Raw genomic sequence first — 72,089 nt, 5'->3', positions numbered from 1 at the left:
AATCTTTACCCGGCTTAGGGAGTAATTTAATGATTGCCGAATTAAAATAAAGAGGCACAGATTGAGTACTGATTATGTTGTTATAGAACGCCACCAAATTTTCCCCAAACCTAGGTAATAAAATCTTAAATAATTCTGCTGTTAGGCCATCTGGACCAGGGGCCTTTAGGGGTTTAGAATATCGAATTGCTTTTGTGACTTCTTCAATGGAGATAGGGTCTTCTAGTATATGTAAAAATTCCTCAGGGAACTGTGGAAGGGAGGGGAACGTCCAAGAATGAGAAGAATCTTTGGTAGGTAAGGGAGGAGTATCGTGATGAGGGTTAGAGTATATTTTTTCGTAAAAAGATTTCATAACATCAGTGATCTGGTCACTCAAATTTGTTAAGGAGCCATCTTCACGATGGAAGGGGTGAACTAGCATGTGCGGCTGCGAGCCTCTTAGAAGATTGGAAAGAAGGCGCCCTGTCTTGTTACCAAATTTATGGAATTTATAGTTAGTATTGAAAAGTGAACGTTCACTTTTAAGTTTGAAATATTCATCAAAGTGAACTTTCGCTGTAGTATAAGCTAGTTTATTAGATGGTGAAGGGGCAGTTTTATATGCTTGATAAGACTCAGTCAATTTGGATTGTAAGTCCAAATAAGAAGCGGCTAAACGTTTATTCTCAGCTGCGACATAAGAGATAATGACACCTCGGAGGAATGCCTTACCCGTTTGCCAAAATAAAGAAGGATTTGAGGACTCACAATCCAAATTAGTATGTTTAAAGTCCATCCATGCGGCCTCTATTTTCTGGCGAAAAGTTATGGATTGAGACAGATAATTAGGAAATTTCCAGAGTCTAAAAGGACCTTTGTCTATTGTGGTCTGCAGTGTAATCCAGACTAGTGCATGGTCCGATAAACCTATAGGTTCAATGGAAGCATCATGTATTGTAGGAAATAGGGAGGAAGCTAGTAAAATATAATCAATGCGTGAAAGAGTTTGATGTGCCGCCGACAGGCACGTATAGTCCTTGTCGGTCGGATGCATTGCACGCCAAACATCTACCAAGCAGAGTTGTTTAGAAAGGGCTGGGATTCCCAATTTTGGGAGGCAGGGGGGGAGACTTTTGTGTGGTGGATTTGTCTAGTATAGGAGAGGAGATAAGATTAAAATCCCCTAATAAAATGAGGGGGCTTGAGCTATAAAGTAATAATCTGGCCAGTATGTTGGAAAAGAAGGATTTCTTATAGATATTCGGAGCATAGATCGTACATAAGACATATGGGGACTTATTGAGTAAAATTTCTACAATCAAATAACGACCTTCAGGATCAATCACTGAAGCAGAGATAGAGATAGGTAAGGACTTTTTGACTAGAATAACTACTCCACGTGATTTGGAATTGTATGGAGCATATCTGCAACTTCAGTGATTCAGAGTGAGTTAAATGCGTCTCCTGAAGGCAGACAATGTCTAGTTTCAACTTGGAGATATAAGTAAGTATCTTAAGTCTTTTAGCTGGGGAGTTGATCCCTCCCACATTCCAAGTACCTATCCGTACTGACATTTACGTGATGGGGGTGTTAAACAAGGACCAGGAGGAACATCCCGACTCAACCTGTCAATCAAAAAGAAAGAGGGAAGGGGGGAGGGAGAAAAAACAGGAGGAAGGAGACAAACAGACAGACAGGGGAAAAATGACGAATAACATATGCAAAACAGAACAAATAAATCCAACATCCTTAAAAGAAGGATAGGTAATATATAAGTAAACCAATAAAGTATAATGCGCTTGCATTGCCTTATTAAGCATAATATACCATAGATAACTTAATTATGCAGGCCTCAAACATAGTTAAGAGATAACATCAATAGTTGTTAAGTCCAAGCTTTAACATACGAACATGGATAAAGATACCACTGTATTCCTACTAATGATCAGAGAGCCAGAGCTATGAGGAGAAGTAGTGGAGAAATCTATTCTGAACTCCGTGTAGATTAGTGAGCGGTAGAAGGCGGGTCAGTAATGTCTGCTTGAGATTAAGCATTACCAGCTTCCGCCAAGAAGGCTTCAGCATCAGCGGGGGTATTGAAATCTTTGTACGACGTTCCATCGAATAGTCGAAGTCTGGCCGGATACATCAAAGCAAATTTTCGGTGGTCAGCAACCAAACGGGAGCATATGGGAGAGAAGGCTTTACGTGCTCGAGACAGTTCAACTGAAAAGTCTTGGAAGAGGTATAGTTTTGCTGATTCCTATAAGATAGGATTTTTGTTGCGGGAGGCCGACCATAATGACTGTTTATGTAGGTAGTTGAGACAGCGAAAAAGGACTATCCGTGGGCGGTTAGTAGTAGAGGACGACTGGTGACCCACTCTGTGAACTCTTTCTATGACAAGGTCACGGCATTCAGTTTCAACCCCCAAAATGGTCGGTAGGGTAGACCGCACAAAGTGGGCTAACGCTGGCCCCTTAACTGATTCTGGAAGACCCACAAGGTGTATGTTATTTCTTCTCGATCGATTCTCCAGGTCGTCTACCTTATTCCAGAGATGATAGTTGTCCTTCTCTAGTTTGGGAACTACACGGGTAAGTTGTGAAACATCTTGAAACAAGGTGCCGACCCTGTGTTCCGTTTCTTCAACACGATGAGTGAGACGGTTTAATTGTGAGGTGATATCTGATACTGCTTGCGATAATAATGGCCCCATGGTCGCCTTGATTGCCTCCACGACATCATTGTAGGTAACATATGAGTCTGGAGGAGCCACTGATTTTTTGGCAGCTGGAGACATAGCCATGGTGTCTGCGTCAGAAGTTATATTTGCGTCAGCTCTACGTTCTCCTGGCGTTGTTGAAGAGGCTGCGTGGATGCAAAGGATGTGAGGTATTTTTCCATATAAGCAGTAGCTTGGACCTAAGAGGCTAGTGATGGAGTCGTAGTGAAGCCGATTAGTCGATTAAGTTGAGGCCTGCGAAGAAGGCTTTTAGCGCATTATATAAGCGCAGTTACATATCAATACTTGTGGATGATTTTTCCTGTGAATGCATCCCTGGCAGAGCAGATAGGAATCGCAATTTGTGTTGTAGCGAAGGACTGTGGTCTGACCAGCAGCACCGCAGGTTCCTCCACAATATACTGAAGATCACAGGGACTGCAATTGTGATAATCGAAATGATAGAAATAGAAATCACAGGAAATGTGGGGGAGGAATGGATGATGATAAAATCCCCAGGTAGCAACAGACCGGGTGCTCAGGGGTACTGCAGATATAATAATAAGGGTTATAGAAATGTATGAAACTGAGGTGTAAGTCCAGCCAGTGATATATGTTCATACAATGTTAATGCAAGGATTTTTTTTTTTGTGATAACCACCAGCACTGTCAAGGAGAGTAAACCAGCACCAGGAGGGAGAGTGATAAAGGGTATGTGATAGAGTTAGAATTAGGCAGGCTTGATGTTATATAGCTGGAGAGAATTTGCTGGCTGGATGTAAAATGGCCGCCGCAGCAGCAAAGGCCAGAGTGATGTATTCACTGCACTGTACTAAAATAGGTGGTGTGAGGCTGATGGATGTACAGACAGCGGCAGCGGCGCCCGCGGTCTCGTGTCCCCGCGATCTCCAGCGTGGAGCTCGGCCGCCGGGCAGCCGTGGAAATCGAATCCCCGGCTTGAGTGGAGGCGAAGGCCGCAACCTGCAGAGAGCTCTGGAAGCGTCTCCCGGCTCTGCAGCGCTTCGCCGAGCTGACCGGCAGTGGTATGAGGAAGAGGGGTCAGTGCAGGGAGCACTTTTGCAGGGCTGTAGTAGGCGTAAGGTGAGGTTTGGAAAGGTGTGTGGAGGGAGCAGTACAGGAATGCTGCTGTCCTCTATCCCGGTCAGGCCACGCCCCTCTTGTACAGTCATTTTATTAATTTAAACAATGCAGCTTCAGCAGTCAGACGGAAGGTACCTTAAAAAAAAGAGACTATCCCGTCAACATCAGGACCTTGCTGGTAAGTCCGAAAAAGGGAGGGAAAAAAAAATACTGTAATGACTGTGTGTTATTGTGGTATTCAAATACAATAGTAAAGTCACACACCATTTATTTTCCTATTTTGGTGACATTTTACAACATGTTTTTAAAACATGATTTTTTTTGTCCATTAATGGGTGTTTTTTTTAAATGTAACAATAAACATACTGTAGCAGGGACGGGCTCCTAGTGTAACCCCAGACCCCCAACCTATCGCCTGGCCACTTGCTGTCGACAGGAGCAATGACCTACTGAACAAACACATTTTAAATGTTAGCAGACAAGTTGTAGTGGCTTACAACAAGTAACCCAGCTTGGCTTAAAACAGACTTAGCTAAAACCTGGACTGGATTCCATCAGTCCTATTGCTGTTGCTCTAATCCTGTAAAATCCTGCCGTTCCACATTAACCTCATGTGTAATTATGCTGTTCCTGCCACAGGCCTCATAGTGAGATTTTGATTGTGTGCACTGTAAACATGGATTTCTACACCTAACAAACCTAAAAATATATACTTATTTGTCCACAGCTGTAGAGTGCTACTTGTAGGATGTTTGAGTGAGTGTGTTGTAAAGGAGTTGTGGTCCATAGATAATGTATAGGGAGGTGCGTTTGTGGTCTGTAGAAGGTGGTTAAGTGGGCTGAGTAGAAGTAGTGTAGGTCAGAGGCCGAACTACCGCCAGTGCAACCAGTGCGTTGCACTGGGGCCCGCCACTGTCCAGGGGCCCAAAGCATGTAATGAGTCAAACTGACTCATGCCATGCCGCTGTGTGCTGCGGGCAACTGCTGCCCACAGCACACAGCCGCCCGGACAGCAGAGAAGAACAGCGCAGCGGCACGGGGGGAGAAGGAGGAGGAGGGAGGTGGAGGAGGGAGCAGCAGCAGCGCTTTGTTACTGGTTGAGGCGCTGCTGCTGCTGTCCCTCTGCTTCACTATAGGCTGTCTTCCGAGAACAGCCTATAGTGAAGCAGAGGGGCAGCAGCAGCAGCGCCTCCACCAATAACACAGCGCTGCTGCGGCTCCATCCTCCACCTCCCTCCTCCTTCTCTCCTGCCCGGGAATCGTGACCAGAAGCTGCACCGAGGAGCCTGAGCCAGCGGAGAGGGTAAGTATAATTCTTTCTTTCTTTCTTTCTTTCTTTCTTTCTTTCTTTCTTTCTTTCTTTCTTTCTTTCTTTCTTTCTTTCTTTCTTTCTTTCTTTCTTCAAAAAGGGGGACTGTCTGCTGCAATGTGTAAAAAGGGGTGATCTGCCTGCCGCAATGTGTAAAAAGGGGGAATCTGCCTGCCGCAATGTGTAAAAAGGGGGAATCTGCCTGCCGCAATGTGTAAAAAGGGGGAATCTGCCTGCCGCAATGTGTAAAATGTGGGAATCTGCTTGCTGTAATGTGTAAAAGGGGGAATCTGCCTGCCGCAATGTGTAAAATGGGGGAATCTGCTTGCCGTAATGTGTAAAAAGGGGGAATCTGCCTGCTGCAATGTGTAAAAAGGGGGATGCTGTCTGCCGTAATGTGTAAAAAGGGGACGCTGTCTGCCGTAATGTGTAAAAAGGGGGAATCTGCCTGCTGCAATGTGTAAAAAGGGGGATGCTGTCTGCCGTAATGTGTAAAAAGGGGACGCTGTCTGCCCTAATGTGTAACAAGGGCACGCTGTCTGCCGTAATGTGTAACAAGGGCACGCTGTCTGCCGTAATGTGTAAAAAGGGGACGCTGTCTGCCGTTATGTGTAAAAAGGGCACGCTGTCTGCCGTTATGTGTAAAAAGTGTACGCTGTCTGCCTCTATGTTTAACAAGGGCACGCTGTCTGCCGTTATGTGTTAAAAGTGTACGCTGTCTGCCACTATGTTTAACAAGGGCATGCTGTCTGCCGTTATTTGTAAAAAGTGTACGCTGTCTGACGCTATGTGTAACAAGGGCACACGCTGTCTGCCGTTATGTGTAAAAAGGGGACGCTGTCTGCCGTTATGTGTAAAAAGTGCACGCTGTCTGCCGTTATGTGTAAAAAGGGGACGCTGTCTGCCGTTATGTGTAAAAAGTGCACGCTGTCTGCCGCTATGTGTAAAAAGGGCACGCTGTCTGCCGTTATGTGTAAAAAGGGGACGCTGTCTGCTGTAATGTGTAAAAAGAGGAATCTGTCCGCCGTAAGGTGTAAAAGGGTCTCTACCTGGTGTAGTGGTGCTACTGTGCGGCGTAATTTGAATAATGGAGACTACTGTGCACCGTTTTATGAATTGGTATTATTTTGTGGCCACACTCCTTCCCCACAAAGCCACGCCACTATGTATTTTTGCGCATGCCTGCGGCGCGCACTGCCCCTGTTTTGCATGCAGGGGTGGGGCTCCGATGCCATTTCTTGCACACAGGGCTAAAATGTCTAGTTACGGCACTGTTGCTAGGTATCCATTTCTCTGCCCCTGAGCAGGTCCCCCTCACCAGATCCTCTCCAGGGGTGAGGGGGTGGAATTGGATGGGATGGGGGGCCCAAAGCATTTTGTCGCACCTGGGCCCACCGCTCGCTAGTTCCGCCACTGGTGTAGGTGGTTCCCCAAATAAAAGGCTGCAAGAGATGGTAACATGGGTAGAGGAATGAGCACTATTAAGATTCTAAATACTGCAGAATCAAAGGAGAAATTGTGAAATAGTTTAGATTTAGGTAAAAGTGGAATGAGTGGAGCTAAGTAAATGGCTAGCACTGAGGTTGATGGTGGAATGGGAATAAGGATGGGTTGAGTTTCTTTAGCCTTGGATTCCACATAATCTTTCATATGCAGATGTACTAAGCCATGGAGAGTGATAAAGTGAAGAGAGAAATAAAGTACCAACCAACCAGCTCCTAACTAATTTTTCGTTCAAAACCTATAATAATAATAATAATAATAGTAATAATAATAATAATAATAATAATAATTGTATTTAGTGCTCTTTCTCCAATAGGACTAAAGGCGCTTACACTAACTCCAAAAACGCAAAAAAAAGTGCGTTGACAATTTTTTTTGTGTTGACCATTGTCATGACAACCTTTTGACCCTATCGACCTTTTCCAGTGTCGACCTTTTATATGTCGATCATTTGTCAAAGTCAACCTTTTGCCCACGTCGACCATATGTGGTCGAACTAATGACTGTAGACCTAATGAATGTAGATCTTGTATACCACACATGATTTGGTTGGTAGTTTATCTCTCTCCACTTTATCACTCTCTAAGGCTTAGTACATCTTCCAACCCGACTAAGGGCAGGATGTAATGCTGCCCGAGTTCAGTGGATGTGCAGGATGCCGGTCGAACAGACTTTTTTTTTTTTTAAAGGGGCAATTTCTTACAAGGCATGGTCGGCTGGCATCCCGCATGGTCGCTGAACTTGGGTACCTTAGAGCAAAGGTACTGAAAGACGTATTTTAAAACATCCAGGACAGTATGCACTAAAGCAAACAGTCTACCTTCTATCTAACTGATTATTTAATTTCTTTTAAACCTGCTAAATTATATTGACCAAATCAGTGTCTCAATTCAAGATTGCAGTTTTAAAAAACCGACAAACTTGGTGATAATCTGTGACATTCTAGATTGTAAGATTGCGAGCAGGGCCTTCCTACCTCTACGACTGTTTGCTATTACCCGGTTTTCTATTATCACTGTTGTTTCCAATTGTAAAACGCACACAAGAAACTGGTAATAAATAAATATCATTATATTCAAACCCCATTCAGTTTATTGATAGACTTTTCATTTGTAATACAATCTGCAGCCTTTGAAAAAATAGTTGAATCCATAATATTGGACTGGTTCCATTGTATTAGATCAAATAAAATATTTTTTTCAAAACCTATAATAATAATAATAATAATAATAATAATAATAATAATAATAATAATGCTATACTGGGTGCCTGTGAAGATCCCTGGTCCCTAGTCCGTTATTATAATAGGGATGTTATGGCTGCAGTTGATATTATCGCCCCTGTGCGTTTAAGACCTCGTAAACCACAACGTCAAGCTCCATGGTTCGACAACAGTGTTAGTGAGCTCAAGAAAAGGGGGCGTAGACTGGAAAGACGATGGAGGAAGACTAACCTAGTGGATGACAAAATAAAACTAATAAAGCATAACGAAGAATATCAATCGACAATCACTCGTAAGAAAGCACAGTTCCTGTCAAATGAGATCACAGCAGCAAACAATAGGCCAGCTCAACTTTTCCGCACAGTGGAGATGCTTTGCAAGCCAGCATGCCTGCAGACTGATGAAACCCTCTCCCAGGCAAGATGCAACGAGTTTGCAAACTTCTTTGCAGATAAAATATCCACCATCCGGGCTGGAATCTCCACAGTGCCATCAAAGGAGTGCCAAACTACAAAGCCTGCCAATATAAGCTACCTGCCTTCATGGACCAGCTTTGATCCAGTGGATGTAAAGGACACTGCTGAAATTGCTCGGATTTTGCATCCCACCACCTGTGATCTGGACCCAGCCTCAACCAAGCTTCTAATAGGTTGTATCGATATAATTGGTCCTGTCTTTACAAAAATTGTTCAATGCTCTTTGCAGACAGGCATTTTTCCTGAACCCCTAAAGGAAGCAATTGTTAGAACGCTTCTTAAAAAACCTAATTTAGATCCCGACTGCATGACCAACTACAGACCGGTATCAAACCTTCGTTTCCTAGGAAAGGTTATTGAGAAAGTAGTTGCAAATCAACTGGAAACCCGCCTGACAACCCATGATATTTATGATCCATTTCAATCAGGATTCAGGAGAAGACATAGCACTGAAACAGCCCTGGTGTGTGTGTTAAATGATCTTCTGATGGCAAAAAACAGAGGTGACTGTTCAATATTAATCCTTCTGGATCTCTCGGCAGCATTTGATACCGTGGACCATGGGCTTCTGATTGAGCGACTGATACATTTCTGTGGTCTGGATGGCACAGTCCTAAGCTGGTTCAAATCATTTCTCACAGGCAGGTCACAGAGAGTATCATCTGGGTTATACTCATCACCACCAGTGCCACTGCCATGTGGTGTCCCACAAGGTTCTATACTATCCCCCATGCTTTTTGCAGTATACATGCTCCCATTGGGCGAAATAATCAGGCGCCATGGCCTGGTCTACCACTACTATGCAGATGATACACAACTGTACTTGTCCTTTGTTCCTGGCACTGATAACCCAATAGCAACCCTAAATGGCTGTCTAGCTGAACTACAGGAGTGGATGAGTGCCAGTTGGCTGCGACTGAACCTGGATAAATCAGAGGTCCTTATGATACGACCGCAACATCAAAGGACAAGACTGCAGCATAGCCAACCAACTGGACTTACACTCGGGGATTCAGAATTACAGACCAGTGATCGTGTGCGGAATCTTGGCATTGTCCTGGATGGTGGCTTGACACTTAAACATCAGATATCAGCCACAATCAAATCCTCATTCTTTCACCTGAGGAACATAGCCAGAATCAATCACTTAATTCCCTCAGATGATATGCCAAAAGTCATACATGCATTTGTATCATCTCGTTTAGACTACTGTAATGCCCTCTACCTTGGTCTACCAGCAAAAGAATTGCAGCGCTTACAGCTGGTGCAAAGCACAGCTGCCAGGCAATTAACCAACCAGCCCCGTTCTAGCCACATAACACCCATCCTCTACTCCCTTCACTGGCTGCCTGTACGATGGCGAATCATCTTCAAGATTGGCTTACTGAGTTTCAAAGCATTACATGACCAAGGCCCAAGGTACCTGAAACAGCTTCTGACCCCATACTGCCCCACTCGATTACTGCGATCTGTAGATGAAGGACTTTTAGCAGTACCTAGAATCTACCGTAATTCATCTGGGGGTCGAGCTTTTAGTCATGCGGCTCCGACTCTATGGAACTCACTTCCCCGCACAGTGTGAGAGGCCCCAACTATAGAATCCTTCAAAAGTAGACTCAAGACTTTTCTGTTTACTCAAGCATTTCCATAATGTCCCCTTTAGTATCTTCATGCTTCTGTATTTTATGAAAATGTACTTCATTATTTTCTGTACTATATTATGCTATGTATCTGTTAAGCGCCTTGAGTCCTATTGGAGAAAGAGCGCTATATAAATAAAATTATTATTATTATTATATTATTATTTTTTTACAGTCCATATATGTACCAGTCTTTCTGACTATAGTGTAGTTGTATCAAAGCTTGGACAAATATAAGTGTAGAGAGATAAAGTACCTATCAATCAGCATCTAATTGTCATTTTACAGGCTGTTTTTGAAAACTAATATTTAGGAGCTGATTGGTTGGAATGTATCTCTCTCCACTTTATCTCCAATCAGAAATAAACCTCACAATCCACAAAAAAAAAAAAAAAAAAAAACAGCGCTAATACAATATTATAAGCAGACAGGTGTGTGAATTGAAAAAGTAGTATGATATTTATTATATATTCCTCATTAAAATTAAATATAAACACATTAAGTGTAAAAAAAATATATCAATAAAAACACAAAAAGAAGAAAGAATTAAAATTCCAACCCATTGGCATATGAGTGGAGCCAAGGTGGCTATTGATGGTACAGGACACTAAGGACGATGGCAGTATTTATCCAGTGGTAGGTGGACTTTGTTAATGGTGGGACTAAATAATTCCACTTTCATAAGCAAGAAAGAAGTACTTCCCTTAGGTCCTTTGATAAAGCTGCCCCTTGTGACAGCGAAACGCGTAAGAAATAACCTTGGACCCCCTAAAGGACTTGAGAGCAGCATCCAGAACTATCGGACAGTGGATTTACAAATTTTCGGACTCGTGCTTGGTGTACCATTCTGTGAAATCAACTCACTCATCTGTGCGCTGGAGTCTATGCCATTTGGACCACCGCTAAGGGAAGTACTTCTTTCTTGCTTATGAAAGTGGAATTATTTGGCCCCACCATTAACAAAGTCCACCTACCACTGGATAAATACTGCCATCGTCCTTAGTGTCCTGTACCATCAATAGCCACCTTGGCTCCACTCATATGCCAATGGGTTGGAATTTTAATTCTTTCTTCTTTTTGTGTTTTTATTGATATTTTTTTTTACACTTAATGTGTTTATATTTAATTTTAATGAGGAATATATAATAAATATCATACTACTTTTTCAATTCACACACCTGTCTGCTTATAATATTGTATTAGCGTTGTTTGTTTTTTTGTGGATTATATTGTTTGGATTGACCATCCAATTTAGCACAGCTGCTTAGAGAAACTACTTTAATCAAGCGCGTGGTAACCCACTTTTTTATTAGTGAGGTTAATTTTCACATGTCTCATAAACCTCACAATAACTAGTTAATACAGCCTGATATTCTATTGATATTGATATTCTATTACACATAGGTGTAAGTATAAAATCACAAGGATAAAAACATAGGTGTAAGTTTGTGACTTATATCTTCTGTAAACCAGGTACAGATGCTACTGCATGCATTAAGTGATACTGTATGGGCTATTAATCTGTTTAGATTTTTTTTTTTAAATTCAAATTATTCCAAAATGCATCCCCTTGAGTGCAGCCATTTGTGCTTTTCGTACTACTTGTGGCCACTTGGTTTTTCCATTAGCTTGACTAAATCACACCCACACAATATACAGTATGTTGAAATTCCTTAAAGGAAATGAATGTATAGTTACATATTTGGTTCTATTAAATATTTTACATTCCTTTGAATACAGAGCAGAACCTTTCTTAAAAAGGAAAGGTTGTAAAATGCTTGATGATACACTGTTGAGTTTAACTGAGGCTGCCTCTATTTCCATGGAGAAGAATCCTAGGAATGAATGCAATTCAGCAGACTCTACTGGCCACATGAAAGACAGCTGGCTCTTAGGAACCAAGGAAGTGAAAGTATTTTGGGGCCAACATTCAATATTGTGCTCGCCCATAGGGACAGCTGAGGTCAAGGTAAATGTAGTCATCCAGCTTTACCTGACTAGACTTTACCAATTAATCCAGTTTGTAGCAGTTTGTATTGTTTTTTTATTACGTTAAAGTCAACTTATTAACTTTTTAATGTGACATATTACAGATTTGAAATTAGAATTTTTTCCCTTTAAAATAAAAATAAATGACAAATAAATAGTTCAGTAACTAAAAAAGCAATAAAGGAGGAGTGACAGTACTGTTAATCTGCAATATATAAATATTTAAGATAAGTTTTGACTATGCACTGTTTGCTTCATCACCACTTGTCCTTGACAAAAACACCCCATGCGGTGTTGAAACGATGGACTCAGATGTTGGTTTACCACTTATAAACACTTTCTATTTTTGAAGACCGTGGAGTGCCACCTGTATTTGTTTCATGTAGAGTAATGAGTTGCCTCTCACATCAACAAGTCATTCACATTATATATATATCATCATTTTTTATAAACGTTATATAGATGATATTATATTAGTATGGGAAGGAGACCAGCTGTATTTTAAAGAATTTTTAACCTACATTTCGGGCAACACCATGAACCTCAAGTTTACGGCCAATGAGGATACAGATCGGATTGAATTCCTGGACCTTGTTCTAACACACTGAGGGGAGGAAATCATCACAAGCAACTACATAAAGAAAGTGGATATGAACGTTCATTACAAGAGCAACCACCGGCAACAATGGAAGGACAATACCCCCCTATCCCAATTCACTAGAATAGCACGGAATTGCAAGAAGACAGAGGACAGAGATCAACAACTTGAAGTATATAAAGGAAGATTCAAGGAAAAGGGGTACCCAACCCGACTCCTGGAAGAAACCACCATCAAGGCTAAAGCTATAGAAAGAAGGGATCTTCTTAAGTACAAACCCAAAAACACCAAGGAGGACACAGTCAAATTCATCACTACGTACAGCAGACACGAGAACCTCATTAAGAATGTCCTCAAGAAACATTGGAGCATACTCCTTATGGACCCTATACTGAAGAACTACCTCACTAAGGAGCCAAAAATGGTCTTTCGCAAATCACGGAGTCTAAAAGACATAATAGCCCCAAGTATGTTGAAAAATCCAGAAGCCATAAGCATTATGCCCAAATGCAAAGGAAGCTTCAAATGCGGTCGGTGTAACGTATGTAGATACCTCCATCCAAACAGGAAGTCTTTCCAGAATACTGAAACTCAAAAGGAATATCGGATTAAACAATTCATTAATTGCAATACCTCATCGGTAATATACCTTCTGGAGTGTCCATGTAAATTGAAGTACATCTGGAAAACCAAAAGACCCCTCAAAATACGTATCCAGGAACACGTTAGGAATATCAAGAACAAAGTCCTCACCCATGCAGTTTCCAAACACTTCCATCTTTTCCATAATTCTGATCCAGAGACACTAACATACAAAGGCATTGAATTAGTAGCGCTGGGAGTCAGAGGAGGAGACCTTTCGAATCTTCTTTCCAGGAGAGATGTATTGGATATACGAACTTAATACTCTCCATCCGGATGGCCTCAACGAAGGATATGAGATAGCACCTTTCCTATGATGTAAGCTATTTCTACCTTCATGTTTTACTCCTGCCTCCCTCAACCTCTCGATTCGCACAAACATCACCACTCTACTTTTGGGCCGACCTTGGTAAATGGTCAGCAACTCGGACCGACCAGTACCTGGACGGGAGACCTCCAGGGAATATCAGTTGCGTGTTGGTCACTGCTGCACATGTTAGGGCACTAATACGTTGTAACTCATATTCTCTCTCATTAGTAGCTCTCATACCTCATAGTCCATTTCGCCAGATTCTTCCTTTATTGCATCTCTCTTGGTCCTTTGTATCTTTCTTTGTCCTTGATATTTCCTAGTGTCATCCATTGAACTGAGAGGACCTCTCTCCTATCCAGCCCTAAACATTACAACCATACCTCCTTGGGGACGCCCAACACCGTCTGATCTTGGAAGCTAAGCAAGGTTGGGCCCGGTCAGTACAAGGATGGGAGACCTCCTTGGGAGACCGGGTGTTGTAAATACAGCGGCGTAAAGGGAAATACTGGTACTTCTCAGCAAACTATGGATGTTGTCTGGTCCTTAACACACATGGACCCACTTCACGGTGTTTACCTAAGCACCACCCACTGTCCTCACGGAATTCTCGTAAGACCTGTTCCACCTAGTTCCACACAGCTCTATTTATCTATACTTTTATATAACCTCTGCATTGCATTCCCATAGTGGGAATATCCATCCAATCATTAGTCCACACCTCCTTTCTATTTGCAATTTCATTTTTATTTATATATGTATGTTCATTCCCCCCCCTTTTTTATAGATTCTATTTTTTATAGATTCTATTTTCATTTGCATTATTTCTATTTCCATATTAATTTCATCCTTATTCTCTTGCCTATACGGTCATTTCCACTTTCACTGTTACCATTTTTATTTTTATTTTTATTTTCATTTTCATTTTTATGTCTATTTTTATTTTCATTTTTATTTTTATTTTAATTTTTACTTATTTCCATTACTCTTTTCCTGCTGTTATGTAACCATTTACGAATGACTCATTATTCTCATCCATTCTCATTTTTTCATACACCTCTCGGGGAGCCGTAACACCTGTATACAAATGACCTATGAGACCTGTGGACGCATCCCCTACTTTTGAATTATCACACAGACCGCAGCACATGAACTCCCTCTGCGGCAGAACTATGATTTCTCGTATGCTCAGATAACCCAAAAGATGGCCGCCGCCATATGAAGATGACAACACATGGACATCCTCACCGCATTGTGCCTAAACGGCGCATGCGCAGAACTGATTTGAAACCGCCGGAAGCGGGGCGGAAGTGGGGCGGACATGGGGCGGATATCATAAGCCACTTAGTCCGGACCGGAAGTAGACGGACGGACCCGATTTCTATGTTTTTTAACAACAGTATGTCTCGTTTTGAATGAGGAACACAGTAGTGTTCCCTATTGAACCTTATTTATAATTATCTGTATATATATGCACTTTGAATAGATGTTAACACTGCACTAATTAACTAAACAAGAAGTGATGTCAACTGCACTTCCCCTAGTTATGAGGTATAAATATGGTTTGTCTCTAGCCTTACACTACCCCTTGATGAAGTCCATGAGGGACGAAACGCGTTGGGTGCCATTCTGATTTTACCTCAAACCTCTCAAGATAAGCTACCTCTTCTCCCTTTTTCTATGTTTTATCCTGTGCATTTTTTACCCGTTTTTTTCTGTGTTTTTATGTACTATTTTATGTATTTTGACACATGTGCCTTTGACGTTTTTAGCCTAGCCCATTTTATTCGTCTAATATTTATTGATTAGGCTGCACTTTAATATCATTATTTTATATGTTACCCCCTTTTTCAGTGATTTGTATTTCTAAAATTAAATCATAATATTTTTTAGTACCTGGTTTTTTCATTATTGATTAGACACCTTGGTCGCTTGCAAATACCTCATCCCCCCACACCACTTTCTAACCAGTAGGCATATATACCAGTGCCTATATATATTTTTGAGGTTTCTGAGCTGACGCCCTAGTATTTCTAAGGGAGTGTCCACCAGGTTATGTTCTGTTAATTACTACAGAACGTATCTTTCCCTTACTGTTGTTTATATCTTAAATACTACATCTGTGGCGCTGCTAGCTTCTTTAGTACATATATATATATATATATATATATATATATATATGTCCAATACAACAGGCGGCACTCAGAGACTTGTACTTAGCTGAAAACATGCATAATTACCCTATGGGGTGTGCTTTATTGTGGTGATGTTTCGGGGACTTCTCCCCTTCTTCTGAAGAAGGCAAGAAGTCCCCGTATCGTCACCACAATAAAGCACACCCCACGGGGTATTTATGGTATTTATGCATGTTTTCAGCTAAGTACAAGTCTCTGAGTGCCGCCTGTTGTATTGGACTTCCATGTATTCGGTTATTGCACCCCAGAGCCGGCTATTGAAATGACAGGAGTGCCGGAAAAAATTGTCTACTATATATATATATATATATATAAGTTGTAACACTATAGGGGTGCAAGGTGCCTTTTCCTGGGGAATATGGCAGCACGCAGCAGCTGAGGAACAACACAAGTCCAGTTTCTGGTACAACTGACCCCGGCCAGTTTTATTGAAACAGAAAATAAAACAAACCCCAAAATAGAAATACCTTGCCTGTCCGGCACTAACTAAACATAAGATGTTCCTAACTGTCACTAAACAAAACACAGAGTTCTTCAGTACATACTGTATAGCTTACTTGCATCAGAAAGCGTGTCTCTCACACACAGATCCTGCAGCCTTCCCAGGCAGTCTGCCCATACTAATCAGGTTAGAAGCACTATATCACTCTTACACAGCTGAAACCCTGATTAGCCCTCTGTGAGGCCAAAGACCCGAACTGGGCCCAATGTCTAGAACTCGCCTTATCTCTCTCTCAGAGCCTTTACCCAGCTTTTACAGCAAACTGAAAAGGTTCAGACAAAACAAAAAGCATTTTTCCTAGAAGTTAACATTTTCTAAAACATGTAAGACAAGAACCTGGGACAAATATACCTGCCCTCAAACACTATCCCAGTGTTCTTGTCACATATCCCCCTCCCCTGTTTCGACCTAGGGGCCGGAACACTTGTAGCCCCCAAACAGAAGATGCGAGACAATGCATCTGCGTTGGCCAATTGTGTTCCCGGTCTATGTTCGACAGTAAACTTAAAGTCCTGCAACGCTAGAAACCATCTAGTTACACGAGCATTCTTGCCTCTATTTACATACATCCATTTTAAAGGGGCATGGTCTGTCACTAGTCTGAATTGTCTACCCAAGAGGTAATATCTCAAGGTATCTAGTGCCCACTTAATGGCCAAAGCCTCCTTTTCCTCAATGGCATACCTTTTTTCATGCTCATTGAGTTTCCTACTCAAATAAATGATAGGGTGTTCGTCCCCATCTCTGGTTTGGGACAGCACAGCACCTATCCCTACCTCTGAGGCATCTGTCTGTACCACAAATTCTTTTGAAAAATCTGGTGTTATCAACACCGGTTGTGAACACAAAGCCACTTTTAACGCTTGGAACGCCTTTTCTGCATCAGGGTTCCATTTCACTACATTTGACTGCTTCCCTTTGGTAAGGTCTGACAACGGCACCGCTGTGGTCGCAAAATTAGGAATAAACCGTCTATAGTACCCAGTAATTCCCAAAAAAGCCCTTACCTGTTTTTTATTCACTGGACGAGGCCAGTTTTGAATAGCATCAACTTTATTCAATTGGGGCCTAATCAGACCTCTGCCTATGGTGAAGCCCAAGTATTTGACCTCCTCCATTGCGAGGCAGCACTTCTTTGGGTTAGCAGTTAACCCTGCCTCTCTGATTGAGTCCAGTACTGCTTGTACTTTAACCAAATGGGACCCCCAGTCTGTACTGTGAATTACCACATCATCCAAATAGGCAGCTGCATATTTTCTATGGGGCCTCAAAATTTTATCCATCGCCCGTTGAAAGGTTGCTGGAGCCCCATGCAACCCAAAGGGTAACATCTTATACTGGTACAGCCCCTCCGGAACCGAAAAGGCTGTTTTTTCTTTGGCGCTATCAGATAAAGGTATTTGCCAGTAACCTTTGGTCAGGTCCAATGTGGTGAGAAACCTGGCTGTTCCCAGCCTTTCTACAAGCTCATCCACACGGGGCATGGGGTATGCGTCAAACTTGGACACCTCATTTAACTTACGAAAGTCATTACAGAAGCGTATGCTACCGTCGGGCTTCGGGATGAGCACTATGGGACTGGACCACTCACTGTTAGACTCCTCTATGACACCAAGTTCTAACATGGTTTTAACTTCCTTAGAAATAGCTTCTCGCTGAGCTTCAGGAATCCTATATGGCTTTAAATGAACCCTGACCCCTGGTTCTGTGACAATGTCATGTTTTATTATGGTCGTTCGGCCAGGCAGCTCTGAAAATACCTCCCTATTTTGGATGAGAAATTCTTTAACCTGATTGTTCTGATCAGCTGATAATGTCTCTGACACCTTCACTGCGGGAAGCAACCGGGGTGAAGACACCGAAGGGCAAGGCTCCGCTGACAGAGACAACCTATCTTTCCAGGGTTTGATTAAGTTAACATGGTAGATCTGTTCGGGTTTTCTCTTTCCCGGCTGGTATACTTTGTAATTAACCTCATTCACTTTTTCCCTAATCTCAAATGGACCCTGCCATTTAGCTAGGAATTTGCTTTCCACAGTGGGTACCAAAACAAGAACTCTATCTCCAGGAGCAAATTCCCGTATCTTGGCACTCCGGTTATAGACCCTCTGTTGAGCACTTTGGGCCTGTTCCATGTGCTCTCTGACAACAGGTACCACGGCTGCAATCCTATCCTGCATTTGTGTTACATGCTCAATAACGCTTCTATAAGGAGTGGGCTGTCCTTCCCACGTCTCTTTGGCAACATCCAACAGCCCTCTGGGGTGTCTACCATACAACAAATCAAATGGAGAAAACCCCGTAGAGGACTGAGGAACTTCTCTGATGGCCATTAACAAGTAGGGCAACAAACAATCCCAGTTTTTCCCATCTCTCTCAACAACCTTTTTTAACATACTTTTTAATGTTTTATTAAACCTTTCCAACAACCCGTCAGTTTGGGGATGGTAGATGGACGTCCTGAGGTGAGTGACCTTAAATAACTTGCACAATTCTTTCATGATCCTTGACATAAATGGAGTACCTTGGTCAGTCAAAATTTCTTTTGGTATTCCCACTCTACTAAATACCTGCACCAGCTCCCTAGCTATCGCCTTGGTTGTGATAGTGCGTAAAGGGACAGCCTCAGGATATCGAGTGGCATAGTCCATAATTACCAGGATATACTGATGGCCCCGAGCAGACTTTAACAAGGGCCCCACGAGATCCATGGCTATTCTGTCAAACGGGACCTCTATAATAGGCATGGGAACTAGTGGGCTCCTGAAATGGGGTCTAGGGGCATGATACTGGCATTCAGGACAGGAAGAACAATATTCAGACACTTCTTTATAAACCCCTGGCCAAAAGAACCTTTGTAAAACTCTTTCAGTGGTTTTTTCTGCCCCTAAATGTCCTGCGGTAACGTGACTATGAGCTAAATCTAGTACCGTTCTCCGATAAGGCTGGGGAACTACCAGCTGTTCCACCACATCCTCACCCCTTTTGACAATGTGGTACAAGAGCTCATTACAGATGGCCATGTGGGGATACGTAACCCTGTCACCTGGTACCACAGGTTCCCCATTAACAATCTTAACATTCTCTCTAGCCTTTATTAAGGTAGGATCCTTTAACTGTTCAGACGCAAACAGATCCTTCTTTACCTCCAGGTCAGGCACGCTTTCAGTTCTAACTACTATGTCTCTGTTCCCGGCAAGAGGGTCCTCACTGGACTCCCCATCTGTCACTTCCCCAGCCAAACTAGCAAAAGGCAAAGGGCCAGAAAGTTCCGAAGACCCACGTACATCCAAAAAATCACCGGTATTATCAACTGGCTTTTTACTTCTCACATCTGTTGATAACCGTGATTCCCACAGTTTCCAAAAATGAGGAAAATCCCTCCCTATTATGGCCTCATGCACCAAGGTAGGGACCAGTCCCACTTTAACCATTGCTGACCCACAACAAGTTTCTATATTCACCTCAGCAGTGGCATAATATTGGGTATCCCCATGTATGCAAGTTACCCCAATAGGTATTTGCTGGACCTTTAAGGGGTTCACTAACCCAGCTTTCACGAGGGTAACTAAACTTCCTGAATCTAGCAAGGCCTCTACCCGGTTACCTTCTAAGAACACATCACACATTTGTTTTTCCAGCTCAGGTGAAGGTACCACAGTACAGGCTAACCTAGCAAAGAAAGACATTCTGCGACATTCAAAGGCAGCATCACATTGCATGGGTTCTTGCGTGACTGGGCAATTGGCAATAACATGACCTGGCATACCACACCTAAAACATTTAACCACACGATTATCAACCCATTTGGGCAGCATAGACCGTTCTAGCCCCATTGGCCTGTTTCCAGGGCCAGTGTTTACAGTCTCTCCAGCCTTGCGTTCTCTTAACCGCCCAGCAACGTTTTCCCACGGAACAGTCTTACCAGTCTTTACTGAAGGGCGCTGTCGAGGATCTATGGGTTGCTGGGTGGTCATCAGTAGTTCCTCTGCTGCCAAATACCTCTCTACCATGTCCACTAATTGGTCAGCAGTACCCGGGTTTCCATGGCTCACCCACTTGCGCAGGACCAGGGGCAAAGATCTCAAGTAGCGGTCCATGACGACTCTTTCCACCATCTGGGGACCAGTTAATGTCTCTGGCTGCAGCCATTTTTTTGTTAGCTGAATAAGGTCGTGCATCTGGGAGCGCGGAGGCTTCTCCATGGCGTACAGCCAACGGTGCACCCGTTGTGCTCGTACTGACAGCGTGACTCCCAGGCGGGTCAGGATCTCAGTCTTTAGTTTATCATAGTCCTGAGCCTCAGCAGGGCTTAAATCAAAGTAAGCTTTTTTGGGCTCACCTGACAGGAAAGGTGCCAGCAGACTGGCCCACTGTGCTTTCGGCCAGTTCTCACGCTCGGCAGTCCTTTCAAACGTGGTCAGATAGGCCTCCACATCATCAGCCTCTGTCATTTTCTGCAGGAAGTGACTGGCTCGTATAGAACTAGAGCTGGTTGGAGCACTGACGGCCACATCTCCAACCCGAGCTGCAAGTCTCTGCACCACTTCTGCTAAGGCCTCTCTATCCTGACGCTGTAGTCTCCAATTTTCCTCCATTGCCACCTGCTGCTGTCGGTTGGCCTCCTGCTGAGCCGCTGTAGCTTGCAGCAAGGCTTTAAGCAGATCCTCCATGTCAACAGATTTTTCAGGCGGCTTTGCAGCTGCTTTCACCCAGGACATATATCAAACCCTCAGGGGTGAGTCTCAGTAACTTCACACTGGGCTGTATCTGCATAAACCACCGTTTTCTGCAGGCCTCACAAAGCTGCTGCTTTCACTTATGCGCAGAACGGCCTGCTCGCATTCTCCACCAAGTTGTAACACTGTAGGGGTGCAAGGTGCCTTTTCCTGGGGAATATGGCAGCACGCAGCAGCTGAGGAACAACACAAGTCCAGTTTCTGGTACAACTGACCCCGGCCAGTTTTATTGAAACAGAAAATAAAACAAACCCCAAAATAAAAATACCTTGCCTGTCCGGCACTAACTAAACATAAGATGTTCCTAACTGTCACTAAACAAAACACAGAGTTCTTCAGTACATACTGTATAGCTTACTTGCATCAGAAAGCGTGTCTCTCACACACAGATCCTGCAGCCTTCCCAGGCAGTCTGCCCATACTAATCAGGTTAGAAGCACTATATCACTCTTACACAGCTGAAACCCTGATTAGCCCTCTGTGAGGCCAAAGACCCGAACTGGGCCCAATGTCTAGAACTCGCCTTATCTCTCTCTCAGAGCCTTTACCCAGCTTTTACAGCAAACTGAAAAGGTTCAGACAAAACAAAAAGCATTTTTCCTAGAAGTTAACATTTTCTAAAACATGTAAGACAAGAACCTGGGACAAATATACCTGCCCTCAAACACTATCCCAGTGTTCTTGTCACAATATATATATATATATATATATATATACAGGCTGCTTAGATTAGCCCCCCTCCCCCCTTTTCATGTACATTTATGTGCGTATCTTAGTATTAATCACTTCAGGATTTATTGCTTCTTTTTTGTATTTAAACCATCCAAGAAGTTTTACCATATCTGTCATGGTTTTTTTTTATTTGAGTCCATGGCTAAATTCACTAAAGTAATTTTATTTTTAGTGCTGAAAGTTGCATATGTGAGGTTCTATATTGGGCATAGCAACCACCTTATAAAATTAGTGTTGGGAATGAAATGCCGGCGTTTGGGATGCCGGTTGTCAGAAGACCAACTGCAGTATTCCAATGGCGGGAATCCTGACAAGGGATAGGTAGGTATTCCCACCTTTCCCCAATGCTCCCCTAACCCTAACCCTCCCTACCCGCAACCTAAACCTGCCGGCACCGGCATTCCGAGCAGTGTCGGGATTCTAGTGTTGGCATTTTGATTGCCGGGATTCTGACCAGATCCCTGCAACTCGTATTATCTTTCTAATGTTAATTGCTGTACATTTGACAATTGATATGATGTGTAGTATATTTAAAGCAAATGTTCTTATTGCAAACTGCCATTCTCTAATAAGTTTATTGGAAGATTGTGTTATTAGTTATATACTTTAACAGGAATTAATAAGCAAAGGTTCATATATTCTTCACTGAATTTTCCCCCCCGTTACAGATTTGGAAATTTAATCACATTTTTATTATTCATCATTATATAAAAAGCAAACAAGGTAATCTATACAACATAATAAATGTTGGTCTGTGCTGCTGTTTTACAAAAGTGCCTAATTGATCACCAAGCAAATTTCCAGACACTTGTGTACTTCTCGGGCTTTGGAAACACTCTTGTGAAAAGGGGATTCTATTCTTTTGTGGGGAGGAAAACATTGCACCCCTACCTGTATGACAGTGCATGCTATCCTAAATGCACCTTCCAAAAACTCACCAGCTTATTATAATAATCCAGACTTGCAAAATTAAATCTCACTTCTACCTTTATGCAGAACACCCATGCAACTAATCTGCATTTCTAATACATAAACTCTCCAGATTGTACAGACCACAGAGGCCTCTGCCATGAGGTGATAATATTACTATTTTGGTATTGGAATAATTTTAAATGCAAAACTGCATATAGAAGTGATAGGACTTTTAAATGTCCCTTGCCTTTGGAAATGCTGTCCAAGGAAAGAAACAATGTAGTGCAGGAGACATTAATAGAAACCTCTGAGCTCATATTTGCTTTGTTTTACATTCTTGCTTTCTCCTGGGGTGTGAAGGAACTCCACTCCCAATATTATGTCCATCTGGATCTCATTATTCACTAAGGACCACACAAAGATGCTCACCAATTCCTAGTATGACCTCGACATAGAAACTAATCCTTTGTATTTGGGCAGGGTAGGTTGATATGGCAACAAATGTGTGTTATGTTTACTTTTCATGCTGCAGACAATTATATAAAAATAGAATTTATTACACATACTTGATATGTTCAGTGTATCACTGCACAGTTACTTTGTTATCTGACATGTGAGTTTTATACCCTCTGGTAATAAAGTGAAAAAGTACCTCATACAAAGGGTCAAAGATCAGCCCTTCTTTGTAGGTAAGTAGCCATGCTCTTTGTAAATTAGCTGCCTTACTTACTTTAGCCTTATCTGTTACTTAGGAAACATATGGCAGTTCAATGATCATTAGGTCAACACTGCCTATGTAGGAGCCAGGTTGCTGGCACCAGTATGCCAATGAGAAAATGCAATTTAAAGGATATTAATGGTGACCATAATCTAGACTAAAATATGATTTAAAAGCAGCATGCTGAAAGTTATACTAGTGACACCAGTAAAATACTTTGAGCAGCATTGTAAGGTTGTTGGCATAGGGGTCTATTCAGCTGATGTCAGATCGGATCCGACATTTCAATATTCAATTTGCGGCCAAATCCGACAGGGTTTGTCCGTTTCCAACAATGGCAATACAACTTTTTTTAAAAGTCGGATTGACATTGTCGGAAAAGGGACTAAAACCTGTCGGATTTGGCCCGCTAATCCAACAAAACACGTGGATCCGCGGCTGATCCACCGAACCACGTGTTTTCCGACAAGTCGGAATTTCTGACTTGTCGGATAAACAGCAGTTTAACTGAATAGGTCGAATCTGGATTCGACCTTAAAATGTCAGAAACTGTAATTTTTCCGACAAGTCGGGAATTCTGACTTGAATTGAATAGACCCCATAGTGGTGCAGACAATGAGGCTCCGACATACGCAGTGTCGACCTAATCATCGTTACTATAAGAACTGCATACTGCTGCTTAATGTGTTAGACACTGCCTATTCTGAAGAAGCTCTACACATGCACATAACTGATTATTTATGCAGTGCTCTGGTTTTACTTAAATAATAATTCATGTAGAACTGTTTAAGTAACCACTGTGTGTTACTAAAGGATTCAGTTCTGCATATACTGTATGTTCAGTGAGAAGAGCTGAAATGTGCAAGCAGTGAGCACATGTCCTTTGAACACCACAGAATGTCATGAGACCAGTATTATGGAGCACTAAACACTAAAATGCTCAGAGGGGAACTAATGCTACTAGCCTTATTCTGCTGAGAGTCATCATTAGCCCCTGCAGAGTGCAGCAGTATGAAGGTAAATGGCACTAGTGAGTCAAGGATTCTGGATGGAGCAAGATGGATTCGTCCACATAGAGAAGAAAAAGCAGATATGAGCACACCTAATTGCTGACAAGTGCAAACAGTCTGGGTGAGACTGTTACATCCAGGAGAGGCTGCTGCCTATGTGTCCAACCCAGTTGAGGTTGTGAAAGTGTGCCAGGAAGTCGGTGTTGGCCAGGGTCTAAACCTGCAGGAGGCAGTGTAGACCACCAATGACTGTGCTTATGTTACTGAGAAGAAGCCAGGCCGGTGGACCTTGCGTGTGAGTAAGCCAGGAAGTGCCTTACCTGTCGGATACAGGACTGAGACTGTGTGTGAGTAGTTGTGGCAGCCAAGCAAAGTCTGTCCGAAGCCTATGGATATGCCTGCAAGAAATAGGCAAGACTTTGACACTTTGTGACTTTTTGATGCAGACAAGCTGCCTGTATAGTATGGGGTGAAGAAGTGAGATAGTGCCCTGCACAGGGGTTAGGCTTTTTGTTGTGTTTCATTTATACTGCCAGTAAAGCATTATTTGAATGTATGTAAACCTGGAGAGCTGTGTGTGGACCCATATTAAGTACTTAGACACTGCACTACTGACTAATCTACCGAGCTATTTAGCCCAGATTATCACAATACATTGACTTGCTCACAACTCATTTCATCTGTTTCAACCTCCCCTTAGATTTTAAGTTCCTAGCAGCAGGGTCCTCCTCCCTTCTGTTCTAACAGCCCTCTTCTCTAGCACATCAATTACAGCTCCCCTCACTAGTCATGCCTTTGATATTGGAGATAGGTTCCAATCTTTGTCGATTACTCCATTGCTCATATTTTTTCACAGCTGTATTGAGGGCTGAGAACTGTGGTGCTAATTTATACCTGTGTACTGTTTATGTTTTTGGCTACTGTAATTTTCTGTTTTATGTTGTACTATCGTATTGTTTGCCTTATGTACAGCGCAGCAGACCACTTGTGGTGCCATTTAAATAAACTGTAATAATAATAAATATAGATTTTGTAAAATGGGTACATGAAATAAGCACTCTTAGGCAGGTTTTCCGGTTAAACACAGTGTCTTCACTGGCATCAGACACTAATCATAGCATACTCAGTCTTAGGCCTGGAAACACAGGTGCATACAAAAATAAATCCAAACATAAAAGTAAATATCTTAGCACTCCGGATGCTTAATGGTCATCCTGCTGCAACAACCTGCAGCCACCATCTGCCATGCTCTCCTGGCTCAGCCAAAGTCTACAGTCCCTTGCATTATAAAACTACGTCCTACTCGCTAGCCTCTAACAGGCATCAGTGCAATGTGCAGTGGGTGTTTGGAAGTTTTCATAATAATAATAATAATTTTATTTATTTAGTGCTCTTTCTCCAACAGGACTCAATGCACTTTACAGATATCAATGCACATAATACAGAAAATGTAAGTAATACAGCGATTGACAAGCCACACAGACATAAAAAGAAAACCTTGAGCACACAGTAAGCATAATGCAGGATTCGTGTAGGCATTTTGGGTAACAACTTCCAAGCATTGTGTATTCCAACCTCACAGGTACAAGGTGAGGCAGCCATCTTGGGTGTGCTGCATAGGATTATCCTGGGTGGAATAGTCTACCCCTAGAAAAGATGGCACAAAGTGGGGTGATTTCAGTGTCCAAATACTGCCAATGAAATTGTCAGGTTCACGTATTTTTCATCCCATCCACAAGCTTACCAGATGAGGAAGCAATGTTAGGCACACTAAGAATACACTGTGGGAGGTGAACCATACACAGGCCCAATGCATACATGGGAAAACTTGTGTAGTAGTAGTAGTAGTAGTAGTAGTAGAGTAGTAGTAGTAGTAGTAGTAGTAGTAGTATGATATACTTGTTTGGAAAGATTCACATGAAGAACATCCTGCACGTGTAGGAACCATCATAGGTCACCATCTGGGGTGCACTGCGTAGGTCACACTGACACAGGGGGTAATTCCAAGTTGATCGCAGCAGGAAATATTTTAGCAGTTGGGCAAAACCATGTGCACTGCAGGGGGGCCAGATATAACATTTGCAGAGAGAGTTAGATTTGGGGGGGTTATTTTGTTTCTATGCAGGGTAAATGCTGGCTGCTGTATTTTTACACTGCAATTTAGATTGCAGATTGAACACACCACACCCAAATCTCTCTCTCTCTGCACATGTTATATCTGCCTCCCCTGCAGTGCACATGGTTTTGCCCAATTGCTAACAAACTTGAAGCTGTGATCAACTCAGAATTACCCCCGCAGTGTGCAAACATTGGAGGTACACATTACAGGAATAGCACAGCGTGGTCGAAGAGAGAAAAAAACACATGGTAAAAAAACATTTGCAGGTAACCAACATAAGGGGTAAAATTAGGATAACATTATTTTGATAAAATTTTAAATGTCCTGGTCTCATGAAAGCAGAACGTGTGGGTATGAGAATGGGGGGAGCACACTCAAGCTCGATGGATCTTGCCACTGCTGAGCCTGCTCCTGGTGCTCTCCCCCATAGCTATCTGCTTATGTTGAGGGTTAGACCTGGGGACAGACATGATGTTTTGACCCCTCTCCTGCTTCTGACTTCCTGCTGGCTCTGGGTGAGCTGGAAAACACAGAATTCTGTTTTTACACTTGGAGCTGTGCAATCCAGAAAGCCTGGAGTTCCACACTTCTACTGCATGTATAGAATGTGCAGGTCTTGTTTTACTCTCTCTTGGAGGGAGCTGATCCCACAGAAAAGTTGACAATTGTGGTGAGACGCAAGCCATCTCACCACATACCCCTTTCACATTTCCAAGGTTGGGGAAGCACAGTTTTCTCTTCAAAACAGGCGAGACAAATAAGCCTTTAAAAAAAACCTTTTGTAGGTGTGTCTTCTTGATGCCGCATAGACGTGGCATGCTCTGGCAGAGAAGCAACCATGCTTCTTTTCTTGCCGATGCCAGGTTCTACTCTTTTCTGCTGCCTCGCAGAGAACGTATCCCACAAAGAGACAGAAGGAGAAACAAGTGACCTAGCCAGGGGTAAAGAAATCAACGTCTCCTCCTGCCAAAGTGTGAGCAAGTTTATATTGTATGTTTGCTCCGTATATTTTCCTGGTTACCTGACCCGGTAATTTACAGATCCTACAGTTTCCAGTACTTCGTAGGGCACATGCCAATGGGCAAACAACTTGCTCTCTTGTGTCGGTACTAAGAGTGCCCTGAACAAAACTTCTGAACTTGTGCAAAAACATCATAGGCTCGTTTCTGCCAACTTTGAGGCTCTATAAGATTATCTTGCACAATAGGACTTATTTTATACAGTCTTTCATACAGTGTTCTAATGAACTCCACAACATTTGGTTCATGCACCTTCTGCTATTCACAGAGTTTTTTTTAAATGTCCAAACGTCCTCTAGGAAGTCTTCCAAACAGAAGCTCAAAAGTGTTTAACCCAGTTGAGGTCTGGGGTACTTCACGTATTGTGAACATGAGATAAGTGAGTACTTCATCCCATTCCCATTTATGATCTAGGACAGCCCGGTGGATCATACACTTTAGGGTCCTATTAAATCTTTCCACCAAACCATCCATCTGTGGGTAGTAAACTGTACTATGCTGACGTGCTACAGTATTCCTAATTTCTTGCATAGCGCTGCTATTACTTGTGACATGAATGGGGTCCCTTGATCGCTATGTTATGTTGTCTTCTTTTCTTTGCATCTATATCTCAGAACAATTAGTTTTTAATTCTAATTTTGAAAGCCAATAACAGGACACGTTTTACTATTCTGTGCATAAAAATGGTGAAACATGACCCGACTGATCAGGAGCAGGGCTGACGCTGGGCTAGAGGGAGCGGCTGCAGCAGCACAAGATTAAGAAGATGGCTGCCTGGACTTGCTTAAAGCTGTGACCTTGAGCTTGGAAGCGCTCAGTCTGCTCACAGCTTAGGAGCAGCTGCCGGACAGTAGCAGAGCTGTGCAGTGCATCACCGGGGGACATCCTTTGACAGCAGAGATAAGACCACGTGTGTCACTTACAACATGCTGGAGCTGCCGGTGGGGTCCCATGACTGTGCGGTGGCGGACATTTTGCTCCCCTCACAAGTAAGTGTCAAACCTTGTATATCGCTGAATACTGTAGAGGGACATACAGTAACTGCTGGTCTCTTTAATACCTTTCGCCTAGGCACCGGACCGGTTTGAGATGCCCTACCATAGACTGTGCTTTCTAAGTCCTGCTGTCTAGTGTCGGAGAGTTTGGCTGCGGCACTTACCGCTGCCCCCTATTCTGGAAGCCTTGATTCCTATAGTCGGAAGCACCCTTGCACTGCCCAGATACTCTCCTGCGCTCTACCAATTCTGTGTCAGGCCCGGGTGTTTTTGTGAATCCGTTAACCCGGAACCAACCACAGGTGTAGGTGCTGGGGTATGAAGAAAGCAGGGAGGACGAAGAAAGTTCCGCTTCATATATTTATTAAATAACAATTCAGTAAGGAGTTAAATGACTAGTTGTTAATCATCATTATACTGAAATATTGCAAGAATGGCAGAAATAATATGCAAGAGAAAACTCAAAAATAAATAAAAGAAATGTTCATGGAAACATATGCAAAAACAAGCTGAAGAATAAATGTTGAATTGTCCAAATATAAACAAGCTTTGATGCTGAACTGCAGATTGTGTTTAACTGGTTAATGCAGACATGGTGAATTAACTGTAAGAATTTGCAATGGAGTTTTGAGGGTTAACTGAGAAACTGTGATGAATTATCCTTGTAATGACAACATAGCAAATAAAAAGTACTGAATTGGGTTACTTGCGGGTTCCGGAGATCACTGTGAAACTGTAGTAGAAGACAAGGTGATGAATGGGTTAAATGCAGAGTTGAACAAACGAACAGCTGAGAGAAACAGAATCCTCCAGACTTTGAATGATAGGCAGACTGACAAGGTAACCTCATGCAGGACACTGGGAATCCAACTATTTCCAATAGGAGTGCAATTAACTGACAGCACAGCGGAGAGCCGGTGGATCTTTCAGCAGTGAAGGCTGCAGACGGACCTCTGGGAACGGAGGCGATATCTGGACCACGGGAATCACACAGGAATGCACGGAGAGAGCTCAGAGCTAGAGCACAGCTTTGATACAACAAAGCACTGGCCCAGAGTAACATAATCCCAGCCTACTTAAAGGCAGCACAAGCACGGGATTGGCTTACACCTGCCCACAGGTGTTTTCACAAGTGCTCAGTATTAGCTATTTGGTCTCCAACATGGCCACATCCTATACAGCAGACACACCGCAGTGCCTTAGGCCATTTGGTCCCCGCACTCACAGTTCCCAGACTCTGCATTACCTGTGCCATTGATCACACCGTGTCCCCACACGGGCGCACAGCACCGCGAGCAACCGCACTGGCAACGGATGAACCCCAGAACCCGCAAAGGTGAGAGACCGGTTCGTGACAGTACCCCCTCTTCTACGGGTGGTCTCCGAACACCTTTGAACCTTGTCAGGATTTTTGGAGAAGTATTTCTGTACCAGTCTTGGAGCATGAACATCTTCAGAGAAAACCCAGGATCTCTCCTCCGGACCGTAACCCTTCCAGTCGACCAGAAACTGTAAACGTCCATATCGGGAACGTGAGTCCACAATCTCTTTAACTTCAAATTCCTCATTCTGCAAAGAGTGAACTTTAGGAGATTTGGACTGGGTAGTACGGAACTTATTGAGAATCAAAGGCTTCAGTAAAGATGTATGAAAGGCGTTAGGAATTCTCAAAGACGGTGGCAACTTGACTTTGTATGACACAGGGTTGAGTACCTTTACAATGGGAAATGGACCAATAAACCTGGGAGCAAATTTCTTAGAAGGAACTTTGAACTTGAGATTGCGCGTAGAAATCCAAACTTGGTCTCCCACTTTGTAATTCGGTACAGCTTTACGTTTTCTATCTGCAAAAGATTTATAACGAGCGGAAGTTTTGACCAAGGACTTACGTACACAACTCCAGATGCTAGATAGACGTTGAAGCTCTTGATCTGCCGCTGGGACCTCTAGGGCTGGCAATGGATGAAACTCTGGCACACGAGGATGAAAGCCGAAGTTAATATAAAAGGGCGTAGATTCTGAAGATGAATGGAAGAGATTATTATGAGCAAATTCTGCCAATGGAAGATAGTCAACCCAGTCATCCTGTGAGGACGATATATATAGCCGGAGAAATGTTTCAAGGTCTTGGTTGACTCTCTCAGTTTGTCCATCTGTCTGAGGATGATATGCAGAAGAAAAGTTCAACTTGACATTTAAAGATGAACAAAGCGACCTCCAAAACTTGGCCACAAACTGTGTTCCCCGATCAGAGATAATTTCTCGAGGAAGGCCATGCAACTTGAAGATTTCAGAGATGAACAATCTGGCTAGTAAAGGGGCTGATGGTAACCCAGTTAATGGAATGAAATGTGCCATTTTCGAAAATCGATCCACTATCACCCAAATGGTATTTCGCCCTTTTGATGGAGGTAGATCGGTCACGAAATCCATTGAGATATGAGTCCATGGTTGTTTGGGTATGGATAGTGGATGTAATAGACCTGGTGGAGAACTTCTTGGACTCTTATGTTGGGCACATTTAGGACATGCTGCTATAAACTCTTGGACATCGGCTTTGAGACGTGGCCACCAATAAGACTGTTGAATAAATTTGAGAGTCTTTAGAACCCCAGGATGACCCATGAAGGAAGAGGAGTGAGCCCAGGTAAGCAGCCGTTTTCGAAGACTTGTGGCGACAAAGGTCTTGCCAAGCGGAGGAACTGGAGAGGTTCGAGTCATTAAAAAGGACCTAGGATTCACAATGGCTTGATTCGTGGTAGCATCATTTAATTCAGAAGAAGCAAAGGACCGGGAAAGGGCATCTGCCTTTTTGTTCTGAGACCCTGGACGATAGGTGAGTTTGAAATCAAATCGTGAGAAGAAAAGCGCCCATCGAGCTTGTCGTGGATTCAAACACTGAGCTGACTGCAGATACAGAAGATTCTTATGATCAGTATAAACTGTAATGCGATGTTGTGCTCCTTCTAGAAGGTATCTCCACTCCTCAAATGCCAACTTGATGGCAAGTAACTCTTGCTCACCGATTGCATAATTACGTTCTGCCGGGAGGAACTTACGGGAGAAATATCCACAGGGATGGACCTTTTTATCTTCAAAGACTTGTGACAACACAGCTCCTACTGCTTCTGTAGATGCATCCACCTCTAGTAGAAAGGGACGATTCAAATCAGGCTGTCGAAGAATGGGGGCTGACACAAAGGCTTGCTTTAAATCAGAGAAGGCTTTGATTGCTTCAGAAGACCAGTTCATAGGATTTGCTCCCTTGCGAGTTAAGGCTGTGATGGGAGCAGCTAACGTAGAATAATTCTTGATGAATCTCCTATAGAAATTCGCAAAGCCAAGAAATCGCTGAATCCCCTTGAGAGTTGAAGGAGTGGACCAATCTCGGATAGCTTGTACCTTACCTGGATCCATACATAGCTCTGATCCAGAAATGATGTAACCAAGGAACGGTATGGAAGATACTTCAAAAGTGCACTTCTCTAACTTACAATAAAGTTGATTTTCCCTCAGACGTGTCAGTACCTCTTTAACTTGGTGACGGTGAGACTTTAGATCCTTAGAGAATATTAGGATATCATCCAGGTACACTACTAGACACTTGTAGAGAAGATCACGAAAAAGTTCATTCACATAGCTTTGAAAAACTGCAGGTGCATTACAAAGACCAAAGGGCATTACGAGGTATTCGTAATGCCCATCCCGGGTATTAAAAGCAGTCTTCCACTCGTCCCCTGCACGGATGCGGATTAAATTGTAGGCCCCTCGGAGATCCAGTTTTGTAAACACAGTAGCTCCCTTTACCCGGTCAAATAATTCTGGAATTAAGGGTAATGGATACTTGTTTTTCACAGTGATCTCATTGAGTCCACGGTAATCTATGCATGGTCGTAACCCACCGTCCTTCTTCTTAACGAAAAAGAATCCGGCTCCTGCAGGTGAAGAAGATGGTCTGATAAATCCTTTGATTAGATTTTCCTGTATATAGTCAGACATAGCTTGCGTCTCTGGGATGGATAGCGGATAAATTCGTCCCCTAGGAGGGGTTTTGCCTGGAACCAGGACGATTGGGCAGTCCCATTCGCGGTGAGGAGGTAGAGAGTCTGCTGCTTGTTTACTGAAAACATCTGCAAAAGATTGATACACCGGAGGTAGGTCAGGAAGGCTAATTGACCGGAGAGGTACAATGGAGGCTAAACAGTCCTTGGTACAAGATTTACCCCACGAAAGGACTTCCATGGTATGCCAATTGAGTTGAGGATTATGTTTCTGCAGCCAAGGTAAACCAAGTATCACATCTTGAGAGGCTTTGGGAATCACGTAGAAGGAGAGGTATTCGGAATGGAGCACACCAACTTTCATCTTGAGACATACGGTTCGATGAGTAATTATACCATCTGGAATTCGACTTCCATCCACTGCTGTGACGGCAACTGCTGCTTCCAGAGGCATGGTTTGAACTTTAGACCGCATGACAAAGGCTGAGGAGATGAAGTTCTCGGCTGCCCCGGAATCTAGGAGAGCTGAAACTTTCACTGTAGAACTTGGAACTTCTAATTGAATAGACAAGGTCGGCTCTTTCCCAGAACGTGATTCTAGAGTAACTCCTTGCTTAACCTCTCTTGAATAAGCTAGGAGCGAGAGTTTCCCGGTCGGAGTTTGCAGAATTTAACTAAGTGTTCGGAGGACCCACAGTACATGCAGAGGTTACCCTGTCGACGACGAAGTCGTTCCTCTTCTGTGAGGCGAGAGCGCCCAATCTGCATAGGTTCTTCTGTCGTTACCGGAGACTGTGAAGAAGAGTCTTGTCGAGGCCTAGGATGATAACGTGGACTGGATCGCTCTGCCCTGGATTTCTCTAAACATCGCTCCCTGTAGCGTAGGTCAAGTTTGTTACAGAGAGAAATCAATTCATCCAGTTTAGTTGGCACGTCCCGGATAGTTAAATCATCCTTGATTCTCTCTGAAAGTCCATTCCAAAACGCGGCGATCAGAGCCTCCTCATTCCAGTTTAACTCTGAAGACAACGTGCGAAACTGAATAATATATTGACTGACAGGACGTAAACCTTGATGTAGACGGAGAATCTCCAAGGATGCTGAGGTGGTCCTGCCTGGTTCGTCAAAGATTCTCCGGAAGGAAGATACAAACTCTTTGTAATTAGAGAGGATAGGATCACCTCTCTCCCATAATGGTGATGCCCACTCCAGAGCCTGACCAGAGAGGAGGGCAATAATATATGCGACCTTAGAACGAGCTGATGGGAAACTGGCGGACATCAGTTCGAACTGGATCTCGCATTGATTCAGGAATCCTCTGCAAAGTTTTGGAGTCCCGTCAAACTTACTTGGAGAGGGTAACTGCAAGCGGGACGTAGGCAGCATCACAGGAGAAGCTGTAGTGGTAACTGGGACAACCGGAGTTGGAATCTGAACTTGAGACGTTTTAATAGCTGTATGAAGAGTCTCTAAACGGTCTGCCATAGTTTGCATAAACTGCACTATTTGTGTCTGTATAGACTCCTGGTTTTCCAGACGGGAAAGGATATCTGACGTAGCACCGCCTCCTGCGAATTGGTCACTTGACGGATCCATGTGGCCAGTGCTTACTGTCAGGCCTGGGTGTTTTTGTGAATCCGTTAACCCGGAACCAACCACAGGTGTAGGTGCTGGGGTATGAAGAAAGCAGGGAGGACGAAGAAAGTTCCGCTTCATATATTTATTAAATAACAATTCAGTAAGGAGTTAAATGACTAGTTGTTAATCATCATTATACTGAAATATTGCAAGAATGGCAGAAATAATATGCAAGAGAAAACTCAAAAATAAATAAAAGAAATGTTCATGGAAACATATGCAAAAACAAGCTGAAGAATAAATGTTGAATTGTCCAAATATAAACAAGCTTTGATGCTGAACTGCAGATTGTGTTTAACTGGTTAATGCAGACATGGTGAATTAACTGTAAGAATTTGCAATGGAGTTTTGAGGGTTAACTGAGAAACTGTGATGAATTATCCTTGTAATGACAACATAGCAAATAAAAAGTACTGAATTGGGTTACTTGCGGGTTCCGGAGATCACTGTGAAACTGTAGTAGAAGACAAGGTGATGAATGGGTTAAATGCAGAGTTGAACAAACGAACAGCTGAGAGAAACAGAATCCTCCAGACTTTGAATGATAGGCAGACTGACAAGGTAACCTCATGCAGGACACTGGGAATCCAACTATTTCCAATAGGAGTGCAATTAACTGACAGCACAGCGGAGAGCCGGTGGATCTTTCAGCAGTGAAGGCTGCAGACGGACCTCTGGGAACGGAGGCGATATCTGGACCACGGGAATCACACAGGAATGCACGGAGAGAGCTCAGAGCTAGAGCACAGCTTTGATACAACAAAGCACTGGCCCAGAGTAACATAATCCCAGCCTACTTAAAGGCAGCACAAGCACGGGATTGGCTTACACCTGCCCACAGGTGTTTTCACAAGTGCTCAGTATTAGCTATTTGGTCTCCAACATGGCCACCTCCTATACAGCAGACACACCGCAGTGCCTTAGGCCATTTGGTCCCCGCACTCACAGTTCCCAGACTCTGCATTACCTGTGCCATTGATCACGCCGTGTCCCCACACGTGCGCACAGCACCGCGAGCAACCGCACTGGCAACGGATGAACCCCAGAACCTGCAAAGGTGAGAGACCGGTTCGTGACATTCTGAAGCTTATTCCCTGCACTACATCGGACCTAGTTACTGTCCAGCTACCCTGTATTCTTATTGTTGGAAACTACTGCTTCTGCATTAGTCCCATCGGCAGTGCAGACACTGGTGGTATGGCTGGCGTTTGGACATCTTAGATCACATTTTAACAGCCTATGCATTGCTTGTGAACTTTTTATTTGTTTTATCTTATTTTTTATTTTTTTATTTTATTTTAGTTTTTTTTGGGAGCAGCTGCTGTGATGTTGCACTTACACCTGTCTGCGCCTAGCCCTACTGATAGATTTATTCCTCTACCTACCGGCATGTTAGAGCGGTCGTCCGGTGGTCATTTGTGAGACTTTGTTTCACGTACTATATGGCCTTTTCTGTTGACATAAGAGGCTTGCATTAACCCAGTGTCTTGGACATTGCTCTTCCCTCTAGGGTTCTTTGATATAGCAGTGCTCGGGCTACAGTGCTGTTTAGATGTTTCCTAGCTACGTTTGCATAACAGGCTACGGGGGTCATTCCAAGTTGATCGCTCGCTAGCTATTTTTAGCAGCCGTGCAAATGTTAAGCCGCCGCCCTCTGGGAGTGTATCTTAGCTTAGCAGAAGTGCAAATGAAAGGATCGCAGAGCGGCTACAAAAAAACAGTTTGTGCAGTTTCTGAGTAGCTTCAGACCTACTCAGCACTTGCGATCACTTCAAACCATTCAGTTCCGGATTTGACGTCACAAACACACCCTGCGTTCGTCCAGCCACGCCTGTGTTTTTCCTGGCATGCCTGTGTTTTTTCTGGCATGCCTGCGCTTTTTCGAACACTCCCTGAAAACGGTCAGTTGACACCCAGAAACGCCCACTTCAAGTCAATCACTCTGCGGTCAGCGGTGCGACTGAAATGCTTCGCTAGACCTTGTGTGAAAATACATTGTCCGTTGTGATAGTACATCGCGTGTGCGCACTGCGCCGCATACGCATGCGCAGAAATGACATTTTTTTTCTTAATCGCAGCGCACCGATCATTTTCAGCTAGCGATCAACTCAGAATGACCCCCTTTGTGCTAGCTCCCGCATTCCTGTACTCCACCCAGAATTTCTCTCATCTCATCCAAGCTGCTTTTCTATCTTCATTGTACAATATGAGTAAGACGGCCTCTAAAGTAAAAAGAGCAACCAACAGGGGATCATGCAACACCTGTCTCTCGTTGATCCTCGCCATTCCTCTGACTCACCTCCAGCCTCACCAGAGAGCGTGCCGATTATGGACTCTTCTCCTGCTCCTGTTTATGCTACTAAAAATGACATTCAAGCTATGATCGCTGATTTGAGTAAATCCCTTAATTCTAATTTTCAACATCACTCTGCTGACTTTAAAACCGAAATCTCTACATTAACCGGTCGTATCACGGCAGTGGAGTCTAAAATGGAATCTAATACTAAAGGTTTATGTGAAGTCTCTCAGGATGTGAACTTTCTATATAGAGAACTCACCTTTATGATAAGATCAAGGATTTAGAGAATAGAGAAAGGAGGAACAACCTCAGGATTCCAGAATCCGTCACCTCTCAGACTTTGGAACCTTATTTGAAACGTCTTTTCCTAATGCTGGTTCCTACTCTCTCAGATCAATCCCTACTTATAGAGAGAGCTCATAAGGCTCTGTGCCCTAAACCCAAAGATGGTGACCCACCTAGAGACGTCGTATTGACATTTTTGTCCTTCAAGACTAAGAATTTAAATGCTAACAGCAGCAGAGGATCCTCTCATGTTCTATTCAAAGATATCCATCTTCATATTTTTCAGGATTTGGCTCCTTCTACCATCCTCAAATGTCGAGAACTCAAAGATGTTACCAAAATGTTGGGGACAATGAGTATGTCTGTAAATGGGGTTTCCCTTTTTGTTTGATTGTGGAAAGCAATGGACACCCAGTGTCCGTGAGAGACCCTGAAGAGGGTAAATCCCTTCTTCATAGGCTCCAGCTTACAAGTGGCGGTATGCACCCACCTTCACAAGATCGGGATAGCTCTTCTATCTGAACTTTTTATGTGAATATGTTTGGTACTGTTCCACTGTTGGCTATTGATGTTCACTTCCATGACTACTATATTTAGGATATGGGTCCTGGGTTTCATGCCCCTGCCTTGTCTCCTTAATGTTCTGGCATAACTGGGGATGTTATCATTATTTAGTCCTAAACATTCAAATGTTATATTTACTCTATTTTGAAGATGTACTCACATCCTAACATATTTTAATAGCTACTACTATTGGTTATGTTGTTGTACTACACCTGATTATTATGTTATGTGGGTGATATGATTAGTTTACAAAGTCTTTATGTTTCTCATCATAATTCTGGGTTGATAGGGATTAGTCTGTTCGCATCTGTCCACCCCCCTCCATTCAGTGGTACTACTGTGAGGTATCTCAAAGTTGATACACTCACTGTTGATTGTAAGTTGACTATTTTTATATGTGCTCCCAGAAACTCAAGCCCACTACGGTTTGTCCCTCATACTGGGGCAAATTTTCTCTTTTTTTTCTAGGGCTCAACCAATGTGAACCTTTGGCTTCCTATTGAGAAGTGATTAGTTCACATTCCCCTTCTGACTCCTTTTTTTGTTTTTTTTCCTCTTCTTCTCTTTTTCTCCCCTCTCCCTCTTCATCAGGCAGCATCGTATCTAATAGATTGTTGTTGTTATTATATAACTGTGTCTCTTCTTTAATTACAATGCCCATTACTGTATTGTCGCTTAATGTGAAGGGTCTTAACACCCCCAAAAGAGGTCGCTTTTATATAAGACAATCAGTGCTAATCATGGGGATCTTATATTCTTACTGGAGACTCATTTTAAAAATAGGTTCTCACCCTTCATTGACGTTTCGTAGATATTCTAATGTGGAATACCCTAACCACTCTTCCAAGAAAAATGGAGTGGCCATTATGGTTTGTTCTTCAGTCCCTTTTCAGATGATTTCAAGTAAATGTGATGCTGAAGGTAGATATCTTATCATGGTCTGTCAACTAGGTCACCAGATAGTCACCCTGGTAAATTTATACGCCCCCAATACAGGCCAATCTGGGTTTTTTAGAATACTTTTCACTGAATTACAAAAAATACGCAGAGGTAAGGTCTTACTGGGTGGACACTTCAACTCTATTTTGTCTGTTGATTTAGGTAGATCTGGTCCTAGAAATGTTTTTCCTCAACGTCACGTCTCAGGTGCACTTCTGAGGCATATGGCTGAGGCTGGTCTCTTTGACACTTGGCGGGCTCGCCACCCGTCTTCTCGGGACTACACTTTCTATTCACATCTGCATGGCTCCTATTCCCATATAGATATGCTTATGGGTTGTAGTGGGGTACTGGCCATCTTAACAGCTGTAGATATAATACCTAATGTTTGGTCGGATAATTCAATTGTGAAATTTTCCTTTGATCCACACGCCCCGCGGTCGTCCTTCTTGGTGACTTAATGAGGCTCTTCTTCGTACTCCTCAGTTTAGGTACCATATCCATTCTCAGATTTAGGAGTATTTTATGCTCAATGGCCCTCATTCCGAGTTGATCGGTCGCAAGGCGAATTTAGCAGAGTTACACACGCTAAGCCTACGCCTACTGGGAGTGTATCTTAGCTTCTTAAAATTGCGACCGATGTATTCGCAATATTGCGATTACAAACTACTTAGCAGTTTCTGAGTAACTTCAACCTTACTCTGCCTGTGCGATCAGTTCAGTGCTTGTCGTTCCTGGTTTGACGTCACAAACACACCCAGCGTTCGCTCAGACACTCCCCCGTTTCTCCAGCCACTCCTGCGTTTTTTCCGGAAACGGTAGCGTTTTCATCCACACGCCCATAAAACGCCGTGTTTCCGCCCAGTAACACCCATTTCCTGTCAATCACATTACGATCGCCGGAGCGATGAAAAAGCCGTGAGTAAAAATACTATCTTCATTGTTAAATTACTTGGCGCAGTCGCAGTGCGAATATTGCGCATGCGTACTAAGCGGATTTTCATTGCGATGCGATGAAAAATACCGACCGATCAACTCGGAATGAGGGCCAATGTGTCTTCTGATGTACACTTTTCTACAATCTGGGAGGCCCATAAAGTGGTGGTACGTGGCGTGATCATTAAATATTCTTCCCATAGGAAGAAACAATGAACACAAAAGATTGCAGACCTCACTAACCAACTATAACACCTTGAGCGTACTCACAAAACAACACATCCCCCTCACTCTATAAGCAAATACAGGGCATTAGAGGCGAGCTCCAGTCTTTATTAGCCAAACAAACTGAGAAATCTCTCCAGTGGCTGAATCAGAAATTTTATGAGAAAGGCAATAAATCAGATACCTTGTTGGCCTCTAAGTTGAGGACTAAATGGGCATCTCAGACCATTACAGCTCTTTGCACTAAAACAGGGCAATTAAGCTATGACCCCATTGTTATCAACGATTCCTTCTATGCATTCTATAAATCATTATATAACCTTCAGGATGTAGAATCGGCACTGGTACCACATTTTTCAGCTATGCAAGCTTATTTAGACTCTTGCAGTTTACCCAAATTGAATAATTCTTCTCTTTCTAAACTTAATTCACCTATTACCATCGAGGAGCTGGATGCGGCCTTAAAATCACAAAAGTCATCTAAAGCCCCAGGCCCAGATGGGTTTCCGGCATCATATTATAAATCCTTCTCAGGAGTTTTGACACCTCATTTGCTCTCTCTTTTTAACAAAATTATGCAGGGAGAGCGTTTCCATACTGAAACGTTGAAGTCTGTTGTCATAGTTATTCCTAAACCTCAGAAAGACTCAACGTGCTGTATGAATTTTAGTCCTATCTCACTAATTAATGTTGATATTAAGTTGTTTGCAACGAAATTGGCAAACAGATTACATTTATATCTGCAACAATTAATTGACGCAGATCAGGCTGGTTTTGTACCATCCAGGCAGGCCTTAGATAACACTCGTCGCACTGTTAATCTCATTATTCACATCCATCGACTCAAATTGCCCGCTGTCATGCTTTCACTGGATGCAGAGAAAGCCTTTGACAGGTTGTCTTGGTCGTTCATGTTTCAAGCTTTACAATCTTATGCTTTGTACCATAATCCCACGGCTACTGTCTCTGTCAAAGGGCTTTCTTTCTTCAGTTCCGTTTGGTCTGAGTAATGGGACTAGACAAGGTTGCCCCCTCTCACTATTACTGTATGCATTATGTATCGAACCTTTGGCTGCTAAGATTCAAGGCAATTCTGACATTAAAAAAATTTTAGTTGCGAAATCAGAATACAAACTTTCGCTATTCGCGAATGATGTGTTGTTGACCCTGTCCTCTCCTATGACTTCTCTTCCTAATTTGGAAACTGAACTAGCTACATATGACAAGTATTCTGGGTACAAGGTTAACAAGACTAAGGTGGTAATTCTGAGTTGATCGCCGCAGGAATTTTGTTAGCAGTTGGGCAAAACCATGTGCACTGCAGGGGAGGCAGATATAACATGTGCAGGGAGAGTTAGATTTAGGTGGGTTATTTTGTTTCTGTGCAGGGTAAATACTGGCTGCTTTATCTTTACACTGCAATTTAGATTGCCGATTGAACACACCCCACCCAAATCTAACTCTCTCTGCACATGTTATGTCTGCTCCCCCTGCATTGAACATGGTTTTGCCCAACTGCTAATAAAATTCCTGCTGCAATCAACTCAGAATTACCCTCTAAATCAGAAACGATGACATTCGACCTTGTTCCCTCTGATCTAGCATCTCTGGAAAGATACTTTACATACCTATGGCGACCTAAATCACTTAAATATCTGGGTATTCAAATTACGAAAGAATATGACCAACTGTATAATGCTAATTATGTCCCTCTATTACAATCTATTCAATCTGACTTGTTAAGATGGGCTCCTCTCTGTATCTCCTGGACAGGACGCATTAACTCTGTCAAGATGACCATTTTGCCCTGTCTACTTTACTTATTCCAGACAATTCCTATTATTGTACTTGCAACGTTCCTTCGTACAATACAAACAGTATGTGGTAAATTTATATGGTTGGGTAAAAAACCCTGTAACCGTAGAAACTGTTTAGCTAAGTCTGCATCTGCTGGTGGTCTAGGCCACCCTACTGTATCTTTAAAAAGGTATTTTCACGCCACTTAGTTGAGCCACATTATGTCATGGCATGCGGATGTGGATAGTAAGAAACGGGTGACTATAGAAAGTGATCTGATTGTTGATCATCATGTTGGATTTCTTCCTTGACTATCCCCTCGTTTGAGACCAGCCTCAGTCTGTGCAGTTCCTTGTGTACGAGTGACATTGAGGGTTTGGGATAAACTTAATAAACAGTTGGACTTGGGTCCATATCCCAGAGCCGTAACTATGTGTGTGCCAGGTGTGCCTGGCACACAGCGCAGTCGCCCTGAGAGCGCAACTGCCCACTTTCCCTAAAATCATCAGCGGCTTGTAATGAGTCAAACTGACTCATTACAAGCCGCCTGTGTGCTGCCGCCAAAGAGGAGAGGAGCGGCTCTGGAAGCATGGGAGAGGAAGGAGGAGGGAGGGGGAGGAGGGAGCCGCAGCAGCGCTATGTAATTGGTGGCGGCGCCGCTGCACCTGTCCCTCTCTCCTTCCACATAGGCTGGGCGCCGCCGCAGTGAATGCTGGGATGCGCTTCCCGCATCCCAGCATTCACAGCGGCGGCGGCCAGCCAATGTGGAAGGAGAGAGGTACAGCTGCAGCGGCGCCGTTACCAATTACATAGCGTTGCTGCAGCTCCCAAGTCCCCCTCCCTTCCTCCTCCTTCCCTGCCTCCAGAGCTGCCAGCACCGAGGAGCCTGACTGCCTGAGCCAGCGGAAAGATGGTAAGTATCTGTCTGTCTGTCTGTCCTTCTATCTCTCTATCTCTCCTGTCTACCTAATGTGTAAAATGGGGACTGGCTGCCGTAAAGTGTAAAAAAAGGGGACGCTGTCTGCCGTAACGAGTAAAAAGAGGGACTCCTGTCTGCCGTAATGTGTAAAAAGGGGGATGTTGAGTGCCGTAATGAGTAAAAAGGGGGATGCTGTCTGCCAGATTGTGTAATAAGGGGACACTGTCTGCCGTAATGTGTAAAAAGGGGGACGCTGTCTGCCGTAATGTGTAAAAAGGGGGATGCTGTCTGCCAGATTTTGTAATAAGGGGACGCTGCCTGCCGTAACGTGTAAAAAGGGGGACGCTGTCTGCCGTAATGTGTAAAAAGGGGGACGCCGTCTGCCGTAATGTATAATAAGGGGACGCTGACTGCCATAATGTGTAAAAACAGGACGCTGTCTGTCGTAATGTGTAATAAGGGGACGCTGTCTGCCGTAATGTGTAAAAACGGGACACTGTCTGCCGCAATGTGTAAAAAGGGGACTCTGTCTGCCGTAATCAGTAATAAGGGGACGCTGTCTGCCATAATGTGTAATAAGGGGACGCTGTCTGCCGTAATGTGTAAAATGGGGGACTGGCTGCCATAATGTGTAAAAAGGGGGACTGTCTGCCGTAATGTGTAATAAGAGGATACTGTCTGCCGTAATGTGTAAAAACGGGATGCTGTCGGCCGTACTGTGTAAAAAGGGGACTCTGTCCGCCGTAATGTGTAAAAGGTGCAGTGGCGCTACTGTGTGGTGTAATTTGAATAATGGAGACTACTGTGCACCGTAATATGAATTGGTATTATTTTGTGGCCACACCTCCTCCCCATGAAGCCATGCCCCTATATATTTTTTTGCGCACCTGCGGTACGCACTGCACTTGTATTGCATAAGGGGGGGGGGCGCGCCGATGCCATTTTTTGCACACAGCGCTAATATGTCTAGTTACGGCACTGCCATATCCTTCACCTTTGACACCTATTTTGCGTCATCCTCATTTCTCTATGGGCTGTGTAGGTCCATATATGCGCCCTTGGGTTGCAGCAGGCATCACAAGAGTACGCCATCTCTCGGGTGCCTGTGCTCCTAGAACTTTTGATGAATTATGTGAAAAGTTTGGATTGCAGGCTGGCAGTCACTTTGCATATATGCAGATACTTAGCTTTATCCATTCCCTTAGCAAGTCTCGGACATTTAGGGACCTCCGTCCTTTTGAACGCCTATGTACTTATGACCCAGGTTGTAAGGGTACTATCTTTATTTTGTATTCTTTGCTAGCAACTCCGTCTGTTTCTGACAAAGAACCATTTGAAATGGAATGGGAAAAAGATCTAGGGAAAAGTCTAGATGATGAGGAATGGGCATATATCCATCAAAGAGTAGCTAGGACCTCTATTAGTGCTAATATAAAAGAAAACTCTTCGAAAATTTATACTCAATGGTACATGGTTCTCGAAAAGTTACACTCTATTTACCCGACGACCTCAGATTTATGATGGCGTCAGTGCGGACATACTGTGAAGGCCAGAGGCGTATCTAGAGTAGGGTGAGTGGGGCACGTGCCCTGGGCGCCTTGGCAGGCCCAGGAGAGGGGGGCGCCGGCGGTGGCCAGGGCATCATGCCCCACTCGCCCCCGTCAACCCTAAATGTGAGGGGAGGAGAGTGCAGCATCTCTCCCTCCGATCACCGCCGCTGCCAGCACTAGCAGCGCTGCCAGCAGCGCTGCTGTGTCCGGTCTCCGGCGTTAGCCAATCAGAGCTTGCGGACCGGCTCCTCATTGGCTGCCGGTCCGCGAGCTCTGATTGGCTAGCGAACCGTCGCCAGACACAGCCGCCGGAGACGGGACGGGAGACCTGGACGGAGCGGTGAGGGGAAGGAGAGGCAGTGAGGGAAGGAGAGGTGCTGCGCTGCGCTCTCCTCCCCTCACATAAGCGGCCGGTGAGTGAACGGGGGGGGGGGGGTGCACAGGCACAGTGGGGCATGTATCTGGCACCAAATGGGGCATGTAACTGGCACTGAGTGTGGCCTGGCACTGTGGGGCATGTATCTGGCACTGTGGGGCATGTATCTGGCACTGTGGGGCATGTAACTGGCACTGTGGGGCATGTAACTGGCACTGTGGGGCATGTATCTGGCACAGTGGGGCAATGTAACTGGCACTGTGGGGCATGTATCTGACACAGTGGGGCAATGTAACTGGCACTGTGGGGCATGTATCTGGCACAGTGGGGCAATGTAACTGGCACTGTGGGGCATGTATCTGGCACAGTGGGGCAATGTAACTGGCACTGTGGGGCATGTATCCGGCACTGTGGGGCATGTATTTGGCACTGTGGGGCATGTAATTGGCACTGTGGGGCATGTAACTGGCACTGTGGGGCATTGTATCTGGCACAGTGGGGCAATGTAACTGGCACTGTGGGGCATGTATCTGGAACAGTGGGGCAATGTAACTGGCACCAAATGGGGCATGTAACTGGCACTGAGTGGGTCCTGGCACTGTGGGGCATGTATCTGGCACTGTGGGGCATGTATCTGGCACTGTGGGGCATGTAACTGGCACTGTGGGGCATGTATCTGGCACAGTGGGGCAATGTAACTGGCACTGTGGGGCATGTATCTGGCACAGTGGGGCAATGTTACTGGCACCAAATGGGGCATGTAACTGGCACTGAGTGGGGCCTGGCACTGTGGGGCATGTATCCTGCACTGTGGGGCATGTAACTGGCACTGTGGGGCATGTAACTGGCACTGTGAGGCATGTATCTGGCACAGTGGGGCAATGTAACTGGCTTTGTGGGGCATGTATCTGGCACAGTGGGGCAATGTAACTGGCACTGTGGGGCATGTATCTGGCACAGTGGGGCAATGTAACTGGCACTGTGGGGCATGTATCCGGCACTGTGGGGCATGTATCTGGCACTGTGGGGCATGTAACTGGCACTGTGGGGCATGTAACTGGCACTGTGTGGCATTGTATCTGGCACAGTGGGGCAATGTAACTGGCACCAAATGGGGCATGTAACTGGCACTGAGTGGGGCCTGGCACTGTGGGGCATGTATCTGGCACTGTGGGGCATGTATCTGGCACTGTGAGGCATGTAACTGGCACAGTGGGGCATGTAACTGGCACTGTGGAGCATGTATCTGGCACAGTGGGGCAATGTAAATGGCACTGTGGGGCATGTATCTGGCACTGTGGGGCATGTAACTGGCACAGTGGGGCATGTAACTGGCACTGTGGAGCATGTATCTGGCACAGTGGGGCAATGTAAATGGCACTGTGGGGCATGTATCTGGCACAGTGGGGCAATGTATCTGGCACTGTGGGGCATGTATCTGGCACAGTGGGGCAATGTAACTGGCACTGTGGGGCATGTATCTGGCACAGTGGGTCAATGTAACTGGCACTGTGGGGCATGTATCCGGCAATGTGGGGCATGTATCTGGCACAGTGGGGCAATGTAACTGGCATTGTGGGGCATGTATCTGGCACAGTGGTGCAATGTAACTGGCACTGTGGGGCATGTATCCGGTACTGTGGGGCATGTATCTGGCACAGTGGGGCAATGTAACTGGCACTGTGGGGCATGTATCTGGCACAGTGGGGCAATGTAACTGGCACTGTGGGGCATGTATCTGGCACAGTGGGGCAATGTAACTGGCACTGTGGAGCATGTATCCGGCACTGTGGGGCATTGTATCTGGCACTGTGGGGCAATGTAACTGGCACTGTGGGGCAATGTAATTGGCACTGTGGGGCAATGTAACTGGCACTGTGGGGCAATGTAACTGGCACTGTGGGGCATGTATCCGGCACTGCGTGGCATGTATCGTGCACTGTGGGGCATTGTATCTGGCACTGTGGGGCATGTAACTGGCACAGTGGGGCATGTATCTGGCACAGTGGGGCAATGTAACTGGCACTGTGGAGCATGTATCCGGCACTGTGGGGCATTTTATCTGGCACTGTGGGGCAATGTAACTGGCACTGTGGGGCAATGTAACTGGCACCAAATGGGGCATGTAACTGGCACTGAGTGGGGCCTGGCACTGTGGGGCATGTATCTGGCACTGTGGGGCATGTAACTGGCACTGTGGGGCATGTAACTTCCACTGTGGGGCATGTATCTGGCACAGTGGGGGCAATGTAACTGGCACTGTGGGGCATGTATCTGGCACAGTGGGGCAATGTAACTGGCACTGTGGGGCATGTATCTGGCACAGTGGGTCAATGTAACTGGCACTGTGGGGCATGTATCCGGCACTGTGGGGCATGTATCTGGCACTGTGGGGCATGTAATTGGCACTGTGGGGCATGTATCTGGCACAGTGGGGCAATGTAACTGGCACCAAATGTGGCATGTAAATGGCACTGAGTGGGGCCTGGCACTGTGGGGCATGTATCTGGCACTGTGGGGCATGTAACTGGCACTGTGGGGCATGTAACTGGCACTGTGGGGCATGTATCTGGCACAGTGGGGCAATGTAACTGGCACTGTGGGGCTTGTATCTGGCACAGTGGTGCAATGTAACTGGCACTGTGGGGCATGTATCCGGTACTGTGGGGCATGTATCTGGCACAGTGGGGCAATGTAACTGGCACTGTGGGGCATGTATCTGGCACAGTGGGGCAATGTAACTGGTACTGTGGGGCATGTATCTGGCACAGTGGGGCAATGTAACTGGCACTGTGGGTCATGTATCTGGCACAGTGGGGCAATGTAACTGGCACTGTGGAGCATGTATCCGGCACTGTGGGGCATGTATCTGGCACTGTGGGGCATGTAATTGGCACTGTGGGGCATGTATCTGGCACAGTGGGGCAATGTAACTGGCACCAAATGTGGCATGTAAATGGCACTGAGTGGGGCCTGGCACTGTGGGGCATGTATCTGGCACTGTGGGGCATGTAACTGGCACTGTGGGGCATGTAACTGGCACTGTGGGGCATGTATCTGGCACAGTGGGGCAATGTAACTGGCACTGTGGGGCTTGTATCTGGCACAGTGGTGCAATGTAACTGGCACTGTGGGGCATGTATCCGGTACTGTGGGGCATGTATCTGGCACAGTGGGGCAATGTAACTGGCACTGTGGGGCATGTATCTGGCACAGTGGGGCAATGTAACTGGTACTGTGGGGCATGTATCTGGCACAGTGGGGCAATGTAACTGGCACTGTGGGTCATGTATCTGGCACAGTGGGGCAATGTAACTGGCACTGTGGAGCATGTATCCGGCACTGTGGGGCATTGTATCTGGCACTGTGGGGCAATGTAACTGGCACTGTGGGGCAATGTAATTGGCACTGTGGGGCAATGTAACTGGCACTGTGGGGCAATGTAACTGGCACTGTGGGGCATGTATCCGGCACTGCGGGGCATGTATCGTGCACTGTGGGGCATTGTATCTGGCACTGTGGGGCAATGTAACTGGCACTGTGGGCCATTTTCAGTGGCCACACCCCTTCTGGAGCGTGACCACACCCCTTCTGGGGTGTGGCCATGCCCATTTTTTCGCCGCGCGCACATGCCTCTTTTTGTGTGCTTTTTTTTGGGGGGGGGCACCATTTTACATCTTGCCCTGGGCTCCAAGAACCCTAGTTACGCCTCTGGTGAAAGCACCTACTTTCACATATGGGGGGTCATTCCGAGTTGATCGCTAGGCTAAAAAACTGTATTTCTGCTTATGCATATGCCCCACAATGTGCACGCGCAACGTACGGTTACAAAGCCCTTTGTGGTTGTGCACAGATTCTAGCGAAGTTTTCAGACGGGCACAAGAAGATTGACAGGAAGGGGGCGTTTCTGGGTGTCAACTAACTGTTTTCAGGGAGTGTTTGCAAAAAAGCAGGCGTGTCTGAAAAAATGCAGGCGTGGCGGGGCGTTCGCTGGGCGGGTGTATGACGTCAAATCCGGACACGAATAGGCTGAAGTGATCGCAAGCGCTGAGTAGGTTCAGAGCTACTCAAAAACTGCACAAACTGTTTTTGCAGAGCTCGGCTGCTCAAGCGTTCGCACTTCTGCAAAGCAAAAATACACTCCCCTGTGGGCGGTGGCATAGCGTTTGCACGGCTGCTAAAACTAGCCAGCGAGCGATCAACTCGGAATGACCAACAAGGTGGGAATGTCCCATAGTTTCTGAATATTGGAATTCTGTCTTGTCATTATTGTGAAATTTCATCACTCCCCTACCCCCAAAAGACCCTCCCTACGCATTGCTGTGCTTACCGATATTGGAAGTGTCTGGACCTTTCAATAAGCTATGTGGAAATGTTTTTAATGCCGCTAAACTTAATTGCCCTGAACTGGAAGCAACCTGCTGCGCCCTCTATTGTAACCCTAACAAATAAGGGCCCTCATTCCGAGTTGATCGCTAAGTTTTTCGGTCGCACAACATATTCGCAAAGTTGCGTTAATGTAGTAAATATGCGAACCTCCGCCCCCAACGTTTTTTTGCACATTCGTACGCAGTATTACACAAAGTGGGCGTACGCCAAATGACATCGCAGTAATGCGAAACCATCGCAGCATTGCGAATCCATCGCAATAACACATACTTAATCGTAAAAATACTAAGTTTTAGTAGATTTACACATTTTACCGTAAAAGTGCACACTTTTAAGGAAAAACGCACAAAAATGTTTTTTTAAAGCTATTAAGTGAAATTACACCATTCCTTTTAAAGTCAACAAGCCCTTTTCAATAACGAATCCAATTAGTGTAATGATTGATAATGTTCCTAAACAATTAAGTCTGCAAAAAAAACCAGATTAACACTTTGTTGCCATAATTGCCCATCAACATGTAAAAGTGTATAATTTTTTTTTTTTTCCCTTTGTTTGTTTTTAAAGGTGTTGTTTGTGAATGAAAGTGTTTACATGTTTCTTAACACAATAAATCTCCTGTTTTTTTTGTTAATAATCTAACGTAAGATGTGTGTAATGTTTTTTGCAAACAATTTCTGCCTGCCAATCAGCTGATCCTTTTTTGCATTAATAAACACAACACCCGGTTAACTTTAATCAACTTTTTTTATTTTATTTTTTAAAATAAATCAGTTTTTTTTTCCATAAAATAAACAAAATCATGAAAATTTTTGCAAATTATCAACACAATGCATTAATCCTTGCAGGTGTTGGCGCATGGTGTAAAGAATGCCTCCAAAACTTGTAGGATCTCCAACTGCAACATCTGAAATTAAGATGCAACACAAACATTAATAACTTAATTACATTACTTATTATCCAAGCAAGGCGCAAAGCACACTTAAATGCAGGCATGTCCAAACTGCTGGACTCCAGCTGTTGTGAAACTACATATACCAGCATGCCTTGACACAGTTTTGTGGTCAGGGAATGCCAAAGCTGTGTCAGGGCATGCTGGGATGTGTAGTTTCTCAACAGTTGGAGGGCCGCAGTTTGGACAGGCCTGCTTTAATGGCAAAGTTACTACATCCTGCCTGTTTTATGGTACAATCATTAGCAGAACAACACACAAGCCTGCTCAGCCTTTTTTTAAGATTTTAAAGTGTTCCAGACCATGGGTTACATTTACTACTATGTGAGTTATATTTAAGATGGAACGTTGCCCATAGCAAACAAGCAAAAATATGAATATTATATTGTAGAAGTGGTTCCCAATTTTTAAAGTATAATCTTATTGGTTGCTATGGCCGACATCCCATGTTAAAGATAACTACCATCTTCGTCAATGTTACACCATGTTGGCATTCATTCCCATTTGGTTTTTTTTTTTTTTTTTTTAGGGTGTTGGTCCTGCATCATCACACTGCATATCAACATCTTCAGAAGGACAACATATCCTAGCATGCCCACACTCCATGAAAGCTGCCCTTACTAAATAAGGTCAAACAGGTTTGACTTTATCCAATAATCATTTTGTGAGTGTAACTTTCACACCACAAATCATTGGGTCGTTAGGCTGCCTAACAAAGTGAAGCATGTGATTTGTAAGTGTAAATATTAAGAATACACAGGCACAAGTGTAAAAGAACAACAACATACTAAACTCCACTCAGGTCTAACTGTTTCCCAGAAAACCTAACACATATAAACCCTGTTGTCCTGCCAACCCTGTTGACCTAATGAGTGTCGACCTAGAGTGGACACACAAAACATGGCACACATAAACACTGGACATATAATGACACTCAAATAAATGTAAATGCAACATGTACACCATGAAGAAAAACACAATTAATTTTCCTTGGTACAAGAATTCCAACAGTACAACACTGCATGTTTTGTCATTGTAAGTGTAAGTAGGTAATCATTTTTAACAAAATGTTAAAACACTTACTTTCCTCGGCAACATGAAGACTCCCTGAACTGTCTTCAGGGGCTTCCTCTGCCCATTCACTGGGTGGGGATGGCGGCTGGATGGGGGAAGGCGGCTGGATGGGGGAAGGAGGAGGGATTGGGGAAGGAGGCTGGATGGGGGAAGGAGGCTGGATGGGGGAAGGAGGCTTGATGGGGGAAGGAGGCTGGATGGGGGAAGGAGGTTGGATTGGGGATGTAATTTCAGAGGGTGGGTCTGATTGAGAGGGCGAGGGGGGCGGTGAAAATGTTAGGCCAATAGAGGGTGAGGGGGGCTGAGAAGGTGAGTTGGAAGTAGAAGGAGAAGGGGTATGGGAAGGAGGAGAAGGGGTCACAGAAAGAGAAGGAGAGGTTGGCTGAGAAGGGGAGTGGAAAGTGGAGTGGGCCTGGGAAGCTGAGGGGGCCTGGGAAGCTGAGGGGGCCTGGGAAGCTGAGGGTGACTGGGAAGCTGAGGTGGATTGTGAAGCTGAGGGTGATTGGGAAGCTGAGGGTGATTGGGAAGCTGAGGGGGATTGGGAAGCTGAGGGGGAGTGAGAAGGGGAGGGGGAGTGAGAAGGGGAGGGGGAGTGAGAAGGGGAGGGGGACTGGGAAGTGGAGGGGGAGTGAGAAGGGGAAGGGTGCTGAGCTGGTGCATCATGTGGTGCTTGCCGTTGTGGTCGTCCTAGAATGATTGTTAAAATATAATTCAATTTGCATGTTAAATTACATACTAATCAATTGTAATTTTCACTGTTCGGTTCCATGTAAAAGAAAGTTTTTTTTAGAATTTAAAAAAAAAAATTATTCAAACCTCTTCATGTTGCCCACTGCAAACAAAATTATGAAATAAAAAAATTTTGTCGGTCATTCCTGTATCTATTCCATTGAGACATATTGATTTGTCTAGCCAACATCACCAGATCACTATTCAAGCTACCTTATTATATAGACAGCACTGATCAAGTTTTTTGGTACAGTTTCCTGCCTGGCTACTAATTATGTAAAACATGCACTTGTTTAGGGACACTTTGCTACAGTCAGTAATGTTTGCCCTAACCACACACACTGTCCTATTTTTTCAAAATGTTCACTCAGTGTTGCAATTAGCCTACCACTTAGTGAAAATTTGCACTATTTATGCTAATAATCTTATGTAATGTTACTTACTGCGTGCATGCATAGTGCGGATTTGCTGGCGGATCTCCGCCAACAGCTCTGGAGTCCTCCTTCGGAGATCACTCCATCTCCGCTCTAACTGGATGATGGTCCGCCTGCTGCGGACGCGAGACAGCAGCAGGCGACGGACCTCCGCGTAGGCCTCGCGCTTAACACGATTGGAGATGAATCGCCCAACGCGGCCTACGCGGCGGTCCATCACCGCAACCAGGACGCGGAGCTCCCGCCTGGTGAAAGGTGCCGCACGCATCATGGCAATGGCGTTTTCCTTATTTGGGCATATATTTATAATGTCTGTTAGCATGTGATTGGTCCACAATCTATGCTGTCATATGTCATTTATAATAACTTTATTGATCTTTGCAATGCTGTGAAGAGCAGAGTGTTATTTCGCACGAGCGGAACTACGCATTCGCATAAGCAAATTTTAAGCAAAACACAACCAAAAAATTTAAAACAAAAAAACACAGACACAGACACACACACAGTTTTAGATCAATTTATAAACATATCTGAGTACTCACCTCAGTTTGTGTGGTCTTTCAGCTGGACATTCACAAAGTGGGCAACATTCAGTTTCATTTGTTTGTGTTTTTGTTTAAATAATCATGATGTTAGAATAGTAAAAAAATAAGGACACTATTTAGCAACATCACAGTATTGTTTTACACAAAATTAAATTGTCAGCTTAACGTGTTATTGTTTTTTGAAGATTAAAAAAAAAACAGATTCAAACACACAAAAAGCATTACACAATGACCTTACAATAGCAAACACAATTTCTACATTTAAATAAAAAATGATGCATACTGTGCTTTTATTTTGGTAACAATAGAGTAAAAAAAAACACTATACCTGAAAAATTCAGCAACAATGCTTGCCCTGACTTGGCTCCCCCTCCTTGTAACACTCCCCCCACCGAAGTGTCGGACAACCCCTGGCTCCTCATCAGGCAATTCCTCTGTCTGAGGAAGCTCTACGCTACTCCTTACCGCGATATTGTGGAGTATAGCGCACAGGACCACTATTTTACTTGCCATCTCCGGCGAATACATGATGTCGCCACCAGTGCGGTGGAGCACACGAAACCGCCCTTTAAGGACCCCAATTGTGCGCTCCACCAGCTGCCTAGTGGCAGTAAGCGCGGAGTTAAATGCCGTCTGTGGTCCTGGCCTGGGATTACGGTAAGGAGTCATGAGCCAGGGGGTGCAAGGATATCCACGGTCTCCTGTTTGAGGAAAATTTTTTTTTAGAAATAGTCAATTTGGAAAAATATACAAAATTTTGAACAAAATATGTGCAACAACTCACCCAATAACCACATGTCTGCTCGTTGACTTGATCTTAATCTGTGCCATATCCCTGATTGTCTAATGACATACGCATCATGGGAACTTCCAGTAAACTTTGCGTTCAGGGAAAGGATCTGGAGGGATGGCCCACAAACAACCATTACATTCAGAGAATGAAACAGTTTCCTGTTTCTATAAATTTCTTCATTATGTTTTGGTGGCTGAATAGCTACATGTGTGCCATCCACAACCCCAATAACATGTGGGAAGCGACTACCACCTTCCGCAAATTGCCGCTTCACCACATCTAGGGCACCAACATCCAAAGGCATAGCAATAAATTGCTTCACACGCTTGAGGAAAGCCTGGCAGACACGCCGCAGGACCTTACTGAACTGGCCCTGCGACATGCCAACCAGGTCTCCAACCACATGCTGGTAAGACCCTGTTGCCAAAAAATGTAACACAGCAAGGAATTGTGTCAATGGTGGTATTGCTGTAGGATACCGAATTTCAGACTCCAGATCACTCTCTATTATGGAGAGAGTGTCTAGGATTAGATGTGGTGGCAGCCTGTATCTACGTACAACCACATCATCTGGCATCCCAAAAAGTAGGACACGGGGTCGGAAAATTGGTGGCCTAGCACGCCTCCGTTGCCTTGGTTGATGAGGAGCCGGTTGTGGTTGTGGGGCTGGCGGTTGGGGTGGGAGTGCTGGCGTGGGTTGGGGAGGTAGGGCTTCTGCTGCGATAAATATAGACATCACACACTTTTATAAAAACAAAAAAAAAAATTTGAATAAGACAAAAACAAAGTCCAAAAAATATGCAAACAAAAAATTATTACAAAAAGGGTGTGTCAACTTACTGCAGGAGCGTAAGACATTTTTTCTGGGTTCAATTCAGGACCAAAAAGAATATTATAAAAAAAAAAAAAAAAACATTATTTTTATAATGAAAGCTACATATGTTAAATTGTAATTGTTAAAAATAATATTATTTAAAAAAACAGAACATCAAACACATCACAAACAACTACTACAAAATTAAGAATAATTGGTTAAAAACATTTAAATTAAAACAAAAAAAAGTTAGCCCTTTAGTAGCTAGCCCAGCCAAGAACAACACTACTTTGCTGATCAATCCCGGTAAAAAACATAACATTTATTATCAAGATGGAAAACAAACATAATCAAAACACTTTGAACAAACACAAACAGGCACCAACACAGGCCCAGGGAACTTACCTGATCCAAAATAAAGAAAGGAACTCTTTGTGTTATATAGCACACAAAATAAACAAAATCAACTAGGGTTACGTCACCCAAAACAAATCTCCTACAAGAGAGCAAATATGACAGTCAAAAACAACATACAGACCAATAAACAAAACAGGCACCAACACAGGCCCAGGGAACTTACCTGATCCAAAATAAAGAAAGGAACTCTTTGTGTTATATAGCACACAAAATAAACAAAATCGACTAGGGTTACGTCACCCAAAACAAATCTCCTACAAGAGAACAAAAATGTCAGTAAAAGCAATGAAGCACAGGTTTATTTGCAAAAATGGACTAGCTAAATATATATGTGTAAAAAAGAATAACAAACAATCAACATAAAATAAACACTTTGAAATCAAAAAATGAACAACAAGACGAATTCCAGAATACTCACAAACGAAAAATCGCAGACAAAATGCTACACTGACTATATTCTAAACGCAAACGAAAGGACAAATGTATGCTTGACAATTACTCACTCTGAAAATTCCTATAGCACCTTCACGCACAAGCCAACAAACTAAAGTGAAAGAAACTCCAAACTACCTACACTCACAGCGTGCAAAGTAGGCCCTTAAATAAGCAGTGCAATCATTAATCAGATTAACAGTGTACACCTGTGTGAATTAACGCTACGCACGTAGGTATATAAGCACACACCTCGGCGTACACACGTCATCACAAACATGGCTTCTCGTGAGCAAATCGCAGCAGAGATGGACCGCATTGCAGAGCAGGAGATGGCATTGCGGAAAAGACGCCTAGATTGCCAAAGGCGCATGTTGGAATCCGCCTCTGCGGATGTTGAAGAGGCAGGACCTAGTACTCTGCAAATGTCTGCTTCTGAACCACAACAATTGACTGGGGATACCCTGCCACACACACAAAGTGACCAAACTGAGGGAGAATTGGCTTTAGCCACACAAACACAACAGACAGAAGCTGCTAGTGAGGAGGAAGATGGTGATGACCAACAAGAAGAAACCTCACAGGCTACCTCCAGACGGAAGAAAAGACAGCCTGCATTCACTAAGAGGGAGTTGCGTGTCTTGGTCACGCAGGCCATGTCCAAAATCCATAGAGGGCCAAAAAACATGGGGGCTGCTTCAAAAGATCGAATCTGGAGAGACATCACAAAATCTGTGAATGAAGTTGGCTCTGTCGTCAGAACATCACAGGAAGTGAGACGACGGTAAGTGCATATTGACAGTCCTTTTTCTGTGCTAAGTTGACTAAAAAATGTAGTTACATGTGATGTTATGTCTAGCAAACACAAGCAGAACACGTGTCCTATATATTAGCTTAGACAAATAATAAGACTCTACTTTGTCCCTCTTTCACAATACATATGTAGGTGGGCCGACTTCAAATCCCGCCTGAAGGCAAAGAGGGCTGCGGAGTGGAATGCCTCAAGGGCTACAGGTGGAGGAGCACCTGTCGCTGTGGAGTATACTGACTTGGAGGAGATGGCGATGCCCTGTGTCAGTTATGAGGAGGGCCAAGGGGTGTCTCATATGGACACGGACCTGCCTGAGATCCTGACGGGACATGACTTGGAAGGTAAGTTTACACATTTAGTTGTCTGTAATTTTGACAGTATTTATAATAATAAACTAATTTTGTATCCTACTTTTTTCCCACACATTCTTCTATTTGCTTGCCACAAAACACAGCACAGGGGGGTGATCCGTTTGAGTCACAGGACGGTTATGTGGTTGAGGCTGAGGTGGAGGGACCTAGTGAGTCTGGCAGTGTGGGCCAACAAATCCCACCTCTGCAGGTTCCTACTGGCCCCCCCACCCAACCCTCTGCTATCCCGGAGATCCTGCTTGAAATCGCTAGGTATGGTGAGAGCCTAAATCGGTTTCAAGACGGGGTCATGCGGGAGGTAAGCCAGATAGCTGTCCGGCTCACTGAGCACCGAACCTGTGTTGAGCAAGGTGTTGCTCAACTCTGCCAAGGTCTGGCAGAGATCAGGCAGGGCCAAGAACAACTTGCCTCCTCATTCCAAACCCTTGCAAATAACATCTTGCAAGGGCTCCAGGCCATCGCTGTCTCCCTTGCCCACAGTGGCAGAGAGCCACCCACATCGGCTCCCTCCCCTGCCCCTGCCCAGGAAGAACAGCCCACTGGGCAGGCCCAACGAAGGTCGCTCCGCAGACCTTCCAAAGAAGAACAGCCTCAGGCGGGGAGAAAAAGAAGAAAATGATGTCTCTCCAGATGGGCAGCACCCATGTTTTTGATGTTGCCTCTATGTATTTTTGGAGTTGGCTTGTGTGACCAGAATGGATAACTCCCTCTTAGTGAAATGTATTCTTTCTGTTTGGATGTATTGTAGCCTGTGAGTTTATGTGTATAAACACCAGAGCCATCTTCCTCTTACTAGTGTGCTATGTATTGTTGTGTTTGTGTGGTGGATCCTAATTCTTTCTCATTTGGTTTAAAATTTGTGTGTGGCAGGGTGTGTCATGTTTTATTTATGCTTTAAAAATATACTTTTGTCAGAAGCAGAATTTTGCAGAGTACTGAGTTCTGCTATCTAATGATTGTCAGTGCCATCTGCTTGCTGCTTGGTCCATCTCTGCCTGTGCGACTCACGTGGAGCCATGTTTAAATGTTGTGAAATATTATTATAGTAATAAAAAATATATTTAAAAAATTTGAGCAGTTTCTTCAAGGTAATGCAGTTCCAGAAAGATTAGGTCAGCATATAGACACTTGTAGACCAATCTGCTAATTCTCCTTAAAAATTGAAAATAAAAACAAAAAAAAGGTATGCTTTGCACCACACTTTAATGTCCATATTAAGTAAACAGACACGACGCTTTTTATAAATATCTATGGTCAACAGGACATCATTTCAAACATTGTCAGATATTATAATCAAATATTATTGTGACTTTTAAGACTAAATTAAAGTGTATGCTGCATTATGTGGGTGTTGGTTTATTTGTAAAAAATGTTGCAGATTTCAAACACTTTCACAAATATTTTCACTTGCTTGTATTTGGGAGTCTTACACACATTAAAACAAGTTTTAAAAATGCTTACACAACAAATTCAACAAAAATCACACCCTTATTTGGCAGTGTGTGAGATTTATATGTGAGTAGAATAAACATGTAATGTGTGTTCAGACAATTGCTGGTTGGTAACTTTCATCTGCTCATTAATTAACAAGTAATTGGACATCAGATGAATGTGATATCCAATTAACTGCTAATTACTGCATACACACTTGTACCAGTACTTCGCAAATGTAGAGTAACTGCAGACCTACTCGGCTGCTGCGTGAATGTTGCTACGGTTTCCTATGTTAGTTTTAACAGCGACAATGTTTATTTGCGAAAAACACGCCCATTGCGAGTTGCATACTCCCACACTGTACGCCCACTTTCACGCCCATGTCGGAGCATTGCGAAGTCTCGCCTCCGCCACGCCCACGCCACTCCTCGTTTTCGTTTGCCAGTTACGGCTTTTTTTTTTCTGAGTAATTTTGCCCAGTTGTCGTACGTATGTACTCGCGCATGCGTAATCACGCATTTGCGCATGCGCAGATACTTACATTTCGTACATTTGCGTTGCGAAGACTCTTAGCGATCAACTCGGAATGAGGGCCAAGGTTTGGTACGTTGCTTCAGTGGAGTATATTACTGCTGTTTTACACAACACTGTAGCCAAATTTCATGAAGTTTGGTCCCCATGGTTCTCTCACTTTCGTCGTGCTCTGCCTGGTCTGGATTCATTTCTTTTTTTTAGCAACTGCATTGCTGCCTGATATAACCACCCCTTTCCCCCCTTTTTTCTTTCTCTTTCTTTCCTTTTTCTTTCTTTTTACAATTATTTTCCTTACCATCATTTTTGTGGTAGAACTATAGTTATGATTTGTTGGTCCAAAAGTGACGTAAAATTGAAAAAAATGGTAGTTTGATAATACCTACTTTGAATCTTGTTATTTTACGTCCATATGTGCAGTAATTTGCTTTTGATTATTACCTGTATTGTCTTTTTGTTTTTTTAGGCTAGATATTTCCTTATGTTTTCTACGGGCAGATGTTTTCACTTGATGGACTTTATTACACATATTTTATTGCATGTAATTGTGTTCTCATTGTCTACTACCTCTTTAAATACAGAGATTACAAAAACAAAATGGTGAAAAATTTTGGGGTAAATGTAATAGGGTGCGAGAAGCGGGAGTTTGTGTGATAATGCCATATTTTTAAAGCGGCAATAATTTACAAGGCAAAACCAATCTGATTTTGCCTTTTTAAATGATTACTGCTTTAAAAATATGGCATTCTCACAAACACTCACACTTCTGGCTTCTCACAATTTATTACATTTACCCTTTCATAACCAATTCAGGTAATTGGTCCTATAAGCCGCTCATAACTTTATTGTGATTACCTAAACCTTTTCTTTAAGCTAGCTTATCACTAAATAAAACCACACCACACACTGAAATAAAGACACGGACACAGTAGCAGGAGTTAAAGGTCAGACGATGTTTATTAATCGCTGACCAACTCTTTAAACTAATAATTGAGGCCGAATTAGAATTGATTTGAATATATATTTAACTTTAGTTTGGAGGATGGCAAACAGAAAACCGCTGCCCAACACCAGCACCAGTCACCTAGATGAAAACCACCAAACCAAGGAGGGGAGTACACCTACCCCGCCTCCTTCCCGCATAAACCGCATTGTGCTGGCCTTACCCCTCTCTCTCTGGCAAACGTTCGGTTCCCGCAGGGGAACGTCTAAATGTCCAACCGCAAGAAAAGGACACACCTGCCGTCCTTCTAAAGAGGGAGCCCCATAATGACCACTTATGCCTGTGTGACAGCTGGTTGGCAGCGATTTCCCGCCAATCTGGCTTTCAATAGCCCACAGCAAGAACAAAAAACGTAGCCGCATTCTGGGAGAGCGGGCGGGCATAAACTGAATGGCAAGAGGAAGTCTAGCAAAATGGCCACCCCCTATATACTAACCTAAGACCCTCCTCTTCATCTTGATGCACAACCCCCTGATCCAATAGGAAAAACCCAACCGGGAAAACTGATCTGCCTAGCAACTGCTTAGTCATTTAAACAACCAATCACAAAAAGTTGATCGCTTATATGGCCTCAGGCTTATGCAGCCTTCAGCTTATCTAAGCCGCTCATAACTTTATTGTGATTACCTAAACCTTTTCTTTAAGCTAGCTTATCACTAAATAAAACCACACCACACACTGAAATAAAGACACGGACACAGTAGCTGGAGTTAAAGGTCAGACGATGTTTATTAATCGCTGACCAACTCTTTAAACTAATAATTGAGGCCGAATTAGAATTGATTTGAATATATATTTAACTTTAGTTTGGAGGATGGCAAACAGAAAACCGCTGCCCAACACCAGCACCAGTCACCTAGATGAAAACCACCAAACCAAGGAGGGGAGTACACCTACCCCGCCTCCTTCCCGCATAAACCGCATTGTGCTGGCCTTACCCCTCTCTCTCTGGCAAACGTTCGGTTCCCGCAGGGGAACGTCTAAATGTCCAACCGCAAGAAAAGGACACACCTGCCGTCCTTCTAAAGAGGGAGCCCCACAATGACCACTTATGCCTGTGTGACAGCTGGTTGGCAGCGATTTCCCGCCACCAAGGTTTACCAAACCGCCACCGCCATCCGCAAACAGAACATTAACCAAACCAGAAACTAACTAGCTCTACCGAAACAGACCAAAAATATCCTCCAGAAAAAATTGCACTCCTTCCGGAGAAAGGTGAACCCCATCGTCTCTGTAGAACTGCCTGTTCCGCAGCACCAGCAGAGGATGCTTAATTGCCACTCCGCCTATGGCCTTGACAAAAAGAGACACCGTAGCATTCACCTTTTTGCGTGCTTTCTCCAACGCCGAGAAACGCACCGCGCCACGCCAATGGAAACGGGGCACCATTTCCGACCAGACAATGCATACCCCAGGCCAGTGACAACGGATCGCCGCCACATCCGCCTTTATAGACAAAATCAAGTCTATGCCTTTGACTCGGCCTAGATCATTACCACCCAAATGAATGATAATACAACTGGGGCGACCCCAGCGGCGCTCCTGAGAAAAAAGGACGCGCAACAGATCACCCCATAACATGCCCCTAACACCTAACCATCTCAATTGCCTGGACCCAAAAATCTCAGTCGCCCTAGATGCCATGGGATGTTTTTCCGCCCAAAAAATATATGAATGACCAACCATCCATATGTGGTCTCCAAAATTGATGACAGCTGTAAAAGAAAATATCCTAACGTCAGATTATGCACATAATCTGTAACTTAAACACAACGTATCCAAATTAAACCCAAGTGAAGGAGAAAACTCAAAAAACCTCCCGTGGACCTTGATAGAACAGCCAATTGAAATTAGGCCCCCTCGGAGGAAAAATTTTTAAAATTCACTTCACACCCTCGATTCCTGAACGGTAAGCGTTCCAAAACCGACGAGTAAACACGTTTTTGGGTTAGCGCAACAGGCGCACTTATAACTTATCTATACGGACATAGGACTTATAGGAGGCCGACTTCCAGCGACCCAACTCCCGAATAGCCGCCGGTGATGAACCAGCGGCCGCCGCATGGGTAGCCGCCCCAATCCGAAAGGAATGAGTACCGAAGTCCGCCTCCTGCAAGCCCAGTGCCGTCAAACATTTCTTGAACACAGATGAGAACTGAAACTTTGTCAGAGGGTCCGACTGCGCGTGCACCAGCAACTGGTTGCCCCCCGGAGGTCTTAACCGCACATACTCTTGCGTCAACCGCAGCGGGCAAACGCCCATTCCTTCCTGAGCCTCCAAGGACAACCAGCGACCCCGACCTGTTTGATCTGTCTTGGATCGCACAATCCTACAGAGCAACAGGCCCTCCTGCAAGCGCACATTCTCGTAGAGCAGACCTGATTTCCGGGACGCCTTACTGGTCGCCACTAACTCGCTCACCCGAAAAGCCCCGAAAAAGGCCAGGGCATACGCGCTACTAAACAATGCCACCTCAAATTCCGAGGACGCAATCTGAGGTAGCACACGCAGCAATTCTGCTAGCAGCTGCAACGTTATAGGCCTACGTGAATCCGCAGGCGCCGGGTGCAACCTAGCCCAACCTTTCAGCGCTCTGGAAAGGACAAACGACCCCGTGGGGTCCGTCGTCCCGTGGAGCCGCGAGTGAAAGGCGATGCCCGCAAGGGCAGTAGCCATGGCCGCTTTTGACCTACCGTTTTGGTAATGCTCCCAAACAAAGGTCAACAGGGCGTCGGCCGAGGACTCACCTGCTACCCCGTACCTACTCTGAAAGGCTGACCAATCCCGCCATGCAGCATCATACGCTCGTAGCGTGGAGGGAGCCAGAGCACACCTGGCTAAAGCCGTTAAACCGATTCGACCATCTGCCAGACAGAAGGTGGGCATTGTAACCCCTCTGCCTCCGCTCCCGGAACCAACGTCCTGAACTTGTCAAATTGGAACCGGGACAATGCATCCGCAATTCCATTGTCAACTCCAGGAACGTGGCGAGCCCTAAAATTAATATTGCGCTGCAAACAAACCAACACTAAATGCCTTAGCAGTCTCAGTGCCTGCGGTGAGGAGGAACGCTGATTATTAATCGCATGCACTACCCCCAAGTTGTCGCAAAGAAACAAGATGTCCCTATTTGCGAACCGTCCGGCCCATAACTCAAGCGCCACTAAAATCGGGAACAATTCCAGCAACCGCAGGTTCTTGGTAAACCAGCGCGTTACCCAAGATGCCGGCCAAGCCGCAGCGCACCATGCGCCAGCGAAGAACGCGCCAAACCCTCGACTGCCTGAAGCATCCGTGAACAATTGCAGCTGCTTACTAGAACAACAAGGAGCGGGCCACAAAACCTCCTTGTTGAAGGACTCCAGGAAAGAGACCCAAATCCGCAAATCATCTCTGATCTCACGGGAAAGGTACACGGAGTGATTCTGCCGTACCGTCCCCGCCGTGGCCCGCTCGAGTTTGCGACAGAAAATCCTACCCATGGGGATAATCCGACACGCAAAATTGAGAGAACCAAGCAAGGACTGCACCTGCTTAAGCCGAACCCTGCGTTTGCCTAAACAGTCTGTAATTAAACCCAATAGCTTCCGCACCTTATCCTCGGGCAAGCGACAGCAACCCCCCACCGTGTCAATTTCGATACCTAAATAGCTAAGACACGTGCAAGGGCCCTCGCACTTATCTAGCGCGACCGGTACCCCTAAAGCGCAGAATAACGACCTGGCCACCGAAAGAATGTCCCCACAGACCGAACTGTCCCCGGGCCCCACAAAAAGAAAGTCGTCCAGGTAGTGAGCCACCCCCGTTTGTCCGGAGGCAGCCTGGACGCACCAGTGCAAAAATGTGCTAAAGCACTCAAAGTAGGCGCAGGAGACAGAGCAACCCATGGGGAGACACCGATCCACGTAAAACTTGCCCCCTAGTTTGAAACCCAGAAACCGAAGGGAATCTGGGTGCAGCGGGAGTAGGCGAAAGGCCGATTCTACGTCCAATTTTGCCAAAAGCCCCCCGGACCACAATCCCGCACTAAGCGCAGCGCGTCGTCAAAAGACTGATAACGTACCCTGCACTTGTCGTCCGGAATGGCGTCGTTGACCGACAATCCCGGAGGGTGCGACAAGTGCTGTATCAGGCGAAACTTGCCCGCGGCCTTCTTGGGCACCACCCCTACTGGGGAAATGCACAAGGAGGGCAGAGGGGGAAAGGCGTAGGGCCCGGCCATGCGCCCCAGGCCAATCTCCCCGTCCACTTTCCGCCGGACCTCCTGCGGGAATTCGCGAGCCGATCTCAAATTCCGGCGCGCCACTACCTGGACCGAATCCGAAATGGGCAAACGAAAACCGTGCCGAAAACCCTCCAAGAGAAAAGATGACGCCGCCTCATCGGGGTACAAGCTAAGCCAGCGCTGCAACTCGGGAACTAGAATCGGGGAAAAAGCCTTACTTGCCAATTCCCCCGGCCTCGGTGGCAGCGGCGGGCTTACCGCCTGTCGCCGAGGTGCAATCCTTGGCCGGGTGACTTGCTCCGCACAGCTTACATGAGTGGCGAAAACGACAACTCGCTCCTTTGACGCACTTGCCGTCGTTGTAGGCAAAGCACTTGCCTTTTCCCGTTAGTCGGGAACCAGCTGCCCCGGCCGCCCCGGGCTTCTTGGCCGTGGCGTCCGGGGTGGGTTTGACCTGCTGCGTGACCTCCAACCACACCTCAACATCCTTAAAACCCGCGGGCAGGATGGGGTTGCCATCCTGATTGCGACGAAACTTCTCGTCGTAAACCCGCCACGCGGACCCCTTGGATTTTAAGTACATATCGTGTACTAAAAACAAATATTTAACCAAGTTGGCATACTCCGAGGGCCGCGATTCCGTGTAGCAAGCCATGAAAACCAGAAAACCACGCAGCCACTGGTGAAAATTGCGAAACGCATTTTCCCCAATACCGCCCGGCTTCTTGGCTGCGTCAAAACCTTGCCGCATTTCCTCCGTGAGGGTGAATACGTCTACGTACTTCCCCTTACGGATTTTTTCCCGCATGCGCTTGCGAACCCCCCGTGTGACTGCAGTGTTGGCGCAGTGAACCATCTCCCCATAACGGGGGGGATCAGGGGGAAGTACCGGCGCCGGAGCGGCTACCCTATGCGCCTCCTTCGCCATTCGCCGCGCTATGAGTCTAGCTAATTTCCGCGGGCGCCGCGGGGAACCTGAAGACACACTGCTGGAAGATGAGGAACTACATGTTGTAATGTGCAAAGGAAGGTTTAGCTCACCGGTGTTAGAAGGACCCGGAACCGCGTCGTCCGCTGCTACCGCCTCCGTTGATGTCCGCACCTCACCGGTTGCTGTTGTGTTCGTCCGTGACCCTCGCCTCCTGCCGGGCGTAGCCCCTGCATTGAACGGAACCTGTGAGGGAGAAACAGAGGGGACAACAGGCGTAGGGGGGACCAAAACATCATTAACAAGTGGTTGAACCTGCGGGGGAGGAGTCCCCGTCCCGACGCTCTGCGGCGGATGGCCGCCTGGAAGCTGCAGGGGGGGAACCCCCACCGAGGCGTACCCAACCGACTGCGTAAAGGCAGCCCCGCTCACTGCACCGACACTCGCTGTGTAAGACGGGCGCCACGCCGTATGCGGCGGGCAGCCGCTCGTCCCCGCCCATCCGGCGGACACCGGAAAGAACTGAGGGGGCACCGGGAGAAGAGGCCAACCCTGTGCCACCTGACTCCCCCCGACCAATGACTGTCCCGCCTGCAGGCCCGCAAAGGCCGGAAAGGGGGCCGCGACCCGAGGGCCGCCGAACGACTACGTGGTCTGCACGCCGGCGCCCGCGCCGGTTACGTGCGGGGAAAATTGTGCACCGGACGCAGTCGTGAAACCCATGGAGGGCATGCTGGCGGCTAAGGGGAAAGTCGGTGCCAGGGGCCACGGAAAACCCCCGGGAAAGGGCTGGCTCCCCATGAAGCCCTGTTGCGCTGCCACCGACAGGGACGCACCGGGTGTCACGTAAGCCGCCGAGACGGCCGACTGCGTGGACCCAAACTGAAATGACCCGGGAAGGGCGAGGGCAGGGGTTTGAAACCCTGCGAACGGGGACGCCGCGAAAGCCGGCGGGGGGGCTGACGACCAGGGCCCGCCGACGCAGGCCCCCGACGTCGGGGCCCCATCCGGGAAACTCTGCCATGCTACCGCAGCTGGGGCGGGCGCAGCGGCAGACCCCGCCATGTCCCTTGCCCCAGCAACATCAGGCCTAACCCAACCCTCATTCCCCCGTACGTACTGGGGTGTGGAGGGACCCGCATTAAGGAGGCTTAAATTGGGGCCATGCGCTGCACCGAGGACAGCGGGGGCCCCCCCCCGCTGTCCCGGGCTCATGTTCCCTGGCTGTGAAGTGGCCCCCCTCTCCCCCCCCGCAGCGCCGTCGCGGCCGTCCGGCACCACGTGCGCCGCCGGGCCGCCGCCGAGAGCCGCCCGCGGGGAAGGAGGAGGAGGGCCGGAGCTGATCCCAGCGCCGGAGGAGGGAGAGGCTGAAGGGGGCCGTGCTGATGCGAGCGTCGGTGCCCGCGACCCTGACGGGCCGCGCGGCCCGACGCCACGTGACGAGCGGCCGCTGGCCGCCTGCCTACGTTCGACAGGGAAGCGGGCTGCCACTGCCCGCCCCCGCCGCCTGTCCGTAGCAGGGGAAAACCCTCTCTGGGGCCCTGCACTGGGTGAACGCGAGCGGGGGGTGCTCCCAGCCTCCACGAGGCGGCGGGGAGGGGGGGCAGAACGTCTGGGCCGCGGCATGCTGGAGGGAGGGAGACACTGCAGCACAATCACTGGCACAACAGGAAAATGCACAACAACAGGGGGGAAGGGGAACAAAAAAGAAAGGGGGGTACAAATGCACAGCAACCCAGTAATGAAGGACAACAATAACCAGCAATTCAACTAGTAATTATGTACTTATCCTTCCTGGGTATAAACTGAATGGCAAGAGGAAGTCTAGCAAAATGGCCACCCCCTATATACTAACCTAAGACCCTCCTCTTCATCTTGATGCACAACCCCCTGATCCAATAGGAAAAACCCAACCGGGAAAACTGATCTGCCTAGCAACTGCTTAGTCATTTAAACAACCAATCACAAAAAGTTGATCGCTTGTATGGCCTCAGGCTTATGCAGCCTTCAGCTTATCTAATCTAAATTGCGGTGAATTACAAAGAAGTTTTGGTGTTTGTGACCCTTTCACAAAGCAAAATAGGTTTCAGGTTGAGGTGTGTAAATGGGTTGATTTCGAAATGCTGGCGGTCTGGATGCCGGTGGTCAGAATACCGCCCGACAGTGAGAATCCTGACGGGGGGGAAGGTGAGCACTAATTTCCTCCCATGGCCCCCTAACACTCCCTTCCTGCAGCCTAACTCCTGAAAGCAGTGGCTAAACCGAACCCCCTCTTCCTGCAGCCTAAACCTAACCCTCCCCCCACAGCCTAAACCTAACACCCACCCCCCTGCAGTTTACCTCTCCAGCAACCCAGCAGAGTCTCATTCAGGATTCTGGGTGTCTCAATGCCTGCTTTGGTGTTGTTATCCCAGTTGGGATGCCAGAGCCAGCATTACGAGCTGTGTCAGGGTTCCTGCAGCAACAGTATAAGTTTTAGCAAAGTTGCAGTCATTTACCAGCTATTGACAAACACCAATACAACTATCAATATGCTTACTTATGTAAATGGAAAAACATCTTCCATTGCTTAAAAGTAGATCTCTGCTTTTGCCTATGTTTTTCTGTTGTGTTTTAGTTGCAAATGTTGTAAGTATTATTATTATTTATTATTATCCTTTATTTATATGGCACCACGAGGGGTCGATAGTGCCATACAAGGTGCATAAGCAGAGTCAGTGCAAACACAACAAGAAAAAGAAGTGCATACAATTTTTGGGCCAATAATTGTCCAAACTTCTTAGAATTGGCCCCCAATATAGTGTGTGCTGCATGCACTATGTCGACCATGTTGCTTTGGGCACATTCAGAAAATGCACTGTGTACAGACCTCAGCCAATGTTTAGTGTATAGTTAACCTGACTCAGAAGTAACACAGGAGTGTTCAGTGCTGCATATTCGGTAGCAGTGGATCAGAGAAGGTATGTAAATGATGCAGGCGTCATCTTTTCAATTCAGACACCCACGTGTGACTTCTCAGATCCACTGCATGCATCCGAAGATGCACCATCAGATCACCATCACAACCTTTGGGCTGGCCATCGGGCATCTGAACAACCCTAAGGTTGCTCAGAATGCCCACAACAACTATGCTGCCTAGCAGTGGCATCACTATGGGGATTGGGCCGCACCTAGGTGTCACCCTCCGAGGGATCACACCAAAATGCCGACTCCTCCTCAGAGACAGGAGTCAGGTCATCCTCAAACGGCTGCAGACTGTCCAATGACACAGGACCAGATTGGTACATGCACAATGCACATGCGCAGATCAAAAACCATTGGCCACTTGAAGCCAGATCGGAACACCATCCGGTTCTGAATCAGACCCAGTGTACGGAGACACTATCAGTGAGAAGATTTGGATTTAAAGGGATCGTTTAAAACAGATAGTGTATATGCTGTACATTGGAAATCGCTTTGATTGGTCTCAATTAGTGTGAATCGATCTAAGTTGGGCAGAATTTTATAATGTGTACCTAGCTTTGTACACACTTCTGCAATCATTTGGGGATCCAACTCTAGAGCATACTGCTGATCCAAACATACAGAACACCAAATCTACAGTGTGAGTATAAACTTGTCCAAATATGCTGCATCTGCTAAAACCATCTGTGAAAGGATTGCGTCACTGTACACACTCTTCCAATCTTTGGCAGACCTGCTGCCACTGACGGGGATGAAAAGGAAGAACAACTGGACAAACCAGTCTCGTATCGTACACACTTCTAATTTGGTCTGGTGATTGGCGATTTGGTCTCCTGCTTTCTTCAGGAGGTTTAAAATTATTTTGCCAAGGCCAGACGACCAGGACTGGATGAATACAGAGGTCATGTGAGCTTACACACTAGCAACGTCTGACCAGGTTGGCAGTGGGAAGGAGATTTTGGTAAAAATTAGGGAAGGAAATGCACAAGAGAGTATGGCCAGGTTGGGTATGTGATGCCGGTGGCCGGGATCCCGGTGCTCAGCATACCGACGCCGGGATCCTGGCTGCTAGCATTCTGAAAGGGGACCGAGCACAACAAAGACCCTTGCAGTCTCGGTGGCTTGTTGCGCTCGCCACATGTTCTATTCCCACTCTATAGATGTCATGGACACCTGGCTGGCGGCATTGTCAGCAGTCGAGATTCCAGCATCGGTATCCTGACTACCGGGATCCCGGTTGCTGGCAATGTAACTACATCCCAGATCGCCTTGCTCATGTGAGCTTACAATCTAAAGAGTGATCTAAAGTTTAAGAGAAAAGACGCTGGAAGGGTTTTAAATGTAAATATTTTCATACTTTGTAGTGGCTAATTGCTGACAACATCCCTGATTCAGAGTCGTACACAATGCTGATGTTCACAGAGCTGAATGATTTTTTGCTACTGTGCTTGTTTAAAAATCCCTAAAAACTCGTACAACACATGACATAGGGCCTAATTCATGTTTGTACGCAGATGCAATTGCAGTTGCGATGTTCTAGGTTACAGAGCTGTGAAGGTTAGCACAAGACGGTGCTGCCAAGGAGTGAAAAGAGACGCCCACAAGCACTATTGCAAACTCCCCCACAACTCGTACACATTCGTAGCCTTTGTGCAAAAATGAGGAACATTGGAGTTAAGGGTTGGTCTATGGCTACACAGACTGGACACAGCAGTAGCGACTCATGACAACATGATTTTACACGTATGTTCGATGATGCGACTAATGGTGGTGTCTGAAGATGCACCAGGCAGTATTACAGCATCTGTATACGCTCAAAGTGGGTCCTTGCGCAAATGATACACAAGGATGTACACCAGGGAAGAGCTTTGTAGGGGCAGAAGGGAGATCACTAAAAGACCCAGCCCAATCTGCATCTAGTTTGAATCAGCCCTGGAATCAGCAGGATCTTTGCTTACGCTCCTGCATCTTAGAAACTGGTACCAGGCCACATGTTGAAGATACTTCTGACTCTACACTTATATCATAAGTATCATACTTAAAACAAAGCCACAAACTGATTTGTCCTGCGCATCAGCAGTTTTCTTATCTGTCATTAGGCCCATAGTATCAATGGTGCCATTGTAATACAGCATCCAGTGCTACTCTGTGACCTGTCAGTGCCCCAGTCATGAGATCCTGAATCCATGCTAGGCTGCTGGAGGCCTATAATGAGCCTATGTATGAAACCACAGTACAAGAAATGTGTGACCTCAGCTCACAGAAATCATTTTAAATAGTTAGAGTTGGGCTTAATGCCCATTTCCAGATTATGAGCAGATGAACACAGTGTGCAAGACAGGAGGACATTTCTCACTACTGTTTAGGTGTTTACACTTCATTTATGGTCATGTTTTATATGTTAGTTACTGTACATTCGTAGATTTATTTACATTTTCCATTTAGCCACATTTCATAAACGAATCTTGAAAAGACATGGCTAATTATATGTAGCGCTTTTGTGCTTTATTGTACATTATGATTATGTTGTCCATTGAAATTATCGGTGGGATTGCTAGAGTTACCACCAGGGCCGGTGTAAGGGTGTTCGGCGCCCCCCAGCAAACTATAAATTTGCGCCCACCCTCCCATACTTAATAAAGGGACAGTGTGTGCCGAAGTCGCACAGTGCAAAAAAACCAGGTGGGCGTGGCCACACAATAGTGCCAATTGAAATTACTCCACACAGTAGCACAATCTTGTTCTCATTACACCGCACATAGCGCACATACAGTAGATGGGAATCGATGTGCCACTGTCGGTATTCCAACTGTCAGGATTCCCATATCGCTCTCCTGACTACTGAGATCCCGAACATCAGGTAATCATACCAAATCCATCTTGTCTCCCTGGCCAGCCCCGATTGTCTCCACTCCATCCCCTTTACAATAAAACAAATGTGGCAGGCTGGCAGCTGGGAGTGCAGTGCTTAACTTACTGTACTACCATACACGGACCCAGTGTCGGACTGGAGCATGAAGGGCCCACCAGGGGTATGCAGGGGTAGGGGCCCATGATAAGGGGGTGTGGCCATCCACCACAGAGGTTTGGCTAACCATTATAGAGTACTTGGTCTGGACTCCTTGATAATTTATATAGTAAATACTGCTAGTGCATGCATGATAATGTGCCAGATTAATGACAGCAATGTACTGTAGAGAATACATCATAATCCTGTGCAATATAAGGTAACATATGTATAATATATAATTCAAGTGCACAGTCTAGAACCTGATCCCTAGAGCAGTGCCAGATTAAGGTCCACATTGGCCTGGAGCTGAAATCTATGAAGGGCCTATTGTTGCCACGTAGTGGTTGTGAATTTTTCCCTGTGTGGTCAGGGTTGTGTGGTGGCATACTACATCACTGCACTTCCTCCCCACACTACATCTCTTCACTATATCACTACTAGAGATGAGCGCCTGAAATTTTTCGGGTTTTGTGTTTTGGTTTTGGGTTCGGTTCCGCGGCCGTGTTTTGGGTTCGAACGCGTTTTGGCAAAACCTCACCGAATTTTTTTTGTCGGATTCGGGTGTGTTTTGGATTCGGGTGTTTTTTTCAAAAAACACTAAAAAACAGCTTAAATCATAGAATTTGGGGGTCATTTTGATCCCAAAGTATTATTAACCTCAAAAACCATAATTTACACTCATTTTCAGTCTATTCTGAATACCTCACACCTCACAATATTATTTTTAGTCCTAAAATTTGCACCGAGGTCGCTGTGTGAGTAAGATAAGCGACCCTAGTGGCCGACACAAACACCGGGCCCATCTAGGAGTGGCACTGCAGTGTCACGCAGGATGTCCCTTCCAAAAAACCCTCCCCAAACAGCACATGACGCAAAGAAAAAAAGAGGCGCAATGAGGTAGCTGTGTGAGTAAGATTAGCGACCCTAGTGGCCGACACAAACACCGGGCCCATCTAGGAGTGGCACTGCAGTGTCACGCAGGATGGCCCTTCCAAAAAACCCTCCCCAAACAGCACATGACGCAAAGAAAAAAAGAGGCGCAATGAGGTAGCTGTGTGAGTAAGATTAGCGACCCTAGTGGCCGACACAAACACCGGGCCCATCTAGGAGTGGCACTGCAGTGTCACGCAGGATGTCCCTTCCAAAAAACCCTCCCCAAACAGCACATGACGCAAAGAAAAAAAGAGGCGCAATGAGGTAGCTGACTGTGTGAGTAAGATTAGCGACCCTAGTGGCCGACACAAACACCGGGCCCATCTAGGAGTGGCACTGCAGTGTCACGCAGGATGTCCCTTCCAAAAAACCCTCCCCAATCAGCACATGATGCAAAGAAAAAGAAAAGAAAAAAGAGGTGCAAGATGGAATTGTCCTTGGGCCCTCCCACCCACCCTTATGTTGTATAAACAAAACAGGACATGCACACTTTAACCAACCCATCATTTCAGTGACAGGGTCTGCCACACGACTGTGACTGATATGACGGGTTGGTTTGGACCCCCCCCAAAAAAGAAGCAATTAATCTCTCCTTGCACAAACTGGCTCTACAGAGGCAAGATGTCCACCTCATCTTCACCCTCCGATATATCACCGTGTACATCCCCCTCCTCACAGATTATCAATTCGTCCCCACTGGAATCCACCATCTCAGCTCCCTGTGTACTTTGTGGAGGCAATTGCTGCTGGTCAATGTCTCCGCGGAGGAATTGATTATAATTCATTTTAATGAACAACATCTTCTCCACATTTTCTGGATGTAACCTCGTACGCCGATTGCTGACAAGGTGAGCGGCGGCACTAAACACTCTTTCGGAGTACACACTTGTGGGAGGGCAACTTAGGTAGAATAAAGCCAGTTTGTGCAAGGGCCTCCAAATTGCCTCTTTTTCCTGCCAGTATAAGTACGGACTGTGTGACGTGCCTACTTGGATGCGGTCACTCATATAATCCTCCACCATTCTATCAATGTTGAGAGAATCATATGCAGTGACAGTAGACGACATGTCCGTAATCGTTGTCAGGTCCTTCAGTCCGGACCAGATGTCAGCATCAGCAGTCGCTCCAGACTGCCCTGCATCACCGCCAGCGGGTGGGCTCGGAATTCTGAGCCTTTTCCTCGCACCCCCAGTTGCGGGAGAATGTGAAGGAGGAGATGTTGACAGGTCGCGTTCCGCTTGACTTGACAATTTTGTCACCAGCAGGTCTTTCAACCCCAGCAGACTTGTGTCTGCCGGAAAGAGAGATCCAAGGTAGGCTTTAAATCTAGGATC

The 72,089-nt window shown here is 45.3% G+C and overlaps 1 long non-coding RNA gene and 1 pseudogene across 1 annotated transcript; one reads left to right on the top strand and one right to left on the bottom strand.

The window, feature by feature from the left end:
• Positions 1 to 13,867: 13,867 nt before the first annotated feature.
• Positions 13,868 to 13,986, top strand: LOC135051863 (5S ribosomal RNA; annotated as a pseudogene).
• Positions 13,987 to 49,174: 35,188 nt separating this feature from the next.
• On the bottom strand, positions 49,175 to 52,653 carry LOC135051134 (uncharacterized). Its single transcript, XR_010242059.1, has 4 exons — positions 52,417 to 52,653; positions 52,086 to 52,107; positions 50,390 to 51,067; positions 49,175 to 49,261 (listed from the first exon to the last, which is right to left on the bottom strand). It is a non-coding gene; the product is annotated as an uncharacterized LOC135051134 (long non-coding RNA).
• Positions 52,654 to 72,089: the final 19,436 nt, after the last annotated feature.

The sequence above is a fragment of the Pseudophryne corroboree genome, chromosome 2 (assembly GCF_028390025.1).
Source record: "Pseudophryne corroboree isolate aPseCor3 chromosome 2, aPseCor3.hap2, whole genome shotgun sequence".
Lineage (NCBI taxonomy): Eukaryota > Metazoa > Chordata > Amphibia > Anura > Myobatrachidae > Pseudophryne > Pseudophryne corroboree.
This window is presented reverse-complemented; position numbering and strand designations above follow the sequence as displayed.